We start from the raw sequence: 72,089 nt of genomic DNA on the forward strand, positions 1-72,089 counted from the left end.
TGCATCCTTGGCTCTTCTCGAGGCTACCCAATGTTGCATATAATGTTGTGATGGAGTTGGGGGAGGTGGATGGGATGGATTGTGAGTGTGAGAAGCTAGCTTTAATTGCTAGATTTGGGAAGACCCCTTCCCAGTACCTTAAGAGGTTTAGAACCCCCAAAAAGCATGCCCCATGGGCTACCTGGGTATGTGAAAGTTTGAAAACCTTAGATGGTTGGGTTACGGGTTACAGAGTAAACTCTTATGAAGGTATGAGAAATCTTGTTATGTTGGAGTCAATATATGATGCCTGCTCTCCTGAGCTTAGAAAGCACTTGGCTGATTCTAAGGAGATAGATCCAATGACGTTAGCTAAGGCTGCTGACTTGTGGGTTGCCAATAGGGCTACTCACAAGGATTCAGGGGCAGCTCAGAAGAGGGATGAGGGAAAGCAGCCAAAGAAAGATAAAAAGGAGAATTCTAATACCTCCCATCATAAAGAGGGCCCCAAACTAAACAATAAGGGTAAGCCACAAGGGAAACCAAATCAGGCTAGTGCACCATCTGGACACAAATCAGATGGAGGTCAGAACAAACCCCCATTCATCAAAACATTAGGGAAAAGTTATGTGTGTGGGCCAACTGACCATGTGAAAGGGGATCCCAGATGTAAGGGTACACCTTCAGGGGTCCACACTGTCTCCTTAGCCTTCTCTCCAGAGGAAGCAGTACCTATGGCAATTGGAAACTTTCACCTACTGGCTGATGAACCGATGAAAGTCTCAGCTAGTGTTTCTTTAGTGTCCATGGGTTTGTGGGAATAACCGAATTTAGATGTTTATAATTCCATCCCAGATAATACTAAAGTGTCTTATAAATATAGTGTTCTTGTGAATGGATAGGAGACCGCTGTTACACTGGAGCCAGCATAACTGTGGTTGATGAATCATCTTTCAAGGTAGAGGATGTTGCTAAGGCACCCAAAAACCTAACCAAGTTAGCTGGAGGCCCTCTGCAAATGCTTCCCCAGTTACCAGCTCTCATCCAGTGCAATGACATGACTGTCAAGATACCTCTAAGTGTGCAGAGTGAAGTGCCTGTTGGGTAATGAAACAGGAGCTCATTAGGCCTGCAAGGAAGAGGACCTTGAGAGGCTCTCCAAGGGAATTGATAGAGGAAACTGTCACCCCAGTCCACAGGAATTGATCACTGCTATTTCAGAAAAGAAAGAGGCAAAGGGGAAACCCAAGATCTCGAAGAAGAAAGCAAATAGCACCCCTGTGCTACCAACAAGGACATCCCCAAGATTGTCCAAAGTCACACCTGTGACTCCTCCACCGGCTGAGGCTGAGTGAGAGGTTCAACCCTGTGTGGTTGATCTAGCTTCTGAAGAGTCAGATCTGGAAGAAGACATTGCACTAGTTGGAGATCTAGATCCTGTTGACCATCCTGAGCTGCAGTCTTTACTGGCAGAAGGTGGACATAACAGGACAGACTTCAGCAGGGGACAAAGAGAGTGTTCTACTCTTGAAGGTCTTTGACAACAGGCATCTTCTCACCTCGATGGGCAAGAGCCTGGGAAGCATAGAATGCCCTGGGAAGATGGCCTCTTCTACAGTGAACCGACTGAGTCTATCCCAGGGACTGCAAATGACTTGTAGTGCCCCTTGAAAACCGACTCCAGTTCCTACAGTTGGCCCATGAGATACCTTTGGCTAGTCATTTGAGTTTCAAAAAGACCATGGAAAGGCTATCTTTATACTTCTACTGGCCTAAAATGGGTGCAAAAGTTGCCAAATTCTGTAGGAGCCGTCACACTTGCCAAACCTCTGGCAAGAGTGGAACCAAGAATGTGGCACCCTTGGTGCCTCTCCCAGTGGTGGGAGTTCCTTTTGACAGGGTGGGCATCAACATTGTTGGTCCCCTTGACCACCTTCCCACATCTTCAGGAAACAGGTTTATCCTGGTTGAAGTAGACCATGCTACTAGGCATACTGAAGCAATGCCAATGAGGACTGTTACGGCTCAGGCTGTGGCTAAGGCTCTACTTGGTATTTTTAACAGAGTAGGGTTTCCTAATGAAGTGATATCCGACAGGGGGTACAATTTTATGTCCCACTACATGCAAGCCATGTGGAAAAACTGTGGTGTCACTTACAAGTTTTCTACAGCCTACCATCCACAGACAAATGGACTGGTAGAGAGGTTTAATCGTACTATGAAGAGCATGATAGGTGCCTTAGAAGAACCTCTTCAAAGAAAGTGAGACCTCTTACTGCCATGCCTTTTCTTTGCTTATAGAGAAGTCCCTCAGGAGGGAGTCGGATACAGTCCTTTGAACTTCTCTATGGCCATCCAGTCAGGGGTCCATTGGCCCTGATTAAGGAGCGGTGGAAAGTGCTCCTTCCCCCAAGCCAGTCCGAGTGACTGAATATGTGGTAGGTCTCCGGAGGAGAATGTCACACATGATGGCAGAAGCTAGTGATAACTTAAAGGCAGGTCAAGCTCTGGTCAAACATTGGCATGACCAGAAGGCCAAATTGGTTGAGTTTACTCAAGACAAGCTGGTACTAGTTATGGTGCCAACAAGGCAGAGGGCCTTGCAGGACAAATGGATAGGACCCTTCAAGGTTGTGGGCAAGCATGGAGAGGTGAACTATCTGGTGGACTGAGGCAGACCTAAGAAGGATCCCAGAGTCTTTCACACCAACAGTTTGAAGGCATATGTCTTGAGACCAGAAGTGGGAGCTTTGCTTCTAGCTTCAGCTCAAGAGGAGGAGGAAAGTGAACCTCTACCTGACCTTCTCAGAGGCCTACCTTTGGATGAGAAAAAAGAAGGAGTTAATCTCTCTTCTAATCTCACAGCTGAACAACAGGATGAGTGTAAGTTTCTGTTAAATAAGATTGCCTCCCTGTTTTCACTTTCACCAGGCTTGACCCCTTGGGGCCAGCACGAAATACTAACTGGTGACTGTCTACCTGTGAAAAGCAGAGGTTACAGAATGTCAGACCATGTAAGAACCCACATAAAGGAAGAGGTCAACAAGATGCTTGATCTCGGGGTTATAGAGCCATCTACAAGTCCATGGTCTAGTTCATTTGTTCTAGTACCAAAGGCAGGATCCAAGAAGTTGAGATTCTGTGTGGACTATATAGCTCTAAATGTAGTCACAAAGACTGATGTCCATCCTTTTCCAAGGACAGATGAACTGGTGGATAAACTTGGTGCAGCCAAGTACCTCAGTACATTTGACCTGACGTCATGCTACTGGCAAATAGCCCTGACAGACCATGCCAAGGAGAAAACTGCATTTTCAACCCCAGCAGGCCTCTACCAGTTTAAATGTATGCCTTTTGGATTAATGAATGCACCTGCTACATTCCAAAGGATGCTCAATCAGGTTCTGAATGGGATGGAGGACTTCTGCATGGCATACTTGGAAGGCATTTCATTGTTCAGCCCTACTTGGAAAGAACATGTTGACTTAGGATATGTTTTGCAGGCTCTTGAGCAGGCCCATCTGACCGTAAAGGCAAAAGCGTTTCAAATTGGTCAGAGCAAAGTGCTCTACCTTGGTCATGAGGTATGAGGAGGTGAAATAAGGCCATTGCCTAGCAAAGAACAAGCTGTATAAAACTGGGCCACCCCTACTACTCAAACCCAAGTGAGAGCCTTCCTAGGTCTCACTGGGTACTACAGGAATTTCATAGAGAACTATGGGTCCATAGTTTCTCCCTTGAATGTGATCTCCTCTCCAAAATTCCCTAAAAAGGTTAGATAGAATGAGGAGTGCACTCAAGCCTTTGAAAACCTGAAGAAAGCCCTTTGTCAAGCTCCAGTCCTAAGACCTCCTGATAATGACCAACCCTTCAATGTGCAGACAGATGCATCCACTACAGAATCCAATAGGAAGCTGAAGGAACCAGAAACAAGATGGCCAACCATACAGCGTGAATGCTTTGCTATTGTGTGGTCTCTGAAGAAGTTTAGACCATAGTTGTTTGGTTCTACTTTTGCGATTCACACAGATCACCAACCCTTGAGATGGTTAATGCAAATGAAAGTGGGGAACCCAAATCTTCTAAGATGGTCAATCGGCCTGCAATGTTTGATTTCACCATTGGGCGCAGGTAAGGATGTCACCATCAAAATGCTGATGGTCTCTCTAGGATGTGTATAACTGACTAGAATGAAGAGATCCATCCAGGAGTGGATTAGATGCTCCTGTCCCTTAGTCTGGCTTTTTACCCACTCTTACACGTGTTTTGCTGTGTGTTTTACATTTTTGTGTACAGAGACTGTGGAATCTTACCTACTTCATAGGCATCATCTTTTTACTGTGTGTCGCACAGCACCTTTAGTGCAGTGACACAGGGTTGTCTTTTTCAGACTTCCCACTTTAAACTCCATATTCTGGGACTGACTACTGTCTCCCAGAACATGTAAAGTTGCCATTGACTTTATTAGTCTTTTTAAAATCCACAGACCCAGTTCAACCTATCTTCCATAGACAGAAAAGGGTTAACAGTTATCCCTTTTTGTCTGTATCTCATGGAACATTGTTTCGTTCCCCTTTCTTAAAGATTTGATTGGTGGCAGTGCTAACTACCATTTGTTCCCTACCGCGGACAATGAAAATAGCCTTGGTGCTGTTTTAGGCTATGTTAGTAGCCTCAAACTTTAATCCGCTGGACCCCTTTTAATTTTATTTCGTTCTGGCTGTGTTTATTCACCATTTCTTTTTATAAAGGTCTTTCTCGTGTTTTACTCTGCACGCCAAACCAGGTTTGGTACCTTTGTTCGCCGTCCTTTGACGGGCTTCTGCACAGAAGCCCTCCTTAGGCACCTGAGAGTCTGGGTGGACAGGATGTGAGGGAGGGGTTTTAGGCCCCCTGCACAGGGTCTCCTTGGAAACCCAAGTCGCACTCTTGTTTTATTGTCTAGGTGACTATCCAGCAGGACAGCCACCCTGCTGTGTGATTGACAGCCAGACTGTGTGAATGGGGAAAACTGCATAAAAAGCAGGTCTCTGGGAGTTGTAAGGCAGAGTCGCCACTGGATCGAGAGAACCAAAGAGAAGCTGAAGGAAGAGGACTGCTGCAACTACTGAACCTCCCGTTGAAGCCCTGCTGCAAGTCCGTATCTCCTAAACTTCGACGACAGAGAAGATCTGCAAGGAATCCTCTTCCCTTGAGCTAGTGGGACCTATCAGTTCGCCAAACACCAAGCAAGGCCTCCCTCCCCTGGTCAAATTTGCTGTGCACTGCTGCAGTGAACCGGATAGCCAGGAGGACCGGACCCTGTTTGGGTTTTAAGGAGCGCACCTTTTATTTGTTGCTTTGCTCTGCTGCTTGTTTTTTCCCTGGGAAGTGCAGGACCCTCCAGTCTTCCTTCTTCGTGTTAGTCTGACAGTCGCTTCAGGAACCATGAGCCTGCAGCACCTGCCAGCAATTTCTGCTTCATCTACAGCATTCTTCTTCTTCTAAGGTACTGTTAAAACCCAGTTGTTCATTCTGTCCGACCACAGTGAAAGTGTTTTAAATCTTTCGCCAATCCGAGGGCTTGTCCTTCTCTACTCCTTTAAATAACTTTTCCTCCGACCAACTTCGTTTCAAACTCTTGGCAAAGACTTAACCACAAACTACTCTGATCTTTGTGATCCTCTGCAAGGACTCTGAACCATTAACATTGGCCCAGGCCTATTGATTTGAATCCTAGTTGTAGTAAGCCTTTTCTAGATTGCCCTGCCTACTTACTCGTTGGTGTTGTGTGATTTTGAATAACCTTACCTTTCCCTCCCTGTTTAAATAGTTGGAGTGCCATTTTGCTCACACTTCATTTTGAGCTTAACTTGCCCAGAATTGATTGGGTGTTGGGTAGTATATTAAGATTGTGATTTTCTGCTGTTTAATAATAGTGACTTGTTTTATAACTGATGGTGTAAATAAATGTATATTGTTTTATTCAGAAACCTGTAGTCAGTGTTTGTTTGAACCATAACAATTGCTGTCCTTTGTGTAACTTCTGATACTGCTCACATCACTCTTGAGATAGGTCTGGCTGCTCAGCCATCGCTACCACTTTACTGTGTAGTACAGGCTTGTACCAAAGATGAATTTGTACTTGCACTTGTAGTCTTAATTGTGTGTGGCAGTGGTAACTACCCTATTTTTCCTATCGCGGCTATCTTAAATAAACGTGGTATTGTTTTAGGCTATCTTGGTAGCCTCGAACTTAAACTGCTAGACCACCGCTAGTGGCCGTGTAGTTATGGTTAAGTTGCTAATTCCATAGGAAGAACACTTTTTGGGTGGCTTATAACTTTGGTCTTCCTGGATGAATCCTCATCAAACTTTGCAAAAAAAGTATATGGCCCACTCTGAATTTTTCTCTTTTTTTCCCATAGTCTGAATGGAGAAAAAAGTTTGCTCACTCCTACAGCCCAAACCGCTGGACAGATTTTCACCAAATTTGCGGCAGGAGCAGCGGATTTGTCCCAAAAGCATGCTTTTGTAAATTTGGTGACATGTCACACAATATTTGGGATATCTATGTCCGTTTCACAGACACACTTCCCTGTTCGCTCTGCGGACAGGCCACAGATTGGCTAATCGGCTTGCGTCATGTCCGCGGACTTGCAATGTGTTCGCTGATTGGCTGGAATGAAGCGTGAGGTGCGGCGTATTGTTTTGATGCGCCCGTCATCTTGGATCCACGGACATCCGCGGCCAGCGTGGTGACGAACGGGGGAGAAATACAACTTTGGGGAGTGTGTTGGTGTGTAAGAGTGCTTGAGGGGGTTGCAGAGTAAGAGATGGATCAAATGCCGCATTTGTTTAGGTGGTAGGAACCCCTGATGTGTTTGTCATGTCCGCGGTCACTGCGGCTGTCCGCGGACAAAAACAATGGAGTAGCTCATATAGCACAGTTAAAATGTTTGATTCTATGGATGTTATCTATGGGTGTGATATGCTGCAGTGGTTGTGGCCAGGGCCTAGCATCTTGGGTGCATGGCCAAAGGCCGCAGGCCGTAGGCCATAAACCCAAGACTGTAGGCCCTGGCCACAACCTCCACAGCATATTTTTTGATAAACTGTAAAACAACGGCATCACTGTCTTGACCTAATTTAGGAGCATCTTTAATCCATGAAAGCACGTGGATATGAGGTGCTCCTCTGGTTTGGTATTCTTTTCCCCAAAAGAAGTGTTACACTTCTCCGAGGGGAGGAACAGTTTTATTACAAATAAAGTGTAGCATAGCAATGAAGCGATGATGGAAATATCTTGAAACATGAACAGGATCTAGAGAGCAAAGTTCTCCAGGTGTTAGTATATCTATGTTTGTTTTGTTTTTGTTTGATATGCATAGGAAATCATGTAAATCGTCCCATGCATATTCTGCACAACTTAATGTAACAAACCAAGTGGGTGGGCCAAGGTTTCTTATCATACAACGTACATATCTGTGACGTCGGAACCAGTACTCTTTAGTACCACGCATGTTTGCTAATAGATTTGTAATGCTCGATTGTAAAACCTCATCTTTTTCTTGCACTTTTTATAGTAATTGCATAGCTGACATATTTTGAAAATGGGTACCTGATTTTAATGTGTGTGCAACTCCGTAGCTTAGAGTTGCTAGTTCACTTTCAAAGAGTAGTTGGAATATGTATTCCATATTTTGTCTAAATCTGGGCTCTTCAGAATACATTTGTAATGAGCGGTATTCTGATGCTGTTATCTGAGTGGGTCTACCTTCCTCCTTGCCCAGTAGGAAAGAGTAGAGGAAAAGCATGTGCTTCTATACTTTTTTCCCATATGCTGATTGTGATCATTTGGTTTCTCGCATTTGGTTTGTTTCTAGTGCATCATCTATGGAGTCTTTAGAGTGTAATGGATGAATTGTATAATGGTCTAAAATATTGGATACTGTAGCAGGATCTAGAAGTTCAAATTGACCAGTTTCTAGTGACTGTTGAATTATTTCAGTCGTTTCCCTGAGGTTTTCTTCAATATTCATTTCTTTGTAGTATTCATTGCTTTCTTTTAGATTTTGCAAGGATGGTCTAACTTTATGTAAGTCTACGAGTTGTTGCCAATTCTTTTTGTCTTTTGTAGGTACACCATTTACTAAGACAATTAGGGGGTAATTCATGCGCAGGGTCCATTAGAGGGCACCCAGCTGCCACTGACGCAAGTCAGGCCTTTGGTCGTCCCTCCACCTGCCACTCCCTTGGCTCAATCCACCGGTGCCACTGGCCATACTGATCAGGGTGGCATTTGCTAGCCAGGGTCTGCGCCACAATCCAAGAGGAGGAAGGTTGCACCTGCAGCACAGACTGGGACCCCACACACAGCCACGACCTCCTGCATGTCGAGGAAGAAGCCTTTCTGCAATCAGGAACTGGACTTCCTCGTGGACAACGTGCGGGACCACAGCCGTGACATGCTAGTGGGTCCTAATTGTCAGACTACGGCTGCCCACCGTGATAACCACTGGAAGCAAGTTGCGGAACATGTGAGTGGAGTCAGCCATGAGGTGCGCACGGCGCAAGAGTGCAAAAAGCGTTGGAATGACCTCAAAAGCAGTGCTAAGGCTAAGCATGCCTCAAATTACAACTTGACTCTGGTGATTGGTAGTGGGCCTGCACCTGAGGAGGAAGACTTCACTCCGCATGAGTCACTCGTTCATACCATCTGAATCGGTCGAAGGAGTGGGAGAGATGCCGGACTTTGATGCCCAGTCCAGTGAGTGTTGCTGCATGTTTGTTGAGGACATGTGTGTTTTACTTGTGTGATGTGTTGTGCATGACTGCCACTACATTTCACGTGTACATGGTTCTGATGTGCAAGTGATGAAATGCTTCCCTGATGCATGGCTGCTCTGATGGATGGTGGCCATGTGAAGCGGATGGGGACTGTCCGCATCACCACTATTGCACCCTTCTCACATGCTGGTCACCAGGATGCCCCTCCATTCCATGTTCCAGCTCACTGGCCCTTGTGCATGTAACGTGGGGTGACCTTGCTCTCAGCCCAGGGACTATGTCATAGCATGACTGACGTGCATGTGTCCTCTGCCTGCATGTGGTTACTCCATGTAGGCATACTCCCTTGCACCTCCATCCTCGCTCTTCACCCCAATTCCACCTTTGCACTGGTCTGCTTCAAATTTGCCGTTGAGTACTTCCCTGTTAATGCATCCTGTGAACATGCTAACTTCCAGCAGCCAATCTGCCAGACATATGCTGTGTGGTACATCCTTTGTACTTGATGCAGGGTGTCTCACTTGGACTGTGCAGAGGTCAGATGCCCCGCAGGGACATGAGTGCCCATTCATGCTCCATGTGTATTCCACGCATGCCCCTATGTGTCCTTGACTGGATGATCGTTGTAGTACGAGTCCAGGATGACCTACATTGCATGGCATTTCATCAGCCTTCCCATGTCCACTGTGGCTCAGTCCTGCATCGCACACATGTTTAGGGGGTGTCAGTCTGTGTGGGTCACGGGCCTCAGCCTGTTTAATGGCCAATGACTCTTTCCAATTGGTGTAGTGTCTCCTTCACACGTGGGTGTACTCCAAAGGTTTCATCATGTGTCCTGCTTACTGTCCCATCATCATTTGCTGTGTTGTCACTTGACTCATATTATGCAGTTGATGCTAGTCAACACTGTCTGTCAATACACAGGTCTATGGTCAGGAACGGTAATACGTGATTAAAAGAAGTAGAGGAGCATCGCTCCCGACCGCTCCTGCCCACTTCAACCACTGGCTAGGCATCCCTGCATTTCCACTTGGGGGGAGGGGTGGTTTGCTTGTAGCCATGCTACCCATTGAATGCACATTGCACGTGATGCCTGAAGGTGACCTTGCACTGCCTTCACATTTTCTGACACACATCATGAAGTACTTGTACATGTAGATAGTGAGTAACATACACATTTGCTGCACTGCATCAACCCACTTCTGTGCAAACTGACAACATTCTACATGCCTAATCACAGAAGCAATGTCAAGTTGACCCAGCATGCATGGCAGGTTCTATTTTGTGTGTGACATGTCTGCTTGATGTGTTTGGTGTCTGTGTGATGTCTGTGTGTGTGTGTGTTGTGTGCTTCTAACATGTGTAGTGACCTTTTTTCTCTCTACTTTTCAGATGATGATGCAATGGAGCCAGAGGATGGTGTTGTCATGCCAGGCACAGGGTTGTTATCACTACAGCAACCTGGCACAAGTGGTGGTAGTGGGGTGGTAGGCCATGAAAACCCACATGTGCTACAGTCCATCTTGTCTCTGGCTGGCAATGAGTCCAGCCCGGATGAACACTCTGACGTCCATGTCGAGTTGGATGTGCATCAGGTCCATATGTCAGGGGTGAGTGATTCTGATGTGGGCACTCCTCTGTCCGCGACACCTGCACTAAGGGGTCAGACAGTGTTGGAACCTCCACCTGTGGTGGATCGCGACACAGGGTCACCCTCCACACCAGTCACTGATGTGCCTGGGACATCACGTCGACGGGAGCATGTAGTTGTGCAGCCGCAGGCGGTGCCAACACAACAAGGACACGCAGTCCTTGGGTCCCGCAGTGGTGAAGCCCAGCAACGCGGTCGCCGCGTGCAACCGCAGTATACTGAGTGGGAGCAAGACATGACTGCTAATTCTGAACGGCAGGGGGCAGCAATGGAGAACATCGCTGAGAGCATGGAGCGTGTGGCCCAATCCGTGCTCCCCCTGCTAGGCAGGTGCTTCTCCAGCAGCAGGCGGCACGGTCCACGGGCCGCTCGCTCAGGCTGGGCACGGCGGCCTCAGACAGGGCACGCCAGGCTGAAATGTTGTCTCTGCGTAAAGCAATTGCTGCTCACGTAGAGGCACACATGGAGGCCCTGAGGCAGGAGTGTGCTTCCCTCAGATCCACTCTGGGTGTCCTTCTGATGTCCCAGAGTGAGCGGGCAGAGGAGAGGTTTGCGCAGCTTGAGCGTACCATCTCGGCTGAGCTATGTGCTTGCCAGGAGGTGGAGCAGTTGACCAGCCAGGCCTTGCAGGTGGAACTCTGTGTTACACGTGCTTCCTTGCAAGAGGAAGCACATGTATCATGGGAGGTTCTGCATGCAGACCTATGTGTCATCACCACACAGAACCAGGCTCACCCGTTCGGCAAACTTGCTGCCGACGAGGGGCAAGCTGCGGCTAGGTGTGGTCACGCTCCTGTGTCACGTCTTCCTTTCCAGGAAGAGCCAGACTAGGATGACAATTTATCTCCCACATAGGTCAGGCTGTGCAGAAGTTGAGCCCATGGAGTTTTTTTTTTTCCTCAACATCATCGCATGTGAGTGTTGAGCAGCACCCTGTACGTCCCCCCTCCTGGGTGCCCCCCCCTGGGTCATATGTGGCCATTTTTGATTTTTCTTTTAGTTTAGTTTCAATTTGATAGTTAGTTTAATTAGGTAATGTAGGTTTTTCATAGTTAGTGTAATTAGTTAATATAGTTTAAAATTGCTTGTCAATTGTGCGTTCATGTGACGGTGTGGTGCTTTGTGGCTTTTGAAAGCATCCACTGTCTGTTCCAGCTGGGCCATTCAAGCTTGTCTTGTGTATGTGTTTGCAGCTTGGGGTCCTGACTCACATATGCCATTCCTGCTTCCCTTATCCATTGGCTCGCAAGGATGGTTCGGTGTAACAGCCTATTACACAAGGGCTTTGGACTGTCATATCTGTGGCATGTCTGCTGCTATCCAACTTGTGTTAACACCCCTAGTGGGGATGATAGGGGTGTTATTGACTACATTTCTTCTTTCGCTGGATGGGTTTCATGATTCATGTGTACATTAATTGCTATGCATTGTGTAGTATGTTTCTTATCTTTACTATACATGTGCTTGTTGCAATTCATGCCGTAGATAGTGTGTACCACACTTTGCCTGTGAAAGACGCACTGATGGTGCGATTTCTGATGTACGTCTGTGACATGGTCCAGTTCTGAAATGCCTGAAGAGACACACACAGATGATTTTAAAGCATTAATCATGTGTTTCATTCCCTTTCTGCAGGGGGATGAGCCGCCAGACTACCTTTGCCAGCAGACATGGCCCATTGGACGTCTGGAAGCTGGACACGTTTGGTGGTGCCGACATGCGCATGTGTGCGTAAGCAGAGGCACAGGGATTGCGCTCATACATCTAAAAACAGCTGACGTGTTTCAAGGGACTCCAGGGAATGTGAGAAGCACAGGGGGCCACAACGCAGCATACCTTTCACCAGGCCAGTTGCACATGCATGCTTAGTAGCAGCACTGATGGTGAGCTTTGACAAATATTTGTGTTGACGCGCACAATACAGCCGAGATGCGTTGGTGGACTAATGGCTAGTTGATGGGAAAGTTGTCTGGGGCACCTGCAGGGGCAGTGGCATATACCCTCTGGTCCACCATGGTCCATTGAGGCACTTGTATTAGCCATGTAGCATTCCAAGACAGGGACAGATTTGTGTGCAGTGCATTTCATTTCCATGTAGAATTTTACACATGCACTACCTACTTTATTTCTGTCATGGTGGAACACGACTTGTTCTGAAGTCATACCTTGCTATATGCGTCTGGCTGCTTACCCAGGGAACATTGCATGTTGTGTGAATCGTGACACATTGGTGTTCCATTTGCCACGCACCCACCAGCGCCTGACTTACTGCATTGACTGTGTATGAACCATCACAGGGATAATGTTACGTATGGGTATGAAGCATCCACACCAGATTGTTTATAGAGTAGTATGTTACTTTGGGGCATATATGGTGGTGTGTTTGTGTGTTATGGGCATGCACAGATTAGTAACTGTGGCTCTCTTTGTAGCATTGAACTGCTCCTGTTTCCGGACCTGAGAGTGCGCAGGCAGGAGGCCAGCACTCTCCCCAGAGATAAGTTTCTCTTTGTCTTCCATTTGAGTAATTTGCTACTATGTGCATGATGATCAAGTTTGGTGTAATTGTGTATGTGTTAATGTGAGTAGTACATTTTTGTGCATTTCCTACTTTCCTGTGTCAATTCTACTCCCCTCTCCTGCCCCTCATTCCGGTTATCCAGTATAGATATGCCTGTCCTGACTGCATATCCCTGACCCTCCTTCCCCACCAGGAGCTCAGAAGCCTGTGTGAGTTTGACCTTGCAGGCACCCAGACCACGGTGGGGGTAGTTGGCTTGTGCCACTCCTGTGCCTGTACACGGGAGCTGTGACAGTACACAGCAGTTTGTGGTGCATCATTCTGTGTTATGTACCACACATGGTTCACATCCTGTTGTGACATTGTTTTACTGTGCTACGTCATTGTGGTAGTACTTGGGCTTTGTGACGTACTGCTACTTCAAGTCATCTACTGGAGGCTCTTCTGGTTTGTTTTGCTGCCTGCAGGCTTTTTTCTTGGCTTCTGTGTTGGCCTGCTTTGAGTTCTCTTTGATTTGGTGTTTTTGCAAGTCAAGGTGGCCTCTGAGGGTGCTGTAAACTTTTTACACACAAGGTGGAAGATGGTGACAAAGGGGAAGGGTGATTCTGTGGCCAGGTGAACTTCAAGGATGAAGGCTACATAAACCAGGTGCAGTTGTTCAGTGGGTCATCGTGATTTGTGAGGTGGGGGGGTGTTTTGTTGTTGACAGTTGCCTTGCTCTACAGTGTGATGCTCACCCTGACATTGTAATTGTGGTATCCTATGTACATGATGTATTCTGCTGATCAATGCCTGTTCATGTGTTGTGTTTACCTTTCAGGTGTGAGGGAATAGTTGTGGCTTGACATGCTGGTGTGTACATATGGTCAATGTTCACATGTGATGTGTAGAGGACACTGATGGTCACTTGATTGCACATGCATATATTGAGTGCATGTCCCTACTGATCCACACACTCGCACTATCATCCACTACATGTACAACCACCCTTCCATGTCCACATGTACACTCTGTTTGCCTTCTGGTGCCCACTGTGTCCCTGCAGCACATGATCTATGACCAATTGTGGATCCTGTACATGCATAATTTGCTTTTTGATGTAGTTTGTCGTCTAGATGCGATGCTCAGGGTGTGCGTCACACACAATGGCTGTTCACTATTCTGTACACTGAGCAGTGTGTTGTAGGAGGTGAACATGGCACACAGAAGCTGCATTGTTGATTTTGCAATGCACAATGTGCTTGTTGACAGGCATTCATTGTTATGTTACAACTACAACTGTTGGAATGCATTTGGGTATGACTTCTTTTGGGTGGGAGGTTATTGGTCAGTCATTTCATCTGATTCCATGTCAGGCATCATTGTCTGATGCCACTTTACATTTTTCACAGGTCAATGTGTACCTTATTGGTACTGTGTTGGTGTATAGCTATTGCTTGCCATGTCATGTTGTGGTTGTGGAGGTTTTGGGTGACATAGCAGTGATAGTCATGGCCTGTTTTGCAGGTCTTTGTGATTCACACCTTGCATGTGTGCCTTTTGGTCACACAGGATTGCTTATGTTCAAGTAGCTAGGGATGCACACAATGTGGCACTTCAATGGCAACATTCACAGGTGGTAAGGTTGTGACAGTTGACTGTCTCTTTGTTATCATCGATTGTCACCATGTGCCAGGCCTGTGTGCGCTCCGCAGGGGTGGGAGTTTAGGTGAAAAATGTAGCCACAAGGTGGGTCCGAGATTACTCGCCACATGCCCTATCCCCTCCCATGGGCAGCGCCTGTGCCTGTGGTTTGGGATGTGGGGCACCACCATGTCCACGGGTACGCCCTGCCGTGTTGCAACATTGTGCAGGACACATGCTGCCACAATGATCCTGCACACTACTGGGGGTGCATAGAGTAGCTGCCTGCCAGAGTGGTCAAGGGAGCGGAAGCGTAACTTGAGCACTCCAAATGTGCGCTCCACAATGGCCCTGGTTGCAATATGGGCCACGTTGTATCTTACCTGTGGTGGTGTGGTGGGGTTCCGGATTGGCATCATCATGTGGTTGCTCAGAGGGTAGGCTCTGTCCCCTTGAGAGGTGATGATGGTTGTGATTATTGGGGTTTGTGTATTTGTGTGTGTGTGACATGCATGCATGTGCACAGGCATTTGTATTCACCTAGGAGCCATGTGTCATCCGCTTCCAGGGCCCGGCTCAGGGCAGACATTCTTTATATGAAACTGTCATGGGTGGAGCCAGGGTAGTTTGCATAGACAGAGGTGATGATTCCCTTTGCATCGCATACCACCTGTACGTTAATGGAATGCCAGTGCTTGTGGTTTCGGTGGATGTGCTCAGTGGCCCTAGGTGGACGTAAGGCCACATGGGTGCAATCTATGGCACCGAGCACTTTGGGGAAGTGTGCCACCCTGTAAAAGTCCTAGACAACGGCCTGCCTTTCTGCGGGTGTTCTGGGCATGTATGTGTGCCTGCGGACTGAGGGGCGTGCTGTCATGATTGCCAAGACCTGGTGTAGGCAGCGTGACTGCATGGCCTGTGAGACCCCCCCCCCACTATGGCAGTAGTCCGCTGAAAATGATCCAGTGGCCAGAAAATGCAGGACATTGAGCACCTTCTCGAAGGGGCTCAATGCTTGGGAGCAGAGGGTGGGGGATGTAAGCTCATCTTCCCACTCCCTGACCAGGTCTAGGATGATACGAGGTGGAAACCTATACCTGCTGTAGACCTGGTCGTCAGGCATCCCAAAAAGGCTTGTCCGGGGTGAAAAAAAGCGGGACCTGGCTATTCTCCTCCTCCTGCGGTGTCCCACGATCAGTGCTGCGACAAATGGGGCATTCATCGTAGCTGTATATACGTGTTTGTTGTTTGCGTGCACTTTTATACTGTGCACGGGGACGCTTCCACCTGCCTTCGTGTGACGGATGCGTTGATGCCTGTGCGCGTCTTTTGCCGTGCGCGGGTTTCCCGTATTCAAATCGATGAATAAGGGTTCTTTGCGTGCGTGTGGGCGTTCCATGTAGTTCCTTGCAGTACTTCCCCAGTTACGCCTTCTTTTTCACACGTTGTTCCCCATTCCGCGTGTTACGCCCCGTGTCCTGCCCCCTTTTTGGTGTGTGCGCGGACGTTGTGCGCTTTCCCTGTGCTCGTCACGCATGGCGTTCAGGATGTTGCAATGACGTGTGCGCCACGCATGGGTTTGGCGCACATTTTGGGAAAAACACGTGCAGGAGCTTTCATGAATCGCACTTGTGCGCATGCGCTTCATTTTTCACGCTTGCGCCAGCTTGCGCCAAGATTTTCGGCGCACATTTGTTCCATGAATCGGTCCCTTAAAGTTTGCGCTATTGGACGTTGCACTTCTAGAGTGTGTACATTTTCTTTCAGATCTAAAGGTAAACAAACTACTTTGCCACAAATGCCTTTCACTAATTCTGAGGGAGGTAATTTAGCTATTTTTGGTTGAAGGCATATTATTGCTTGAAATGGATGCAATGTTTGAATTATGATGCTCTCATTTAAATTGAGTTGTTGCAAGGGTTTTGGTAGTGGGAATAAGTTATTTGTGATAGTACGTGAAGGAGTATGGTTGTTGTCAAGTATTGCAGTGCAGTAACTGCAAAGTATTAAGGGGTCATTTATTTTGTATTTATTTTCTGTTATAAGGTAGAGAGCTAATTCAAACCATTTGGAATCTTCATTGTCTTCTATTTTGTATGTTATGTCTACAGATTTTATGCTACTTTTATAAAAGATTCTGCGGCAACACACACACATGGTTTGGTACTTCAGTGGATGTACTTTTAAATTTTAGTATTTCTTTTTTGTATGTGTGTAGTAGAAGGTTGCCATTTGTAGAATTGTTCCTAGTCTGTTGTAAAGCTATTGCATTTTGTAAGTGGCTTTCACTTCCAAAATATTTTCTCTGGATATGCTCTATTTCTTTGAGTAGGTCTTTGGCTGTACCATGTAGAAGATTGTTATTAAAATTGTCCAATGCTAAAGCTGGAGTTTTAGCATAGTACTGTTTATGGACTAGATTTCTTATAGTTGAATGTTGTGTTAATATCATTTTGATATGATGGAAGGTGCTTTTGCAATTAGGTCCTGAAATGCAAGCTAATGAATGCCCTTGTAGTCCTGTGTGTTTCCGCACTGGACCGGTATCTATATTTTGTAGAAGTTTCATTTTGAATTTGTCTTTGCCTTTTACATATTGATTGTCACTGTCTTTTTTTGATTGAGTGTATTTTTTTGTCACTGTTACACATTGACATGCACGGCCATTTGTACACTGGACGTTTTGTTTTAGTCTGGTGGAGAGGTGATACTGGGTTTTCTGGGGATATTTTTGTGAGCAGCCTTTCTTGTTCCATAATGGTATTATTACGTTTTTCATACCCTTGTCCACTGCTATGCATAGCAATTGTGTTTGTTTGATTTTGTTTGTATGCTTCTTCATTGAAATATGGTTCTGTGCTTGTGGTGTGACTTCATTCACCTCCACAGATATTTAAGAAGTTATTTTTGTTTACATTCCGTTTATTGAGAAGTCTTTCTTGTAATTTAGTAGTTAGTTTTGTTAGTGGTTTCATTCTTTTTAACACTAAAATAAATGATTTCCTTTTGAGAAGGATTGCACTGAGAGCTTCTAAGATGAATTTTCTACGGTAGGTTTTAAGGGTTGTGCATGATTTCTCTCCCGTTTTCATAAGATTCTGAAGGACACTGTGACGGAACATTTTTTTGTAAAATACTTATTTTGGTGTGGTTACTTGCTACTACATAAAGATTCATAGGAGCAGTGTTAGCAGCAGTGGTAGCTGAATTATTGTTAATCACTTTCTGTTTTGTTTTACATTTTGAAAGAGGAGGCAAAGTTTGTGTACTAGAAGCTTGTTTTGTTTCGCTTAATGACGCTATTAGATCGTTTGTTTGAACATTTTGTACAAATTCAGCTAGAGATGGATGCTTATTTTGGACACTTTTATTTTCATTTGCTCTACTTCTGCGTTGCTTTCTACGGACTGGCTTTTTGGTAGGCATTCCTCGGGGTCAGTTGAAAAAAAAAGAAGGAATGGGTTGGGCTGTTCTGCAATGTATATGTAATGTGTGCATGAGTTTCTGAGTATGATGGTAAGCATGTATGTGGTGATGTGTGATTGTGTATTGGGCAGCTACAACTAGTTGGGAAGGCTATTCTTGTATTTTTGTGTTACTATGCTGAGGTTCAGATGACAGTAGAAAGTAAGCTAGTGGTGAGGAGAAACACTAATACTAAATCTAATGGTATAAAATTAAGTTCTTTGTTCTCCAATAGTAACATTCTAGGGGCTGAGTTATGTAATTTGTGTGCCGCAAAAATGGGGATGTGTGCGCCATTCTGCATGCAAATCCTTGTTTAACAAATTGGGATTTGTGGGCAGAGTGGTGCACAAATCCTAGTTTTTTGGTTCACAAATTCCATGAATCAACCCCACAGTGTGTTTGAGTAACATTAAGAATATTATGGTAGTATTGTACTTACTTTTTTTGTTTGGAATGAGCAGGTTTCTTCTGAGTTGTTGTTTGTACTTCAGATGCTGCTGCTTTTCAGGAGAGTTGTCTTCACTGCAATTGTAAAAGAAAGAAGTTAGTAATTTTGTGTGTTTATAGCACAATGTTAATTGTAGACGTGTTTTTTTTGTTTTTGTAGTAGTATTGTTGTTTGATAACTGAACATAGTGTGTGCATGCAGTTTACTTTGACTATGTGCAGCCTTTATATTTTACTTACAATATGTTAGTTCAACATGGTTTGCAAATGAGTAGAATACTAAGTGTTTGAAACTCACTTGGTTTCTTAAGAATGTTACTGCATGTTAGGAGATAGAAGAAATAATGATATACTTATTTTGCAATTTTTATAAGATAAATGGCAGAACCTGTATAGAAAAGCATAGAATGTATGCATTTGTGAAGGTTTGGGTAATAAAGCAGAAGGATGTGATGTACAGGCAGTTGTGTTATTTCTGTGTGAGTGTATAGAGATGCATGCACTTATCCTGGCTGTGTGTAATTTAATAATACACTACTAAGTGTTCTTCTACAATTATACGGTTATTTCTCCCATCTTTTAATATTATAATTTTTTGTGTGTAGTTGTGTGTGTAAAAAAAGAATTTAGATAGACAGGTTTGGAAGTGACAGTTGATTATAGCAGATGGGAAAAATAATAGTAAGTTCATTTTATATGTTATACATGTTAAGTGGCAGTTACTCTGTTTATATGCATTGATAAGAATTGCACATGTACTCTGGATAAAATATGCATAACTGTAGTTTGTATTCATGCATATGGATGTGCATGCAGCTGCAAGTAGAAATCTTGGAGATGTGTACAGTAGTTTTGTATAGTAGGTGCTTTCCAATGATATGAGACTTGTACTCAGAGTGATCAACAGTGCATTTGAAGTGCTGAACTCTGATGATGGAGTTAGATGTGGAGGTCTTGGATGTGATTGCTGGATGATTGTGTGACTGCTTAGCTGTATCCAATGAGGGAATGGCACAGAGAGAGAAGTGGAACTGGTAGAAGGACTGTCTAAGGGTTACGCACTCCGCGGACATCGCGGCTGTCTGCGGACAGGGCGTGCCATATCGTGAGTTTTCCAGCAAAACCAGCATGGAAAGGGGACTGCAGAGATTCGCCAATCAGGTGTTGAGGTTGTGGATTTGTGTTGAAAGAGGCTGTGTGTAGTGAAGATGGCAAAGGTGGAGAAAGTCAAGGTGTTGGTGGTTGGAGATATGTTTGTGCATGGTTTTACAGCAGTATGCTCAATGCAGGCATGTGGAAAACAATTTTGATGTTAAAGGAGTGGAGGTGGTGTGGAGCACTGTGCCTGATTGCAATGTACAGGGAATTGTACACGTTTGTAAAGATATGGGCAGGATGAACAGTCCCCATGTGGTAGTTTTACACTGTGGTGCTTTCAATTTGGGCTATGTCAGTGCCCCTACTGTGTTGGCAGATTTGGAACACTTGGTTCAAGCAGTAATGAACATCCTTCCAAATGCCAAAGTTATTTTTTCTGGATTAGTACCTAGGGCAATATGGGACAATAGTTCTGTTTGTTGTCCTCAGCAAAACATTGCTACGTGTTCAATCAACCGAGGCATGTGTGCTTTCATGCTTAGAGCTGGTATGTTCTGTAATAATGAGAATATTGATTCCAGTAATGCTGTTTATTTTAAAGAATGGCAATTCTTTATCTTTTATGGGAAATGCCATGCTGTTTTGGAATGTAAGGGTTGCTTTGGAGAAGGTTATGTGAAGATTTTAGGAATAAAGTAAGAAAAAAAAAGTACAGGTGTCTGTCAAGCATCTGTAAAAAAAACAAAAGAAACCGCCTCAAAGGGGAAATGGGGCACACTATTTACATTTAAATTCACCACGCTCAGATTTATGATATGTCCGCGGACATGGCGGTAGTCCGTGGACAGCGCGCATTACATACAGGGATTTTGAGGTGGAGAGGCATGCAAATGAGAAAGAGTAGAGCAAGGGGTTGGTCAATAAAGTTTATTAGGTGTGTTGTGTAAAGAGACAGTTTGTCTGGAAGTCTGTTTCCTGAGAGAAGAACAGATAGCTATGGCTTTGTGTTTTTTGAAACGAGATTATCTGGATTTTGGGAGACTCATGGATAGATTGGTTGGAGGTGCATGCAGAAGGCTGTGGAGTAGCTCTCTGTGCTACTTTGGAGACACAGCATCATCCAGACATAATTATAATTCATTGTGGAGGGAACAGTTTAGGACATGTTTCTGGAATTTCTTTGCAATTTGCAATGAAAGACGGACTTGGGAAGGTAATGGACATGTTTCCAAATTCCCAAGTAATTTTTTGTTGTATTGCGCAGAGACAAATGTGGCTGCGTTCTTCTTCATTTGGTCCACAAATGGAGAAAGCGAGGCGCAATGTCAATAAGGCTATTTGTGCCTTTTTAAGAGATGTTGGCATGTCCTCTTTTCACAATGAAAATATTATGTTTTGTAGCACATACATTTTTCGCAGAGATGAAGTCCACCTTACTTATGCTGGCAATCAGATTTTTCGGAGAAATTTACAATATGTATTGCAACCTTTTTTGGAATTATAGCCATCCATTCTGCAGTAGGTGTTGACTATTTGAAGTTGTTCAAACACAAAAAAAAACCAAAAGGCTCTTTTCAGAGGCACCATTTCCTCCCATAGAAAAGTGCAATGGTTATGATAGGGCAGCACCGCAAACTTTTAGATGTCCGCAAGCGGTCCGCTGACTTCTAAAACAAATATACAGGGCCCTGCACTATTTATTTGTCACTTCTATTTTTAAACTGTGAAAGGCAGCTCCGATAACAGCCTTTTTTTGGGGGGTGTTTTTGTTGTTTTATATTTTGTTGGTTTTTTACACATGACACACTAGGAAAGGAGGGGAAAGGAGGGTAAGGAAGGGACACCAACCATGGGGATAAGAAAGGGCAGGTGGGCAGACGAAGATGTAGGGTGGGCCTTATTTAGGTAGGTAGCAGACCTTCTCATGCTCTGTGACCACAGTCTCAAAAGCACTCCGAAGACTCTCCCCCCTGCAGAGTACTGCGTCTCAGTACATACACAATATTGTGACCATCGAAAGGTAAGGGTCAACAGCATCATGGATGGCCTGTGAGGCAGCTGGAGGGAGGGGCTGTCCTGCAGGAGTGTCTCTTGTGGTGACAGTAGCGGAAACGGAGGATGTTGTAGAGGAACCCAACCTACTATGTTTATCACAAGGTACAACCTTGCGAATATCCCCACCGTGGAACAACCTTAGGTGTCGCTTCATGGATGTCGTACCAAAGCTGTACGAACCAGGCCACCCACGACTCAGCACCATTTTGCACTGGTTGCAGGTGACCTTGTTTGCACATGCTTTTGGCAGTCCACCATGAATGGTAAACAACCGCCACACCCAAGACTCACGGCGAGTGCTGGTAGTAGGGACTTCCACTACCTCATCCTCTTCATCCTCTTCCTCTACATCCTCACGCCTGTTCCCCTCTGCAGGCCCTTGGGGAGGTGGTGGGGGTGGAGGGGCTGGGGGTGGTGCTGAGGCAGAAGTAGCACCAGCTGGAGCAGCAGCAATCATAGATGCCATCATGTTTGAAAGCAAGAGCAGTAAGAACAGCACAAGACAAAAAAGGCAATGCTCTGTCAGGTAGCCAGAAGCACAATGAGGATGAGCTCTGGGGTGTGGCCTTTTATAGGGGTGCTGGTGCGCACTTTGCGGACAGCCGCGCTGTCTGTGGACAGATCGAACACCCCAAAAAGGCTCAAAAAGTTCTAAAAAGTATGTAGAAAGCCAGGGACATTGTCTGGGACATGTGCAATGGTGACTTTTTACTGTAAAATACTTTGGATTGTCCAAAAAAGTACTTTTAAAATGTCCGGGGACCCGGACAGTGTCCGCAAATCAGGACACACACTCGGCGTCGGTGCGGTCACATGATGACATCGCGAGCACGTCCGTGAATGGGACGGGTGTCCGCAGGACATCAAATGCGCAGGAATTTTTTGTGTGCATGTGCGTGGGTGTTCTACAGACAGTGTTCGGGTCCTCAAACTAATTAAAAGTGCGACGCACGTGAGACAGACAGTTACGGACAGGCACGATGTTCCTAGGAATTATGGGTGTGGTGCGCATGTGCGTAGATTTTCTACAGACTGTACGGACAGGTATAGCATCCTTAGGACAACTCCATTTTGGTTAATTGCTGACATTCTGGGCACCAAGTGTGTTCTAAAACAGTTCCATCTTGCTTGCGGATAGTACGGACAGGTATAATGTCCTTAGAACACCTCCATTTTGGTTAATTGCAGACATTCCGGACACCAAATGTGTTCTAAGAACAGTTCCATTTTGCTTGCGGACAGTACGGACAGGTCCTTAGGACACCCCATTTTGCGTAATTGTGGACATCCCGGACATCGAATGTGTCCTAAGAACAGTTCAATTTTGCTTGCGGACTGTACGGACAGGTATAGTGTCCTTAGGACACCCCCATTTTGGTTAATTGCGCATATACCAGACACTGAGTGTGTTCTAAGAACAGTTCTATCTTGCTTGCGGACAGTACACACAGGTATAACGTCCTTAGGACACCTCCATTTCGGTTAATTGCAGACATTCAGGACACTGAGTATGTTCTAAGAATAGTTCCATCTTGCTTGCGGACAGTACAGACAGGTATAATGTCCCTAGGAAACCCACATGTTGGTTAATTGCGGACATCCCAGACACCCGTGCTGTCCGCAGACACCCTAACTGCCTTTAAAAAAAAAAATAAGACACAAAGGACTGAATTAAAACACACATAATATTTTCTTTTATTATATACAGATATGAAATGTATGAAAGGGAGGGCGAAGCAGACACAAATACAGGGGAATTAGGGGTTTAAAGAGGATGGATGGGAGGGGATGAAGGGATAGAAGTCTCATCATAACGTTTTTCTTGGTGGCGAGGGTTTGGGGATAGTTGACTGGGACATAGACAGGGGGAACAGGTGCATGTGGGACAATGATATTACATTTTTATTTTTGTGTGGTCCTCCACAAAATGTTTTAAAAGATTGAAATTTCCATAAGCATATCCATTTTTTGTTCCATGCGCTGCAGAGTATTTTGTAATGTCTCTTTTGCTATATTATGTTCAATGTTTTTATGGTCTGTTAAAAAAATGAAGTTTACTTATTAGTTTCTGGTAAGTTTTGTTATTACTTTTGTGTAAGTCTGCTTTTGTTTCTTGCTGTGCAGTTTCTGTGAGGTAGTTATGTTGGAGGCATATCTCTTTTTGTTTTGGTATATTCCATTTTAGTACATATGCTATTTAAATGGATGGTTGATATGTTACATATATAGGTTCCACTTCTTATTTATTATTACATATAATGTGTTTATGTTCTGCTTTTTGAACTTGTGTATATATAGCAAGATTGAACCATTTAAGAGACCCCCTGAGTTTTTGGGTAGTGTTGATGTTGTCCGCATCCGTCTGCGGACATTAGCACAGTCCACGGACATCAAAATCACTAGCTGGGTGTTCAGTATGTTCTATGTTGCATGTATATAAAGTAAGGGAATCCTAGTAAACATGTACCAAATTCACACTATGAATACGTATATTTAGTTAAAAAAAATGTTGCTAAAGCGACATTATGGTTAAGTTGCGCTATTAAAAACCTATGAAATTCAGTAAAAAACTTTGTTAAAGGGACGTTATGGTTCAAAGTAAAACCAAAAAACCCCTGAAATTCGATAGTTATGGAAAGCTAAGCAACCATAACTCGCACCAACAACGTGCATTGCTAAATCATTGATAACATCACTGATGACATCACGTGTCTGGCTCCCTCTTTTTTCCTTTACTGGCATATTTTAGCCAGTAATACTTAGGAACAAAGAAATCAAAAAGTACTATATTTGTAGACTTATACTCCAAATATGTTCTTACAGTAATTAATTTGGGGTTCACTCATAGCATATGAAACATATACATAAGGAGAATACACAATTGAAAGATACCAATGCTTTCTGTGTATCAAGACAATCAGTAAGGTTATCAACACTTTCTTATTGTTCTGCTGTTTTTTTATTACTGTACTTCCTCTAGATATGCTCATATTTGTATTCACATTACTCTCTTTAGGATGCAGTCACATGATGTGATAGGTATACATAGTGAAGTAGTAGGTTTGAAGCAGTGCAATAATTTCTGTGCATAAAGATAATCAGGTAGTTTATGAACAATTTCTGGTTCTACTGCTGCTTTTTTGCGTACTTCATTTTCCCTGTATATACTCATATTTGTATGTGTTGTTGTGTCTTTGTGTTTTGTATGTAACATAGGAAGTGGGTTTCATTAGCTACTTATTACATGTTGCACAGTTCACACAACTCTAATAAGAAAGCATTTATCATTTCACTATTCAACATGGGAAGATTATGAATATTGCATCTCCATCATGTATGCTGCACACAATGCTTATGTTTATACATGAGTAGCTTACTATACTGTAAAGAACTTCATAATAGAATGCTATTTATATCAATGCTTTGCTTAATGCATTACATAGCTCATGATATTTATTCCAATGTTCCTTGACACTTTTTGTCAATGTTATAATAAGAATCCCTTGTACAGAATTTTCATGAAAAGTTCATGCACATGTGATGCCATCAGTGATGTCATCAATGACATTTGTGATGTCATCTTTGATGTCCTTGGTGTTAGTCTTAGCAATGCACGTTGGTGGCACGAGTTATGGTTGCTTAGCTTACCATAACTAGCGAATTTCAGGGGTTTTTCAGTTTTACTTTTAACCATAACGTCCCTTTAACAAAGTTTTTTTACTGAATTACATGGCCACGACAGTGGCCATGTAGTTATGGTTATGTTGATGTTTCCATAGGAAGAGAACTTTTTGCGTGGTTTATAGCTCGGCTCCCTCTGGACGAATCCTCACCAAAGTTTGCAGAAAAAGTATATGGGCCACTTTTTTTCCAAAGTTTGGTAAGGATTCATCCAGGGGGGGCAAAGTTATAGGGGCGGTCCCAAAACAGGCCAAACCACTGGACGGATTGTCATAATTTTTATGGCAGGGGCAGGGGCTTGTTCCCCAAGGCATGCTTTTGTAAATTTTGTGAGAAATCCTACTGTAGTTTCCTTTAAAAATATCAAAATGTAGCACTCTAAGAACTAGTGATATCTATGTCCGCTCCACTTTCCCACTTCCCTGTTCACTCAGTGGAGCATATTTCTATTGGCTAATCAATGGCATGCTGTACGGCAAGATGTTGCGCTTTCACTGATTGGTTCTGCCGCAGTGTCAAGATCGTATCGTTCTTTTGATACGGCCGCCATGGTCATTTAGTTTTTGTGTTGTACGCCGAAATCCCCGCAAACAAACCCTTATGGAACACAATGTGGAAAGGTAAGCATTACTTATATGTGGCAGTAGAAAGTGAAACAGTGCTTAGTTCTTGTTACCACTATCGTGCCGTGCAGTGAAACTTGGTAGGCAATGTACAACAAGTCCTTACTGCGTCTAAACCCCCAAAAGTACTGCGGTTACACTGGCGTCCTATATTTTGGAATCTGAGGCAGCCACCTGCACAGTTTCGTAAACACAGCGCGTTTGCACATGGTCAGGAGTAACGGTTCTCATGATTGACTGCTGCTATGTTGTTGCAAAATGAGAATGTATTTGCGTTCGGAGTGAAGGTCAGTTCATTTTATTTCATTTTTCCAGTAGGAGCTCAGTATGGTCGCACATGTACCAGACCTGATAAGGGTCAATTGTTTTTCGACTTTGACATACAGGGAACGGAGACAGAAAGAATGTAGGGAGTCACAGTTTGTGAAACATTCTTTTGATAAGTTATACTTCAAAAAGGTTTGTGAAGCACATGAAATATCAGTTCCCAAGGACGTCTTTTTGCAAACAACTACTGTGTGACTGCAAAGGTGGAAATGGAGGCAGTGCATATCATGTAAGCTTATTTTTCAGGCCTGTACCCAAACTGCCATTATTTACTTAGTCTGAATTTTTTAAATTTTTTTTTACTAGTAATGCATTTGGAAGTTTGTGTGCCGTTGAAATTTCAGATTGCACATTACCGCCGTCTGTACGATGTCACTACAATTTCCACTATTATACTGTATATATTGTACATTGACACCATTTGTAGGAAGTTAGTACATTTCCCCTTATAACATTATTTGTTTATAGAAATGTTATGTGTTACACCTTACATTTCCACAAAGGCTTCCTATTGATAGATCTTTTTTGTCATTTTCCTCTCAGTTACTTCCTTCCATATTGCGAATGTCATGGATTGCAACGTCCGAATGATGGAAGTGCAGCTACTCGTCACCGGTTGTATGTGCGTCATCATTGAATGGGATGACTGCATCAGACCTCTATGTCTGTATGCAGTTGTAGCAGTAAGAAGCAACATACCATCCTTTCTGGTGTGATAGTTCGCAGCCATTCACTTTGCCTTGTAAATCACTGTGACAGCAATACGCCTACTGTGTCAACGACGCATAATTTCAGTGTGGTTAAACAACAACGTCAGCATTGCCACTAACATTATAAGTAACATACCATACTTTCTGATGGACTACATCACAGCGATTGCGGCTGTCTTGTCAATGAATGTGAGAGGAAACCGACTACTGAGTCGTCACTGCATACTGTGTGTGTGATAAAAACTGTGGCGCCAAAGCATGGTGATTGTGTGGGAAAACATCCACGTGACCATCAAAATTAACCTTTTCATTGTGCAGCAGACACACAAACTTCCAATTTCTTAGCAACTGAGAAAAGGGCGATGATTTAGCACTGTGCATTGTGAAATAAAAGTACCTTACTACTTTTTACATGTTAGTGTTTTTTTTACCCATGTCATGTTTCCCTTCACAATGTGCCATGGTACGTTGCAGGTTGTAGTATGTTCTTTAATAGTTGCCGTATCACGGTACGTAAGTCTTTATGGAATCATTTGTTTACGCTGCCAAGGTACATTATCCAGAACGCTATTTCATACCACTTGCTTTGACAACGTAACGCTCAATGCCATGTATTATGCTTTCGTGCCGTTAGGGTACTTTCTGTTACCCAGATGCCCCAATTACCAAGAGCAGTTCTGCATGAAGACGCTATGTTGTCATATTTGCAATCTTTCTAAAAGTGGAAAAATTAGATCAGGTGCAGTGAAAGTATTTGCTGTACAAAAACGTTTCAAAAGCTATGCTTCCTTATACCTTCTCACTACACATTTCTTCACCCATTTCTCCTTGTGACACTTACACAAAAATGTGTGCACAGGTTGGTGGTAATGGTGTTGCTTGCAATATTTCTGCCATTAGAGCACTTCACTTCACAGGGTTTTATTTTGTCCACACATTAGAAGACTAATTCTTTGCCTTCTGTACGCACAATTTTGCTAAACATATTCCCTGTCATCTTTGATATCCTGGGTGTTAGTCTTAGCAGTGCACGGTGGTGGCGCGAGTTATGGTTGCTTAGCTGACATAAAAGAAAGGGGCTAAAGAAGTGATGGTGTCAGTGATGGCATCAATGACATGAGTGGTGGCATCTTTTATGTTCGGGGTGGTAGTGGAAGCAATGGAGAGTGCTGATGGGAAAAATGGGTGATTAGCCTACCATAACTCCCAAATTTCAGGGGTTTTTACATTTTACTTGTAATCATAACGTCCTGTTTACAAAGTTTTTGTACAGAATGGCATAGGTTTTTAATAGGGCAACTTAACCATAACGTCCCTTTAACAAAGTTTTTTTTAAGTGAATATATATATAGTTATGTTAAATTGCTCAACTCAGGATGAGCACTTTTTGGGCGGGTTGTAACTTTGCTCCTCCTGGCCAAATCTCTACCAAACATTCCAAAAAAATATATGGTCCACTCTGAATTATATTGGTAAGTTTGGTGAGGTTTCAAGGGGGGCAAAGATATAGGGGGTCCCAAAACTTTTTTTTGTTCCATGGACATGATAAATTTGCTCATGATTACTGCCCAAACCGCTCGATGGATTTTCACTTATTTTGCTGCACATCCATTCAGTAGTTTTCTTTAAAATTGGAAAAATGTAGGTAAAAAAAGAATTAGTGATATCCGGGTCCGGTCTGTGGACTCACTTCTCTGTTTGCTCCACGGACAGGCCTCTGATTGACACAGGCACCGTTGTGATGTCCGCGGACAACTGATGCACCCGCTGATTGGTTGGTGAAAAGTGTGCTGGAAAGAGGGCTGGGAGGGGTGGGTGGGTGACAGAAAGATGGTATGGGGCTATTTTTTTAGGTGGACGAAGAGAATGCGGGCCGAGCAGCTTATCTGGTGACTGCAGGCAGGCTTCATTACGGTAGGGGTGTGGAATGTAGATAATATGAGGATGTTTGCATAGGTGAAAAATAGGCACTGGCACAAGTACCACAGTGTAATTTGGCCATGTAACCAAGAATCTGGCCACAACCTTGTAGTAGTAAGTGTTTGGTGGCCAGTTGCAGAAACACGTTTAGGGTTATTTGGTGACTAAAAGAGGGCTTGTAATAGTAGGGGAGTGGAATCTAGGTGACATGGTGATATTGCCATTGGTGAAAAAGAGTGTTGCCGGTCTATTGTGATGTCTACAGATGGTGTTTGGATTGGGATGCTAAGGGCAAGTTCTGGTGTGGATATTGTGGCCAGTGGCCAGATCCTTGGGTGCATGGCCTTATTATGCTGTAGTGGTTGTTGCCAGTGCCTAGATTCCATTGTAATAGTAAGTGTTTGGTGGACAGTTGGAGAAACATAGCATAATATGTTAGGTAGGATACTTCACAATGTTGCACAAATCTATGATAGTTTCACAGGTCGGTGACTACATTTAGGATTATGGAATATTAAGTAGGCATTTGTTAGATTTGCTGGTAATCCATGTTTTAGAGTGATGGAAGAAGTGTCATTGCATTCAAACCAACCACATTTTTTTTAATGTATGCAGTATAGTGACCTGCAGTGGTTGTGGCACCAATGTGGTAGATTATGCCTACTGTTGTGAAGGTTTTCTTGCCAAGAGATACTTGCCAATGTGTGAAGCTAGTAAGCCTGCATATGTTTTTGCTGCCATCTACGTTGTACCTTAAAAAGCATTACTATACATATTGGCTATATGAGTTTATGTGTAAGGTTGAACGATTGTCTGAATTTCAAACATTGCATAATATGCAATGATTTGCATTTTGCACCAGCTGATGAAGTGGAATGGATTCACAATTAGGCATAGCTACATACACAAATAGTTCCTTAGGGACTTGCTCCTGTGAAACATGGTTGCAGAGAGTGCATGTATGCTTCCACGTGTATGAAATCTGCTTTCTAGTACTTGCAGTAAGTTCATTAGAACTTATTGTGGATCTTGCTGTGTGTTTATGGTGAATCTTACCATTCCTGAATAGTAGTCCAATCATTGCCTTATTCCTGAGAACTGTTGTCAGGATTATCTGTTGCATTTCTATGAAGGAGGAGCATTTGCAAACACAACTGGTCTGAGCCATTCAAGTAAATGTTTTGAACAATTGGTGGCAATTGGAACAGAATATTGATTGCTACATTTGCATAACAATTTACACCACTTGTGTTGGAAAATGTAAATATACCGGAGAGTTCTGTCACTGTGTCATTTGCTGAACCTCCACTTGTTTTTATAGAAGACATATTTCTGTTTATGCTGTTGGATGTGCACTTACATTTGCACTAGATAGTTTTGTGGTTGTGCTACTTGATGGAGTAGCAGTTGTTTTTAGTTTCTTTGGTGATACTGTTTGGATATCTCTTATAAGTTCTGTTTGCATTACTTTTCTTTTAATAATAAGTTTACCTTTTTGAGGAACAGGGTTCATATCGAGAAGGTGTTTGTAGAGTGCATGTAGTCTGTTGTACTCTACAATGCTAAACCTGTGGAGGCTTTTAAAACAGATGAAAATGTGTTGTTTGTTAACTTTTGGAGGAATTTGCTGATGATTTTTATAAAGAATTTTTTGTCTGAACCAGCTTCACCACTTACATAGAGGAGTACATGTTTATAATTTTGACGGCTACAAGTCTTACTTTCGTGCTGCAAACCATGTTCAATTTCTTTAGTCACTTCTAGGAAAATGTTAAGTTGCTCATCATTGAGTTGCGATTGCAGCGGTGCCAAGTTTTCTTCTGATTGCTTCTTAGTGAGAATTCTCCAGAATGGCTAATTGCCCTTACCTACTGAGTCCCTCATCAGCTTTGCTAGATTTCTAGGATTTATTTTTTCACCTGGTAAGAGTGTGAGCCTTTCTATCCCACACTTCCATGTGTTTTGCTGTTTGTGTTTAAAATGTGTGTGTTCATAGACTGTGGAGCCTCACCTACTCCATAGGCATCAGGTTTTTACTGTGTGTTACACAGCACCTTCAGTGGTGCAGTGACACAGGGTTGTCTTTTTCAGACTTCCCACTTTAAACCCCATTTTCTGGGACTGACTACTGTCTCCCAGAACATGTAAAGTTGCCATTGACTTTATTAGTCTTTTTACAAATCACAGACCCAGTGAAAACTATCTTACATTGAGTTCTGGAAAGTGTTAATAGCTATCCCTTTTGTCCATTTCTCATGGGACATTGTATCATTCCCTTTTCATTAAGATTTGGCTGGTGGCAGCGGTAACTACCCTATTTTTCCTACCGCGGTTATTTTCAATAGCCTTCGTATTGTTTTAGGCTATCTTCGTTGCGGCTGGGTTTATTCGCCATTTCTTTTTGTAAACGTATTTCTCGTGTTTTACTCTGTATGCCAAACCAGGTTTGGTTACTTTGTTCACTGTCCCTTGGCGGGCTTCTACACAGAAGCCCTCCTTAGGCGCTTGAATGTCTGAGGCGAACAGGATGTGAGGGAGGGGTTTGAGACTCCCTGCACAGGGTCTCCTTGGAGACCCATGTCACACTCTGGTATGATTGGCTGTGGTGACTGTCCCGACGGGACAGCGATCCTGCTGTGTGATTGACAGCCAGGCTGTGTGAATGGGGGAAAACTGCATAAAAAGCAGGTCTCTGGGACTGAGAAGGCAGAGTCGCCACTGGTTAGAGAGAACCAAAGAGAAGCTGACAGAAGAGGACCTCTACTACAACTGAACCTCCCGGTGAAGCCCTGCTGCGGGTTTGAATCTCCAAACCTCGATGACAGGGTAGATCTGCAACAAAGCTTCTTCCCTTGACCTGGTGGGAACAACCAGTTTGCCAAACTGCAAGTCAGGCCTCCCTCCTCTGTTCGAATTTTCTGTGCACAGCTACAGTGAACCGGATAGCCAGGAGGAACAGACCCTGCTTGAGATTTAAGGAGCGCACCTTTTATTTGTTGCTTTGCTCTGCTGCTGGTTTCTTCCCTGGGCAGTGCAGGACCCTCCAGTCTTCCAACTTCATGTCAGTCTGACAGTCGCTTCAGGAACCGTGAGCCTGCAGGACCTGCCAGGAACGTATGCCTCAGCTACAGCCTTCTTTTCCATTATTGTACTGTTCAAATCAGTTTGTTCGTTCTGTCCGACTGTGGTAAAAGTGTTTGAAATCTTTTGCCAATCCAAGGGCTTATCCTTCTCTATTACTTAAAGTAACTTTTCTTCCAACCAACTTTGTTCTGAACTCTTGGCAAAGACTTAACCGCAAACTACTCTGAACTGTGTGATGCTCTGCAAAGACTCTGGTCCATTGACTTTGGCCCAGGCCTCTTGATTTGATTTCCTCACTGTAGTTACCTTTTCTAGATTGCCCTGCTTACTTACTTGTTGGTGCTGCTCAACTTTTGTCTAACTTTGTCTTTCCCTCCCTTTTAAATTTCCACAGTGCCATTTTGCTCACACTTCATTTTGAGTTTAACTTGTCCAGAATCTATTGGGTGTTGCATAGTATATTAAGATTGTGATTTTTCAACTGCTTGATAATAGTAAAATGTTTTATAACTGAAGTGTAAATAAATTTATATTCTTTTACTCAGAAACCTTGAGTCAGTGTTTGTTTGGACCATAGTAATTGCTGTCCTTTGTGTAACTATTGATACTGCTCACTTTATTCTTGAGATAGGTCTGGCTGCTCAGCCATCGCTACCACTTTACTGTGTAGTACAGCCTTGTACCAAAGTTGAATTTGTACTGTCACTTGTAGCCTTAATTGTGTGTGGTGTTCCCAAACGGTACGGCATATGATTCTGCCTAACACTGCTCATATTGATTAATCGTGTTTTATACTTCGTTCATGGCTAATTCTGCTTCATTTACTATGACTGGCTCTCCAAGTGGTTCTTGGCTTCCTGTAACATAAGGTTGAATGCCCTCAGGAGTGTCTTCTTTTAGTTGTGCTTGAACTTCTTCATCTTGTTGGTGTTCAATGTCCAACATGATGTGTTATTGCTTGAAATTGACATTTCTTATACTGCTTTCCTTTGCATTGAAGGCAGCTTCAAAAGAGTCATGAGTTTCCAATAAACCCTATTCTTTTCTCCATGGTTTAAAAAGTTGGAGTAGGGACATGTAGTAAAGTTCTCTATGTTGAGGAGTTTGAAATGATTGCAGACTGGATGGATTGGTTCAGTGGAATGAAGAGTTGACTGTAAATTTGTTGGGGACAATTTTTCATTGAGGGTTTCTTGTGCCATAATGGTGTTCCATACCCTTGGCAACTACTATGTATGGCAATTGGGTTTTTCTGCTCTTGTTTACATGCCTCTTCATAGAAATATGGTTCTTTTCTGCTTGTGTTAATCCATTCACCAGCACAGAAGTTTGAAAAGTTATCTATGTTGACATTGCGCATGTTTAGAAGTACTTTTTGTAGTTTACTAATTAATTTTGTTGGTGGTTTCATTCTGGTTCAAATGTATACAAACCATTTTCTTTTGAGGATCATTGCGCTGTCAATGAGAGCTTCCAGGATTAGTCTTCAGCTTTCAATTTTAAGGGTGGAGTGGGACTTTTCTACTGATTTTATAAGATTTTGAAGTACTTGACGATGGAAATGAATTTGTAAAATACATTTTTGTATGCTTAACTCTGGCTACATTAACATTGGTAGATGTAGTGCTAGCACTATTAGTAGTTGTATTCTTCTTTGAACATTTCTTTTTATTTTTACTTTTTGGAACAGGGGCTCTAGCTTTACTGCTAGCAGGTTCAGTTTTGTTGACTGGATGTATTATCAGTTTTGTTTGAACATTTGCTTTACATTCTGCTGGAGGTGGATGAGTATTTTGCATGCTTTTAGTTTTAGCTGCTCTTTTTTTTGTTTTTTTCTATAGAGTTGCTTTTTAGTAGGTATTCTGTTCTGTCTGTTCGAGAAAAAAGGAAAGTGTGGGTTTGAAAGTTGTGCAATGTATGTGTGTACATTGTGAATTAGTGTGTGAATATGAGGGCAGACATAAATAGAGGGCTGTTAGTTCTGATTGGGAAGGTAAGAGTAGCTGTGTGTCTATATCTGTGAAGGGTTTGGGTTAGTGCATAAGATAGTGTACTGTGCATGAAAAAGTAAGGACATTAGAATGTTTTCGTGATTCTAGTGGGTGTTACGATACTGGTGTTCTGATGAGATCACAAAGAGTGTACCTGCTCAGGTGCAATGAGTAAGAGTGAAGAAAATGATGTTGGTTTGGAAATAGTTTTGTAGGCTAGTGTACGGCTACACTGCACTGTATGAGTAACAGAAAGAATACTACTACATTAGTGCACTTACTTTGTGGGATGTGAAGAGTAGTTTTCTTCTGGTTGTTGTCTTCTAGGTGAGAGGTTGTTGTCGTTAAGGAGGCTGTTCTTCAATGCAATTGGGAATGAAGAAAATTAGTGGGTTTGTTTGGTAATGGCAAAGTAACTGTAGTAAGAGAAGACATTATTTTGCACTGTAGGAGGAGCTGTTGGGAGGAAGAGTTAGTAACATTGCAAATGATTAGTATGGTTGTAACACTGTCATTGCTGCAGATAGGTTGCCACCAGATTCCTAGTAATTGTTTGGCAGCTAGCTTCCCAGTATCACTAGGACATTACAGTCCATGTTGGCCTGGAAGGTGAAGTGGGAGAATGGTAGAAAAAGCTCCCCCCAATCTCCTCGCGACCATGGCCCAGAGGATCGCGGCCCAGACACCCACCACGAGATGAATTTGTCTATCTACCAGATGACCAAATACCCTGGTTCAAGAACATAAGGATATGCCCACCAGCCTGCCCTACTCAAGCCGACACCTGCGGCATGGATGAACTCGACTAAGACCTCAACAACAAGCACCTACATCGTTAGAGATGCCATGACGACCTAACCAACTGCCAAGAGCACACGTGCCACCATGCACACTGGACACTCACGCACCAACCCACACGAAGAATATATTCAGTGCTATGACGTAGGTGACGGATACACCCACTGACGCACATCTTTATTATTTTTCACATAGGTTTTCCGTAATGCAGAAACGCAAGACGCATAAAGCACTCGCGTATACGCTTGCTGACACTTCTCCCACCCCTTGCATCGTGATGAGAATATAACGAAGACGTAATACTGCCTATGAAGCCATGTCACACCGCAACACAGTTGCCGTGCATTACACATCCCCACCCATGAACCAGGCCCAAGTAGGCCGCAAGCAAGAGCCGCCATGAACACTGAATGAGCGAGAGTACAAGTGCTGATCCCGCAGAACGAGCCCAGCGAGAGCTCACAGCCAAGGGGGAGATGTTGCAACTCGTATGCTACCAGCCGGCGCCAAGGTCGCACCAGTAAGCAAAGCCAAGCACACAGAAGCAAAATACAACTTTAAATGTGCAGAATTCTGCCCCAGCCACGGTCTCTCCACACGTGACCAAGCCAACCTGACAGGGTGCCAGACCCACGAGGGAGAAGTCGCCTGGGTCCCACGTCTGGGACACAGGTTGCAACAATGAAATGACCCGATGGACACCTACAGCGATGGGAATGGTCTGCTCTGAAGCCTATGAGCAAATCCACACATTGTCTGCACGAACACATAGTTACACATTGTTGCTAGTGACAGGTACACCGCGAGCTGGGAACAAAGATGGTCCCAGACTGGGGGGCTCGCGGGTGGACCAATCAGAACATGGGGGCACTCATCACTGACGCCACTAACATTAGCCAATCATTAGGGATCATCGTGTAACAATTTTCAAGTATCTAATAGAAGGGACAACCCAAGTATACCACCTGACTCATCCTCAACCACTAATACTGTTCTCATTATGTATGCTATACTAACCCTACCACTCGAGGAACCAACCCGGAGTGGCGATAGGTTTTTTGCTAACTTTCCCAGGTGACGCAAGTAGCGCGTCATACTGAGGCAAAAAGGGCCTGCGAGCCCCACAAATTTTGAGAGTCTGGACAGACGGGTACGATCCTAGACCCATCCCTGCCGTTGTTTTAATAAACAGCAGAACCACCTTGCTTCTTGTGTGTGTCTCATACTCATTTTTGGGAACACGGGAGGAGTTGGGGCCTCCCAGCCCAGAGGTCCGCGGACGGCCCAGCCGACCCCGGGAGAATCACCCCGACAAAGGTCAGGTGGTGGAAAATGTCAGTCTCTATTTGTGTGGAATTGCATATCCCTGTATGGGAATGGGGACATGGGAGCGCCAGCAGCATTTGTAAAGTGGCTGGTGGTCCCGTCATATGTATGCCCTATGTGGCTGGAGTTTTGAAAGTGTGGTAGTTATTGTTGCACTATTTGTATTAGAAATGGTGCACTGCAAGTCCCAGTATGCAGAGAAAAATAGAGAAGCCAAGAAGCATGTACAGATTAGAAAGGAATGTTAGGTAGCAAGTATGCATGTGTGGGAAAGTTAATGAAATTGCACACACTGAGTGTTACTGTAATATGTTGGAGAAATCGTTTAAATGTAGACATGCATTCACTTCTTTTCCTAGTAAGAAATGAATAGTTTTATATGCATTGGATTTTGTTGTTTTTCATTCCATCTATATGCCATGCTTTAGTACCATACAAATACAGTTTTTTCGTTTTGCGTGTGCATTGCAGGAGTTTTAGTCCAGCTTTGTTAGTCAGAGTAGTGGTTTTAAAAGGGACAGAATGAAAGAAGAAAATAACAGTTTGTACATTAAAATTGGTGATATCAGCAAGCATGCATTGCCTCGCTAATATATTGAAGTTTCACACAGTATCTGGCACTAAAACATGCTGTGGAAATGTTTCAAATGTGGTTTTCTTTTGTTTCACAAGAAAGACACAGACAGTGCTGCTGAAATAGCAAATTCTTGTTTTGAAAGTGTTATGAAGTTCTTCATTAAAAGAAAAAGTTTACAACTACACAGCATTGTAAGTGAGTGTCATTTGATGTTAGGAGGTGGGACAAACGGAGAGTATGATTATTGAACAGGTTAATGCAGGGCAAGTGATATGCATTTGTAAAAGAGTTGGAAATGTAATTTTAAAATGATATGCATACCTGTACTTTGTGTTGATAGATGCAGATGTGGATGTATCTGCAAGTAGAAATCTTGGAAGGTTTTACAGTAATTTTTAATGCAGGTGCTTGGGAATAACAGGAGACCTGTACATCAGCAGTGTTGAACTGAGATGGCAGAGTTAAATGTACAGTTCTTTGCTGTGATTGGTGGACGGGTGTTTGACTGCTTAACACAAGCGAATGAGGAAGTATTGCAAAGTGGAAAGGAAAAAGGACTGTTCTGCGTTACGGGGTCCGAAGACACTGCAGTAGTCCGCTAACAGGGCTTGCCACATCCAGGTGTTTACAAGATGCCTGGCATAGAAAGGGGACTGTGGGGATTAACCAATCAGGTGTTCCGGTTGTGCTTCAGAGGAAGAAAGGGCAATAGTTTTTTCATTGCTGTGTGTAGTGAAGATGGCTGTGGTTGGAGAGCTGGGGAGACTCAGTGTGTGGATGGTGAGAAAATTGTTTCATGACTAATCTGCAGAGGTATGCAGAGATAAGTGGCATTTAGGCAAACCTTGGATTGGTTGGAATGGAAGCATTGTGGTGTGCCTGGGAGAAATGTACAAGGTGTATTTGCACTTTGTCAAGATATGGCTGTTTTTAACACTCCTGATGTCCATGTGGTGCACTGTGGAGAACTTAATTTCGGGTACATTAGTGCAGTAACTTTGCAGAGTGCACTGAAGGAATTGCTAAAGGCACTAATGCAGCTCTTTCCATGTTCAAAGGTGATATTTTCTAATATACCACCTAGAGCACTATGGAACTGCCCCAATGAATTCTGTACTCAACAAGACACAGGAATATGTCTTGTCAACAAATGCGTATATCATCTTTTTTGTGCAGTGTTAGGAGGTCATCTTTTGAGAATGATAACATCAATTCTCAGGGTGTGAATTTGTTTTGCTGCTGATGGATTTAACGTGTCAACTATTGGAAATGCAATTTTCCTTCAAAACGTAAGAATTCTTTGAAGAGGTTCCTGTAAGCCTTCAAGGAAAAATAACAAGATAAAAGCAACAAGAAAAACATTATTAAACAAGGTCTTTGTTTACAAGCCCCTTAAAAAAAAGGTTATTTTCAGAGCCACCACTAAAGAGTAAATATTTTAACTTGGGTTTAATTTCTCTCCCCACCCCCTCGTATTGGACTATTTGTCCACAGACACGGTGGTAGTCCGCAGACAGCACATTCCACATCTGGGCTTTTGAGGATGGCAGGCATGGAAGTGGGGCTGTGGAGCCCAGGGGATTGGACAATGAGGTTTCCTGGGTGCGTTATGCAAGGAGAGAATGTGCCAATAGGTATGTTTGCTGAGAGGAGTGCAGATGGCTATGCCTGTGTCTTTCAAGAGGTGGAGTATGTGGATTTTGGGGGATTTGTGGATACATTGGTAGCAGGTGTATGCAGAGCAGTGAAATGGGTGGACTTTCTCCCATTTTGTGTCAATTTGGTCATGCTCCAACATACAGACATTATCATTGTTCATTGTGGCGGGAATAGTTTAGGCCCTGTAACTGGAATTTCACTGCAGTTTACAATGAAGGAGACACGTGGGAAAATGATGGACATGTTCCCGAACTCCCGACTCTTTTTTTCTTGCATTGCCCAGAGACAGATGTGGCTGCGCTCCAGTTCATTTGGTCTGTAAATGGAGAAAGCGAGGCGCAATGTCAAGAAGGCTTTTTGTGCATTTCTGAAAGATGTTTGCATGACGTCATTCGATAATGAAAATATTAGATTTCATAGTACCATTATTTTTCGCAGAGATGGAGTACATCTTACTGATGCTGGCAATCAGCTTTTTCTGCACTATACTCAAAATGCCTTAAAAAACTTTTCGTAAATATAGAAAACATTATTATAGAAAGGTGGCAGGAGCGGATGATGAGGATGTGACAGTGGATGTCAACCTACTCAACCCTTTGAAAGGTACAACCCTCCTAACTGCTGCCTTGTGATTTGATCTTAGCTATACAGACCAGGTTTTCCACAACTGAGTACAACTTTAAACTCAGTGCATCTAACCTTGTCCGCACGTGGCTTGGGTACAGCCAAACCGCCCAATGGTTGTAAAATGCCTCCACACCCAAGATTCATGCTGGCAGCTGGTGAGAGGGATTTCCACTACCTCATCCTCTTCCTGCACTTGATCCCCTTCTGCATCACCATGCATGTTCCCCTCCTCAGGCCCTCCAGAAGGTGGTGGTGCTGGTGATGGCGGGGCAGATGCAGTGGCCATGGATCTCATCTTCTCACAGAAGAACAAAGTAGAGCTCAGAATCCCAAAATATGCATCAGGTGCTCACTCCTGTTCAGCCAGAAACACAATGAAGAGCAGCAGTGGGTGTGTCCCTTTATAGGGGGGCTTTCTGCGGTCCGTGCAATTGTCCACAGACACTTTGAGCCACAGATGGGGCTCAAAAAGTTACAAAAGATGCTAGATCTACCAGAACATGGTGTAGGACCTCTGCAAGGATGACGTTTCAGCTTAAAACACTCTGTATTGACCTACAAATCTGTTTAAAACTGTTTAGGTGTACAGACAGTGTCCGCAGATACTCCTGATGTGCAGCGTGGGTGCGCTCACATGATGACATCCTCGGACGTCAGCGGATAAGATGGCTGACTGGAGGACACCTATTGCGTGGGATGCGGAATGTGCATGCAGCCAGGTGTCCGCAGGACAGGGGTAGGGCCTCCGAACTAATTAAAAGTGTGAAACATGCATGCGGACAGCTCTGGACAGGCAAGGTGTTCGGGGATCCATTGGGGTCAGATGCGCATACGCTCTGCTGTCTGCAGGACAAGGGAGGGGCCCCCAAACTATATAAAAGTGCATCATGAATTTGCGGACATCCCCGGACAGTCACGCTGTCTGCGGACTCCAAACGGGGCTTTTTAAAAATAAGCACACACACACACCAACAGTACATACATAAATATTATTTATTAGGACACAGGAATACACTCAATTAGGAAAGGAAATGGGTAGCAGAATGGGAAACATATATGGGGAAATTGGAGTTTTCTACAGACTGTTCATGAGGGGAGGAGGGGATTGAGGTTTCATCATAGCATTGTTGATTGATGGAATTTGGTTGGGATGATTGGCTGGGACAAGGGGAAGGAGTACAGGTACAAGTGAGGAAGTGGTATTGAACATTGTCTTTAATATGACTTTTGACAACTGTCATTAACTGTACAAAATGATTGTTCAATTCATCAATTTTTGCTGACAGATTTAATCGTTAATTGGCTGTATTTGGAGTTTGGGGTTGTCTGTGCCCATCTTCTTGGTCATTTAGTAGTAATTTAGGGTCACTTCATTTGCACTATGTACTGTTAAAATGAAAACCATGTTTTAGTGACATGTGAAACAATTTACATCACTTTTTTAATTTAGAAATTGTATTCTGTACCATTAGAGTTATTTCCTTCACTCATTTCATCATGTAGGAAATGTTCTTCTAACCACACCAGGGTGCTTGTCATTTCTGTTTAAAGAAAACAATACTGCTATTTCTTACAAGTCATGTAAATACAGCAAACTCTAATGTTACAAGACGATTTGATGATCCAATCAATGCCAAAATGCCAAACCCATTCCACCCCAAGGTCCAGCAGCAACATCTGAAGATCGCTCAAGCTCTGAAGTAGATCGCTCAAGCTCTGAAGTTGCATCCACTGATAGTGGAATAAGGGAAGTTTGTTTAAACTTCCTGGAGGGGCTCAAACTTCTTCATATCGACAGCAAATCAGACAGACGAACAAGGGGCAGACGTCTGGGAAGAGGAAAAGGAAACATAAACAGAAGATCACAAGATGAGGAAAACAATCAACAAAATGATCAGGCATCAAGTTGAATGACTCCATATGGGAGGGGCCAGATATTTAGAGCAAGAGAACACCGGAAGAAGACATGAAAGTCAACAATTTCAATGTATCCAGAAGAGACAGAACACTGATTGAACAGTCAGCACTACAACTAGCACTTTCATTTTCTCCTGTGTCCTGTCGATTTCACTGAAACTACGATTGACTTGTTCAAATTTGTCAGAAAACTTAAACTCCCCAAGTACCACATGACAACAATTAGCACCAAAACAAGATATGTCATGAAGAATGACAATCTATCAACCTGCTATTAGTGAGAGATCTTTCTACACTTACCTGTTTGGACAGTTTACAAAATGGAGATCTAGAAAGTGTTGATCTCAGTGCAGGTTGGATACTTAATGCATATGGAATACACACCAACTTAAGTACAGCCAGTAGTATCAAGATTAAGTTAACATTCTGCCCAAATATAATAAATGAAAACATAAATGTCATTGAGGAGTTATTGTTGAGAGATCTGAAGCAACTAAGCCACCTCTGACAAGTACAATTTGAGTTTAGCTCAAACTCAAGATTTTCAATCTTCAGAAGATATTGTAATTCGTCAGGCAGACACAGGCAGAGAAGTGGTCATTTGGGACAAATAACTATGCTTTTTGGAAGCCATGAACCAACTGTCGAACACTGATGACTACCAAATAGTATCAGAGCAACAACAGTTGAACACACCAACCATCTAAATGATTGGTTTAGACAAGGTTTATTAAATTGGGAAGACATCCTGTTTTTGAGGAACACACATCCAGTCACTCCCATTCTATATCTAGTCCCAAAAATACAAAAAAAGCTGCAGAAGACCTCCAGGCTGCCCAATTGTGCCCTCTATGGGCTCTCTTTTGTAAACTACTTCTTTATTCTTAGATTCTTTCCTACAACCGGTTGTGAAATTTGTTAAGTGGGAGCCACATTACATCATGGTCTCACTGGATGTTGTGTCACTATATACTAGTATTTAACACAAATCTAGTTTGTTTGCAAGCAAGTACTATCTAGACACCAGATCTGTAAGCTACAAGCAACAGAATGAAATGATATTAACAATATTGGAATTGTATCTAACACATAACATTTTTTTGCTTGAAACCAAGTAGTACAAGCAATTGGTTGGCACTGCAGTGGGTTCTTGTATGGCCCCCACCTATGCAAACCTATTTATTTGGTGGTGGAAGACCACTATAGCCTGGTCATATCAATATAATAATTATGCTAACTATTTGGTACAGTGGTATTGGTTCATAGATGATCTATTCATTATATGGGATGACCTATGCAGATGCTAGTTCAGTAAATTGAGTGCTTAAATAACAATGAACATAACATCAGACTCACCAGGACTATTAGTCCTACAGAGTTGGTCTTTTTGGGTGTTAAGTTTAAGATAGTTGATAACATACTTACATCAGAGTTATACAGACAAGTAACAACATCCAACTCTATACTTCATACTCACAGTCATCATCCTATTCCACTCAAATAAAGCATTCCCTACGGTGAATTACTTAGAGTCAAAATACATTTTACAGAGGAATCTACATTTAGATCTGTAGCTAAATCTATGGGTAATTGATTTTTAAAGAGAGGTTATTCACATAGTGTAATAGCTCAAGCCTATCAAAAAACTAAATTTAAAACCAGACAAAGGGCCTCATTACGACCTCGGCGGTAGCCATGCCGCTGTTGGCGGCATGGCTGCCAGCAAAATCGCGTCTGGGTCCGGGTACCCAGAATGGGGAATTACCGGGTCATTCTGAGTTGGAGGGCCCTGTAATTCCTCCCTCCAGGAACCCGCCCCCGGACCTTCCCCATTCCCATTTCAGCCCCATCGGTTTTACCAGGCTTCTTTACTGGGTCCCGCGAGGGGACCTCGTAATGTGGCAAAATGGATTTAACGGGTCCACCTCCTTTTGTGGAGCCCTTTAACCCGTTCTGCCAGGGTCGTAATGAGGCCCAAAGTCTGTTTGTAGTCAACCCAAAAATGAATAAGAATCGTAATGCCATCAGATTAATCACCCAATATAATGTACCTGCAACTAAAGTCAAATCAATATTGAGTAAACATTGCTCAATTTTGAAAGACGATAAAGATCTTACTCAAGTTCTAGAAACTAACCCACAGATTACATACTCGAAATCCCCCTCATTGAAGGACAAAGTGGCCACCAGTTTGCTTAAAGAAACCAAAACACCTAATTTGTCACCATGGGTGAAAGCAAAGAATTATATGATGGCTTTCTACCTTGTACCAATGAATATGGAAATCTTCGACAATGTCTTATAGAACAACCTATGATATGATATGATATGATAGGTTATTTAAAACGTGCTTAATACCCAGAGGTTTCTAAGCGCGGACCCGGGGATCGAATCTGTGTTGCTCCGAGTCATCTTGCTTCCTGGCGAGCAGGTTGCCCATGAGAAATCCTCCCGAGACAAACGGTTGACTATAACATGTGTAACAAACTTTGTAGTCTATTATATAGACTTTCTTTGACATATGAGATATATAGGCTCTACTATAGTGCCTTTAAATCTCAGAATATTGCAACACTATAGAGGTATTAAAAACTTTGATACCAATTATCCCTTAGTGGTACACTTTCACAGCCAACATAACAGCGGTGTCTCCTTGATGAGTTTTGGAGCCTTGGTGCATGTCAAGGCATATAGATGGAAACGTGATAGAGAAAAATTATTGATTCATCATCAAAATGGAAATGTTGAAACCCCAAGGTCACAACAGTGATTTATTTATTTATTGTTCACTTGTTAGGCACTTATAGAGGAAGCTAATACTGTTTCAAAGCGCCCACAGGGAAACAGGGTGGGGACAATGTAATTACAATGTTAAATAATTAATACAAAAATATAAGAAGAGACATTGGGGAGGGGAAGACAAACCTACTATTCCTTGAGAGTGTTCAGAACGTGCATGTGCAGAGGGCAGGGGGGATGAGATAGGTGCTGTGGTGTTCATGGAGAGCAGTAGTTGAAGTGCTATGAAGAATTAAGTGCAACCTCCAGTGGTGGAGGGTGAGCCGAGGCAAGTGCAGAAGTTAGACAGCAGCTGGGATGATAAGATATGGGAGGTCAGGGCCCCGAGGATGCATGAGGGCCCTGTACACCAATCTATCTACTTTCCGATTAGCAGGGGAAGGGGAGGGAAGGAAAGGGTTAAGGGGAAGGTCTTGAGGTTTTTCCGGAAGGTAAGGAGGTGCTGCTCAATACAAAGAGGAGGGCTGTTCCAAAGCAGGGTGCCCGCTGAGGAAAGCGATCAACCTCCTGCTCACAGGGAATTGGTGCCAGAAGAGCGCAGGTGTCTAGAGGGGAAATATTTAGTTAGAAAGAGTTGCAGATAGAGTGGTCCCTGATCCCAGAAAGCCTTGTGGGTGATTCAGAGAGATTTGAAGTTAATCTGTGCTGTGACCGGGAGCCAGTGAAGGGTTTGTAAGGCAGGTGAGATGCAGTCCCTGGGCTTGAGGCCAAGGATAAGTCTTGCTGGCCTATTCTGGATTAGCTGGGGAGGGGTCACAGAGTGGACAAAGGTAGATTAAGGAGAGGCTATTGCAATAGTCAAGCCTAGAGAGAACCAGAGCCCGGTTAACATTGAGTCTCTAGGGGAAGGTGAGGAAAGGTTCATTTCCTTTCAGAAGGGAAAAGCTGAAAGTTGGACTAGTTGGCAATGCCTTGAGTATGAGGGATGAAGGAGAGAGAGGAGTCGAAGATGATTTTGAGGTTTCTGGCACCTGAGCAGGGGTATAGCCCATGGGAGAAGGCCAGAGTGAAGGGAAGAGGTCAGATACCAGCATTCCGAAAGGAAGGATCTCTATTTTGCTAGCATTGAGGCAGAGATCATCAGAAGTACACCAGTACAGCCTGGATGGCTGAGAGGCAGTCAGGGATGATGGCGTGTGCATGGGTGTCTGCAGGAAGTTTGAAGAAGAGTTGTGTGTCATCAGCATAGCACTGGAAGTTCGGGGAGAAGGAGGAAATCAGGTGAGGCAGCAGAGTAAGGTAGATGTTAAAGAGCCAAGGTGAAAGAATGGATGCCTGAGGGATGCCACAGGTTGAGATGAAAAAAGGGGAGGAGAAGGTGCTCAGTATGACTTTGGAAGAGCAGTCAGGAAGGAGGTCAGCCAGTCTAGTGCCCGCTCCGAGATACCAAGGGTGGAATGCAGACTGACTTTTAAGAGGATGGAGTGGTTCCTCAGTGATGAGGAACTATATGTCTTTCTGAGATGATGAATATATCACTTATATCTATCATCAAACAGCATGTAGTATCACAGATTTTTAGAAACTTAATGTGGATCCTGTCATCTTAATTGCAGCTATTTACAAACTCACTGTGGCACTATCAAGATTATCTACTTTTCTCATTGAGATGGCATTCAACAATGGCCATTCTCCTTTTTGAATGGAATTGAATGGAATGTATCTTTAACATATGTTTACAGCTGTACTACACACGAGAAACCAGTTTACCAAATATCAAGAGGTGATCTCTCCAGTAACTTTGGAGCCATAATTAATTACAATAGATACATAGTTCATCCAGACCACTGTTTTCCATGTGTTGATGATGGGTACAAGCAGATCCAGCTGCCCTTTCATCCTTACCCTCAGACAGCAGTTAATAGCATCTCTGTTGCCACATCTAGATACTTATCAGATGCCGTTTTGGATAGCAATTGACAGCTATGCATAACATATTATGCATTGGAACATATGAACATTAGCTCCTATAAACTGACTGTATATCCTTACTGTGCCTGCATAAACTGCCTCCTGTCATCCTGCAACAAGCACCCTAATGTAATGTAGTTTATGTAACAATCTACATGATCTATTAATTTTATCCAGTACATAGCACCTTACTCAGTTTACATGTCAATCAATGTATCCAAGTATTTGGTCGCAACCATTAATTTATTTTATGCATTTGGCTGCATTCATTTAGAGCTCACCACTATATGTAAGCCACTAGTTGATAACGGCTGCCGCATTAGCTATTTGCTTAGACACTATTCGAATAGTCATGTGACCTAGCCATGACTGCTTCCTGTGTGCATGTCTTACCGTTTGAAATACTCAAACTGAGTCATTTTACTTTTAACATTAGCCTTAAGATGTCTGTATAACAGAATGTGTGGCGATTTTCTAACCCGTTGTCGGGTGTTTTTGCACTTCTATCATATCATGTTAACAATTACCTTTTACATAAGTCTTAAGACGAATGGTTGAAAAAAAGTAATACTTTATGCACTTCGTTCAAAAAATTTGAGTGCCAAGTTTTTCTTGCAAAAAAACTGCATCTAATTTCTACCGGGAATGGATGGTTGTTCTGTTGGACCGTGTTATGTGATATATAGAAATATTCACTGAAAAAACTTTGTTAAAGTGACGTTATGGTTACGATGCAGTAACAAAGACCCATGAAATTCAGTAAAAAAACGTTGTTAAAGAGACGTTATGGTTACAAGTAAAAGCAAAAAAGCCTTGAAATTCACCAGTTATGGTATGCTAAGCAACCATAACTGGCAATACCGCCATGCACTGCTAAGACTAACACCCAGGACATCAAAGATGACATTACAAATGTAATTTCACGAAAGAAGAAATGAGTGACAATAATATCTCTAAGGGTATACAATACATACTTTAATGTAAACAAATATTGTAATTTGTAAACACCTCACTAAAATAATAATTTCTGTTTTTCTTACAATAGTTTTCATGAAGAAACCATGCCCCAGTTTAATTATCCATAATCCCCAGAATCACAAACAGAGGCCCTATAACCAAGTGTAAATCATCAAATCATGAACTTGTCCAACAAATTAGATGAACTAAGTAATGATTTCATAGAACTTTTACAGTATGTGAAAAATCAGGTCATTACACTGTTACCCTATCACTGTCCTCTTGCGCCTGTCCCCCTTGTCTTCAGCAATCATCCCCATCAAATTCTGATAATGAAAGACGCTTTGATGAAACCTCACTCCCTTCCTGCCCTCATGATTATTGTACAAAAGCTCCTAATTCTGTCATTTATGTTTCCCATTCCGATGCCCCACCATTTTCTTGAATAAATATATTTTTATACAGTAAATGTTTTGTATATTGTTGTGTGATATTTATTTATTTTTTAAAAGCCCGATTATGAGTCTGCTGACACTACGACTGTCCAGGGTGTCTGCACTCAAAATGGAGGTGCCCCTGAACAGGCGCAATATCCAGACATGACCGGTTTCTCATGATGCACTTTTAATTAGCCCGCAGAACCCGCGCCTTTTCTATGGACACCCAGTGAATGCACACTGCCATTCCTGCCTGATGGGTGTCCGCGGACAGCCGTCAGGGATGCAGACGGCCACATACGTCATCATGTGACTGCACCCATGCATCATGACGGGGGTGTCTACGAACAGTGTGTGTGGCCACAGACAGTTTAAAAGTGCTTTTCAAGCCAATCTATGGTCTTTCAAGCAGAAACTATACCCTTCCAAGGCTCACAGACATATTCTTGGTTTGTCTGGCACCTTTGTACAACTTTTCAAGTCCTTTTTGTGACTCGGTTGTCTGCGGACAGCACAACTGCCCGTGGACGGTTCTTCTAAAGGGACCCACCCATTACATTTCCTCATTCTCAATCTGGCTATCCAGGAGTGAGCACCTGCTTTGCAGATCTGTTTTGCAGAATTCACTAAATATTGCCAGGACCGAGGCACGATTTAAGCTGTATTGCTTTGCAGGCAACTTCTTGCGACTGAGAGACAAAGAGTGAACGGCCAGACGCCTAACACGTCCATCCTGCGATTTTGGTTTTGCCATTTTAGGTAAATCATTGGATGCTTCATGCAACACAATAGACTCAATTCTTTGAGGGATGCCAGAGGCGACCAAAAACTTAGTAAGTGTGGATTGGATCAATTTTTCTACGTCAATTGAGACTTGCTGTTGACTGTATGATTCTAACTGTATTGGGGGAGCAGTTTCAGAATTCTTTTGAGGCTGTGGTCACGGAACACGAGAAACACTGCCCCCAACATCTTCCTCTGTCCACCTGCCCCTTTGTCCCTGTGGTTGGTGTCCCTTGCCTCCTTTGCCTCCCCCCCTACCGTGCTTCAACTGAAAAAAATCAACAAAAATACACAATCAAAAAAACACAAAAAAGGTTCCTTTAGGAGGCACATTTCACAGTTACAACATTGAAGTGAGAAAAAAAAGTCACAGGCCATGTGCAGCCTGCATAGTCTGCAGACAGCGCGGTAGTCAGCAGACATCAAAAGAATTCCAGACGTGGGGTGGGACAATTGAAATCATTTTAATTGATTTGCATTAAAAAATGGTGTCTCTTAAAATAAACTTTTTTTGTGTTTTTGTCTTCGTTTTATAGACTGAACTATGAAACATTTCACTGAATTTAATTATTTCTTCTCACTTTCACAAATACTGCTTCAAAGCATTTTGAATTTTTTCCACAAAAATCGGATTAGCCAAATCAATTAGATGTAGTCCATCGGAGAAATGTTGGCAATATCAAATGTAATGTTCACATTATGAAACAATGTCATGCCAACATCTCACAGAAAGCCACACACAGGTTTATTGAGGTTCCTCCTGACTTTTTTCATTTGTGAAGCAAATACATTTGAGCGCATCTGTTTCAGGGCAATGTGTGACATTTTTTTCTTCAATTTAGGGAACATTTCCTTCAACTTTCTGAATGTGTCCTTCATTGCAAACTGCAAGGAAATTCCAGTTGCGTACCCCAAACTGTTCCCTCCACAACTACCAATAATACAGTCGGGATGTTTCAATTCAACCGTATTTGCACAAAATGGGAGCATGTCCACCCACTTCATGCTTCACACTTCATACCAGAACACTTTCATTTCAGGGAATACAAGGTTTTCGGCTATTCCACAGTGCTCAGCATACTATTGGTTCGATGGACCCAAGAGTCCCCCGAAATCTGCACATTCTGTCTTATGAAATACATTGCCATGGCCATTTTCAGTCCTCTCACAACTCATACTGTCAAGAATCCTGCTACCCTCTCTTACTCTACACCACACCCAGGAAACCTGATTGGCTTATCCTCTGATATCACTGGACACCCACGACATTCTGCAGTCTCTGAAGTCACCTTTCCATGCTGGGCAACCTTAAAGACCTGCATGTGGCACAGGCTGCCTGCTGACTAACGCGGTGACCGTGATCGATACAGCAACTGAAAGGAGTGGGGGGGAATTAAACACAATTTAAGTTATGTAATCTTTAGTGGTGGCTCTTAAAATAAAAGAAATTCTGTTTTTTGTTGCTTTATGTACAATTTTCTTACAGGAACCTTTTTCATGCATTCCTAATATTGGAAAGGAACATTGCATTTCTGACATCTGAGAAATTAACTCCACCTTGACAAAAATAATTCACACCATCAAACCTTATATTGTCATTCTCAAAAGATGACATTTCTGCAGCATATAACAAAGCAGATACAGCTTTATTGAAAAGCGGCCTTGATTCTTCCATGTGTTGACTGAAAAGGTTTGTAGGACATCTCCATGTTTGCCTCTGATTTATTTCAGAAAAAAATAATCTTGGCAGCAGGAAACAGTTCCATTAGGCTTTTAAAGAAATCCTTCAGGGCAACCTGCAAATACACTGGTGTCACAAACCCCAAACTGTCCTCTCCATAATGCACAATTACAATATCTGAATATTTCAAGTGAGCCATACTCCCGCAGAACGAAATCAAGCATGCCCAGTTTAAGCCACAAACGGCATGCAAATAAAACTTCCACTTCTGCCAATCCAATCTTTCTAAGGATGCCATGATTTTCAGCATACACCTTCAATGACTGAATTGAAGAGTCCCCCAAAATCCACACAGTCTGCCTTCTCAAACACATAGCCATAGTCATTTTCAATGCTCTCACAACTCTGGCAAACAAAACTCCTGCTATCCTCTCTTCCTATACACCACACCCAGCACACATGATTGGTTAATCCCTACAGTCCCCTTTCCATGTCAGGCATCCTCAAAAGACCCGGATGTGGCACGTGCTGTCCATTGACTATAACTCTGTCCTCAGACTTTGGAAGAAAGGGACAGCCCTTCTACCCTTTCCACTTTCATGTTCTCAACACTCCCTCATTGGCTGCTTCAAAAACTACAGTGCAACTGTCCAAGATTTCTATTTCCAGATCCAACAAGATCTGCATTTAACAAAACATGGTACAGGTATGCTTACATTTAAAAAACAAAATGCTTCAACTCTTTTACACCTACACATATATATGTATTACATGGCCCGCCGTAGCGGGTGTGTAGTTATGGTTAAGTTATGGTTAAGTTGCTAAACTCATAGGAAGAGCACTTTTTCGATGGCTTATAACTTTGCTCCCCTGGAGAAATCCTCCCCAAACATTGCAAATAAATTATATGTGTGGCTTTGAATTTTTTCGCCAAGATGGGTGAGGTTTCCTGTGGGGGGGGGGGAGGGCAAAGTTATAGGGGATCCCAATTTTATTTTCCCCATAGACTCAATGGGGAAAAAACTTCTGCACAGCTACAGCCTGAACGGCTGGACGGATTTTCACCAAATTTGCGGCAGGAGGGGGTGCTTGGGTCAGACAGCGTGCTTTTGTGTATTTTGGTGTAAATCCAACCAGTACTTTTGTTGCAAATTACTGAAATGTACATCCCAAAAAATATGTGATATCTGGGTCCGCTCCACGGACCCATTTCCCTGTTCGCTCCGCGGACCGAAGTGTCATTTGCCTGCAATACACTGTGAAGTCAGCAAACGTTGGACGCGGCCGGTGGTTGGCTGGAGGGAAGCACGGTGTGCGTCAACATTTATGGAAAATGCCACCATGGTGTATCCGAGAACACTGCGGCGGCAGAAGGGTCTGGAAAATGTACCCTACACCATGTGTTGGTGGCAAGATGGGAGGGAATGTGTGGGGGAGTGAGAAGTGGTTCATGTGACATATGTAGGTAGGTAGAAGAAGATGGAGAAGTGCCTGCAGTTTTCACGTGTAAAGCGTCAAGTCACAGGTCGCTAGACAGGCAAGTACTTTGTGTGGTGATTGGAGGCAGGTGTTGTAACGGCCCGATAGCTTCTGCTACAACCTATTTTCTGCAACCTCTTTCCATGGTGAGTGGTGGTAGAGAAAATTTAGAAGGGGAATGAAGTGCACATGACATAGTTTGGATGGGAGCGCGGGTGGCTGTGCTATGTGGATGGAATGCGGTAGTTGGGGACATGGTGGCATGCATGGGTGCAGGAATTTGGGTTCGGTCTGTGGAAGGATTAGACCATTGGGTGCATGGGCAAAGGCTGTAGACCGTAGGGAATGCAATGAAGAGCGTAGGACTTTAGCATATCCACCACAGTAATGCAAGTGTGGTTGTGCATCGGGTACAGTGTGGTGCTTGCATAGTGCGGTGTGTGCACACTGGTTGCAGTAGGGCAGCGTTGCGAACCAATTGTGGGTAGTTTGGTAGTGACACAATATTTTGGGAATGGAAGTGAGGACGGCCATAGTATGTGAATGAAAGTGCAGCGGGGTGCAGGAGAGAATGTTTTCTTTCCACAATATGGTAACTGGTGCAATTTGTTGCTGCATAGGTACATGGTGGTGCGCAGGTTTGGTAGGAGTGCTGGTGGCAGTACTGTGTATGTGGATAGTCGAAGTTGGTGACATGGTGAAATAGAAGGTGCCATTATGTAGCAGTGAGAGTGTTGAAGGCCTACAGCCTTCGGCCATGAACTCAAGAGGCTAGGACTTTAGGACACACACGGCAGTAAAGCATTTTGGATTTGCAGCACTTAGAGGGTGGTGACCTGTAAATAATGGGTGTGGAGCAAACTTCCGACGCAATAGAGCAGGAGAAGTGAGCTGCCATGCATGCATGTTTGTTTTTGCAGGTGAGGACACAGTTACAACATGGTAACGTTTTTGATGTGTACTTGGCTTAGGTGTTATGAAAAGTAATGCAGTGTGGGCACTGGGTGCTGGGTTTCCATAATGTTAGTATGGAAGAGGATATGGTAGAAGTGCACCTTGTTTGTGCTTCGTTACTATGGTGTGTGCTGAATTGTTGAAGTAGGGCCAATGTTGTGAAAAAGTTGCGGTTAGTTTGGAAGTGACCCAATACTTTGTCAATGGGTGTTGGTAGGGTGGTGGTATGTTTGTGGATTCTGTTGATATGGACCTGTTTTCGTGAATGGGTGCAATGCAGAGGATCAGTATCTGATTGGTGGATGTGTGTGTAGGATCGGTAGGAATGCTGGTGGCAGTGGAGTGTATGTGGATTGGAGTAGTTGGTGATATGGTGAAATTCATGGTGCCATTACCTTGCCGTGTGTGTGTGTTCAATGCCTAACCTATTGGGTGCAATAAAGCAGCAAAATTGAGCTGCCATGCATGCATGTTTTATTTCGCAGGTGAGGACACTGTTACAAGATGGTAAGGTTTTTGATATGTACTTGGCGATGGTGAGGTGAAAAGCTATGCAGTGTTGGTACTGGGTGCTGGGTTTACATACTGTCAGTATGGAAGAGAATATGGTAGAAGTGCACCTTAAATGTGCTTGGTTACTGTGGCGTGTGCCGATTTATTGAAGTAGGGCAAATGTTGTGAAAAGGTTGTGGGTATGTTGGTAGTGACACAATGCTTTGTGAATGGGTGTGGGTAGGGGTGGTGGAGGCTCTGGTATGTTTGTGGATTCTCCTGATAGTGACCTGTTTTCATGAAGTGGTGCAATACAGAGGTTCAGTACGTGATTGGTGGATGCGTGTGCAGGTTGGTAGGAGTGCTGGTGGCAGTGGTGTGTATGTGCATTGACGTAATTGGTGATATGGTCACATACATGGTGGCATTACTTTGCAGTGTCTGTGTTAAAGGCCTAGCCTATTGGGTGCATGGCTGAAGGCCGTAGACCATAGGCCTTGCATTGAAGAGCCTAGGACTTGAAGAAAGCCACACCACTAGTGCAATTTTGACTGTGTATCTGGGTACATTTCAGATGCCATAGAGCAGAAGAAGTGAGCTGGAAGGTGTGTATGTTTAGTTCCGAGGGTGAGGTCACTGGTAGAGCATGGTAACATTTTGGTTGTGTGATTGGAGATGCAATGAAAAATCACACAGTGTGGGCACTGGGTGTAGTTTGTGCATACTGGCAGCATGGCAGATGGCATGGTTGAAGTGTAGATTGTATGGGTTCTTTACTATGCTGTGTGCAGATTTTTTGAAGTAGGGCCAATGTTGTGAAAATGTTGTGGTTAGGTTGGTAGTGAAAGAATACTTTGTGAAGGGCAGTGGGTAGGGGTAATGGAGGCTGTGATATGTTTGTGGATGCAGCCAATTGCGACCCGTTTTCGTGAATGGGTGTTTTATGGTGTGAGGGAGTTGGATTGAAGTGCCACTACGTATGATACATTTGTGAGCAATGTTACCTGCCCACATGGTCACATGCATGGATTCATAGTGTTGTGCTGGGTGTAGGCAAGGGTGGACTGTTGTGTGCATTTGCGAAAGGTGTTCTGGGTGCGCTGCAGGATCATTGTGGATGCTGAAATAGGGAATCCTGTAGGACAAGTTTTTGGTGGAGGGGCTTTGGAAGCAAAGGGAACGTGCTCTCAGGGTGTTTAACGGGAAATATGGAGTTGTGTACAGAAATGATAGTGTGCAATGTTGAGGTTTAGGATGTGATTGCTACAGGCATTTTTTAAATTTTATAGTCGCCAAAAGGCAACACTCTGGGAGTGTTGGACAATTTGAGTGCAAACGGAAGATGTATTGTGTCTGCTTTATTGGGGGATGGCCCTAGCTGTATCTGGAAAAACGCATGTGCCACATCATGGCCTTCCTAGCATGGAGCCTTCGCAAATGGAAGTGTGGGGATTCTCCAATGAGGATTCGAGGGTGTGGTTCACCGGAAGGGGCGGTGACATATTTACCCAAATTTCGATGCAGTGAGGTTGGCAGAGATGGACAGACGGTGAGTGGTTATAGTCAGTGATACCTCTGTGCACAATCTGGACAGGTATGCGGTGGAAAGATGCTTCGATACTGACTTTTAGTTGGAAGGAGTGCAGGCGTTTTGGGGCACAGTTTATGAGTGGGGTTTCAGGTGCATGGATCTCCTTTGCAAATGTGTGGCCTCTGTTGGTACTATAGTGGTGGTTATGCATTTTGGAGGACTATATTTGGGGCACATGTCGTGCTCACGTTTGCTCGCTTACTTAAAGAAGCTGATGACAGCTGTGATGCAGATATTTCCTACTGCAAATGTGATTTCCTCATCGATGACACCAAGATGACAATGGGAGAATGCTGGTGTAATTTGTCCACAGCAAGAGAATGGAAGATGTTGGATAAAAAGAGGTATGAGCGACTTTATGTGAAGTGCTGGGATGTTCTACACCGACTATGAAAGCATTAAGAACCAGCCAGATTTCCAGTGGTTTCAAGGAAATTGCATGTTCTTTACCTCCATTGGCAATGCTGTTGTATTTGCCACTGTGCACGCAGCGTTGCAGAGAATTCTGTAGAAATGTAAGATAAGCGTACATCTTCAGTCAAGAAAAATGTCAGGAGGAGAAGCAAAGAGACAGTGAGCAAAAGAGAGAAAAACTAGAAAAATATGAATGAATGCACGTACATAACAAAAACGACAAAAAGGAAAAAATAAATGTGTTTTTAGAGACAATCCTAAAGACACAATCCCCACCCCTCTTTCATATTCTTCCTCCCTTTCCACATTCTCCCCCTCAACACCCCCTGAACCGCCTCCCCCTCCAGTAACTAGCACGGTAATGCCACCTATTCTGCGGGACTTTGAGGATTAGACGTGGCACATCCGGCTCTTTTTAGGATGACAGCTATGGCATTGGCCACGTGGAGGCTAAGTCATTGGGCAATGTGGTTGCTGGTTGTGGTATGTACATAAACACTGTGACAGAATGTCTGTTTGTACCAATAAATGTAGGAGGCTATGGTGAAAGAGTTCAAGGTAAGGAGCAGGCATCCTGTTAGTATGCATGCACTGCACTGCTGTTGCTAATATACATTCCCTGCTACTTTTTTGGGATCACTTTTCCGACATTTGTAGTACATGCATTATAGTGGGAAGACCATATTGTGAAGTGCACAAGGAACGTGGCAGGCATCATGTTGTTATGAATGCAGTCTGTGCATCATATGATATGATGTGCTATGGTATTTTGTGCCATACAAGTGTGTGAAGGCGCGCCGAGGAAAGGGAGGGGGAATGGAGGCCACACAGAGACTTTGATTCCTCTAGGGCAGCTGCCATTGAGATTGCGCAAGTAAATGGGAAGGGCGAGGGCAAAGTGCAGTACATGGGAACAATAAAAAATAGCAATACATGCAACTACGGCCAGTGCTGGCAAGGATAAGTGTAGACATGAAGTGGTGGCTGGAGTATAAGGGTTATAGAAAACAGTCTCCAAGTGGGGGGGTTGGTAGAAAGCCAGTGCAGGTGTGGAACTGTAGGGAGGGAGGTGGCCTGGGGCACAGATTATAGGGTGGGTTGGGAAGCAGTGCACAATACTTTTTTACCCAGGAAGTGAGTAGAGGAGAGGAGGGGAAAATGATGAAGCACATGGAAAGGTTTTCAGGAGATTTCAGACCCTACGATGCTTCTCCTCAAGGTCCAGGGAGAAAGAGAGCGTGTTCCACCGGGAGGCCTCATCAGAATAAACACATCTACCACCATCTGGTTGCGTGTAGAAGCAACTGACCCACAGCGAATAAAAGGCGGATGAGAGAAGAGCTGGAGCAAGCAGATATTTAGGAAGTGAGAGTGCAATGTATTGATGTGCCAGGGACCAGAAGGTCTTCTGCATAATGCACAGGGCTGCGAAGGTGCTTTTCTCATGTATACCACCAAGTGCAGTATATAACTATTCCAATGAATGTTGTCGGCAGCCAGAGGTGGGAAGGCGTCCTATCAACAGAAGCATGTGTAACTTTTTGGGTGTCGTTGGGATGTACTCTTGTGACAATGACAACATTGGTGATCGATATGTGCACCTTCTCAATGGAAATGGCATTTCATTGTCGCACAGTGGCACTGACATTTGGTTTTCCAATCTAGAGACTGCATTGAAGATGGTATTGCAAGAATGAGGCGCAGTGCAACAAATAAAAACAATTAGAAAACCCTTAAACAAAGAGTTATTACTGTGGTAGCTGTTTGAAAAAATAATAGAAATGGCATTTTTAAGAGCCACCCGTACAAAGGACATCCCCTACCCTGTTTGACATTTATTCCCCTACTCCGGCCTGCACACACCTGGAAAAGTCAGCGGAAATGGCGACAGTTGCAGGGTTGTACGTGTAACCTATGCCCCTTTTGCACATGGCCACCTTATATATGGGACTGTGGAGGACACAGGATTGCGCAATACGCTTTCTGGGTGTGGCTTGCAGACACAGACTTTGGTGTGTGGTATATATAAATGCAGAAGGTGAGCTTATAGGTGTGTGTTGCACGAGCCACAGCGTATGATAGTTCTCCCCATGATCTCTGATAGTTGTCTGTCAACGTTACAATGACAATCCCTTCTGGAGGCTGTGATGTCATATTTGATGTCATGTGTGTTAGTCCTTGCAGTGCACAGTGGTAGCACAAGTTATGGTTGGGTACCATACCATAACTTGCGAAATTCAGATTTTTTTAGGTTTTACCTATAACCATAACATCCCTGTAGCAACATTTTTGCACTGAATTTTATAGGTTTTTGCTAGTGCAACTTAACCATAACGTCCCTTTCACAATGTTTTTTGTTAGTGAATATATATATATAGGGTTCCTGCTACTTACCCTGTAATAAGCTTCTCAATCAGCATATTCTCTTTTTTAACCACTGTAGCAAATGCCATGCATTGCAGCTTTCATCACCTGCTCAAATGAATCAGCAAACAATTAGAATGCTCTGTGTTTGTAAATGTTTCTTTTTACAAGAATTTTGATAAAAGTAAAACAATGCACATGCGCATGTGCAGCAGCACTGTGTCACTTTTTCATAAAAGAAAGGAAAAGCAGATTAAATACATTGGTAGACCATTTTTAAGTGACACTTAGTGTCTGCCAGTTGAATATATGGGAAGCACATGCATATATCCCATCATCACCCATTCCAATCTGTAGGTGCTTATTAAGTCTTTATCTTTTCCTTTGCCTTCTGTCTCTTCCAACTGCACTTCTCCCATTATAAAGCTCAAACTGCAAGTCCCAGAATACAAAGAAACATGACTAACTTCAAGATTTGAAACTGACATGTACATCAAATAAACATACAAAATGCTGTACTTTTCACATTAAAAAAACAACATTTTGAAGAAAGTTACAAAATTCATATCTGCATTTATAGCAGCACAGTGTCACGTTTTCATATAAGAAAGTAAAATTTGATCAAATAGATTTGTACACCGTTTTTAATTGGCACTGAGACTGTGTCCGTTTAATATATTGCCAGTTCATGTATGATATGATGTGGCATTTATAATGCACCTGTACACAACTGTTTATAGGTGTGACAAGACAGGGATGTGGATACAAGGGAGGACAAAATAACGATCTTGCTAGGCCTTGTGTCATTTAGATCGCCAAGTGCGGGGAAGACGGAAGGGGAGAAGTGCCAGGGTGAGGGAAAGTGCAGTTAACTCACAAGTGCAGCAAGCGGGTAGCTCATAAGTGCAGCGAGAAGGGACTGTAGGGTTGCAGACACATATGCTTAAGTGCTGGGAAGAGCAGAAGCAGTGTGAGGGCAACTGGACATGCAGGAGCCTGGGCCTCAGTTCAGAGGGTGACCATGTGACCAGTGCACAGAGAAGTCAGGTGCATTATCAGGGGAGAGGAAGAGAGAACGCAGAAGTGAAAAGGAAGGTCTTGAGTTGCTCCTGGAACCACAGGTGGTTCTGCTCAAGTTTGAGAGAGGCATGGAGGCTGTTCCAGAGGGAGGACCCAGCCGAGGAGATGGATCTGCCCCCAGCCCTCTGCTTGGAGATGTGTCTGACCCTCACAGAGTTGGAGGTGGATGAGCAGAGTGCTTGAGAAGGAACGTGTTTTGGAAGGGAATGTTGGAGGTAGAGAGATCCCAGGCCCGAGAAAGCCTTGTGGACAATGCAGAGGGTCTTGAAGTTGATCCTTGCAGACACAGGGAGCCAGTGAATAGATTTCAGTGCTGGAAAGATACGATCCCTGGGCTTCAGTCCCGCAGTCCTGTTCTGGATAAGTTGTAAAGGTCAAAGAGTAGATGCAGGAAGAATTAGAAAGAGGATGTTGCAACAGTCCAGCCTAGAGAGGACCAGAGCTCCGGAGACGGTGAGATTCTGGGGGAAAGTGAGGAAAGGAAGACTACCTCGAGGAGTTTCAGCTGTAAATTTGACTTCTTAGAGATGTCAGGGATGTGAGGAGAGAAGGAGAGGGTGGAGTCGAAGAGGACACCAAGGTTCTTAGCCTCTCAGGAAGGAGCATGTAGATGGCCCAGAGTGGGCGGCCAGAGAGAGAGAGGAAAGCAGGGAGCGGGTGTCCCAATGAGGAGGATCTCAGTCTTACTGGCGTTAAGGAAGAGATCATTGGCAGCACATCATTCCTGAATTGCGACCAGACAGTCTGGTATGAGAGAAGAAGCAGAGGTGGCAGAGGGGAGCCTGAAACAGAGCTGAGTGTTATCCGCATAACATTGAAAATTGGAGCAGAAAGTAGCGATGCTTTGAGCAAGAGGTGCCAGGTTGTGGTTGAAGAGCCAGGAAGAGAGGTTGGACCCCGGGGAACACCAGAAGTAGAGAGGGAGAGTAACAAGAGGAAAGACCACAGTTGGACCTGAGAGGGTCGGTGAGAGAGGAGGTCAACCAGGCTATGGCCTGATCAGTAATACCAATGTTGCCCCGGAGACGATTGAGCTGGATGGCAAGGTTGACCATGTCAAAAGCAGAGGGTAGATCAAGGAGAATGAGGACAGAAGGGAGATTAGAGTAAGGATTGGATAGCAAGGCTTCACAGCTATTCAGGAGAGCAGTTTCCATGCTTCTGGCAACTCTAAAGCCTGACTGGTGGTCATGGAGGCAAACAACAGATTCAGTATATAGATTAAGCAGTGACATGGCTAACTTTTCCAAGAGATTTCAAAGGAAAGGAATGATGGAGATCAGGTGATAGTTAGCCGGAGAAGAAGGATCATCCGGGGTATTCTTTAGAAAGGAGTGCACAAGATAGTGATTAAGGGGGAGGGTTAAGTTCCAGTGGCACCGGAGTGATTGCAGAAATCGGTCAAGCTGGAGCAAGTTTGTCGATGTGGTCCTTGATTGTTCTGTATAAGTATGAAACAACCTGCTTTCATGAGACTTTCACAGATTGGACTTGTCTAGAAACATTGTATGGGGTGAACCAGGGAAAGGAGGAGAAAGGAGGAGGAGAGACATCCTCGGATGGGCCAGGAGTGTTTGTGGAGGAGATAGAGGAAGAGAGGCTGGAGAGCATGTCCTGAGTTTTAGTAGCAAAATGAGAGGCCAAGAATGTGCAGAGGGCCTGGGAGGGAACAGGAGAGGTAGAGACAGCAGCAGGATTTGCCAGCTCCTTTCAGATTTTGACAAGTTTGACCATGTTGTTAGATGCCTCAAAGATGCAGGCTTGGATGTAGGCTCTTATTAGAGAGGACAGAGCATCTGTACTGCCTTTGGAGCAGGCGGCAGGTCAGTTTGTCAGGGGATGCGCCTGAGGCCCTCCACTTAATCTCTGCCACTCTCCACTTGCCTTTAAGGGCAGCGAGGTTGGAATCGTACCCAAGAGTTGCACTTGGATTTGGGCTTCAAGCAGATTCTCATGACAGGGGCAAAGACATGCAGAGTGTTAGAGATAGAGAGATGAAGGTTAGAGAGGCTGTGTCATGGTGTTAGTCAGCTAAAGGTGCAGGAAGAGGGGATAAAGTAGCAGCACAATCCTCAACTGACACACGCTTCATGGGTCTGAGGACTGAGAAGTTAGGTGGCAGTGCTGGGGTCGGCTTGACCTGCAGAGAAGAGAGAGAGAGAGAGGTGGTAAGAAAGGAGAAAGTGATCACTCCAAGAGAGAGGAGTGGTGAGAGGGTTAAAGAAGGGAAGGTCTGAAGATATCAGAACATCCAGGGTGTGCCCTGCAGAGTGAGTCGAGCCAGAGAAAGAAAAGTGAGAGAGAGAGAATTGCAGAGGTTGCGAAAGAGTCCAGAAGAAGGGCTGGTAGCATCCAGGTAGATGTTCATAGAGGCATGGGGCAAGGAATAGTGGTCAGCCCACTCAGAGAGGAAGAGGGCGACCTGGCCAGGCAGCCTGTAGATAGTGCCCACAGTGAGAGAGAGGCCAGGAGAGATGGAGATTTTGCAGACCAGACCTTCAAATAGGAGTAGTACTGGATTGGAATGATAGAAGGAGGGATCCACTCTGTGAAAATAAAGACTACACTCCCACCAGGACGGTTGGTTCTGGGTCAGGAGAGGATCTTGTAGCCAGCGGGAAGGAGAGTGTCGAAACTGGTGACAGAGCTGGTCATGAACCAAGTCTCAGTGAGACCGTGTACATCCAAATCAAGCTCTTGCAGGGGATGTCAGGGGAGTGTTTCACAGCTGAATGAGTTTAGAGTAGTGATGTGGAGCAGGTTGCCACATTTGAAGGACCTCCAGGGACGGGTACAGGCCAGAGGTACATACACACTGCTGACGTGTTGGAGGTGCTTGAAGATGGGCAGAGGAGGAAGGAAGAGAAGGTAGCATAGTCAGAGAGGGAGAAGAGAGTGCCAGAGGGTTGGCCAAGGAGGGAGGCAGCAGGGTGGCCAGAGAAGCATCAGCGGACGTCGTAGAGATGGCAGAGGAAGGAGGCGGCAGAGGAGCCAGAGAGGGGTATGAAGGGATAGCAGGAGAGGAAAGGGAGTTGATAAGGCATGGGAAGCATCTATCAAAAGGAGGAGATTGGCTTGGCCTGAGGAACCTGGACCAAGATGGTGCCATTTAAGTAGACATTACTGATGGTCTTAGAGAAGTGGAAGGGGGCCAGGAGGGCCTCCCACCATGTGCCACCATTAATGAGAGAAGAGGAAAAAGGAGAGAGATCAGAGACCGTATGGGGGTTCATAGGCTTGGAGAGGGAACGACAAAGAGTATGTCGATAAGGGTCTATCTGGAGGAAGCACTGGTATATGTTTCAGCAATAGGGGGGCCTGGGTTGGAGACCAGGATTTCCCTTTTGAACTTCCTCCTGCCAGACGTAGTGAGAGGGATAGGATAGCCGGTAGAAAAGCAGTTAGAAAAGATAGGTGAGATCGAAGCACCATAGGGGGGTGGAGAGGAAAGAGTGGGAAAGGAGAGGGGAGCACAGGCAGGGGAGCAGTAGGGGAGCTCACACAGGGGGCACAGGCAGAAAAGGGACACTGGGGGGCCGGAAAAAGGGAGGGGGACACAACAAAGAACAAGAACAACACACCTAAAAATCAGATGCAGTACAGCACATCAGAAAGAAAAGAGCACAGCAGGAAACCTAGAAGTAGAGAATGCAGATGTAGTACAGTACCAAGGCAAAGCACAAATAAAAACATGGAACCTGGAAGTAAAGAAGCCAGATGCAATAAAGGACCAAAAGCAAAACACAGAGGTCAGCAGGGAACCTAGAAGTGTAGAATGAAGGCAATTGCAATATGATGTCACAAACTGTGGATAGCAACACAATACATCCTAACGTAACCCATTCCAATCTTCAGCAATTTATGCAGTCCTAATTTGTTCTCTACAATCTGGGACTTGTACTCCAACTTGTATAATGGTAAAAGTGGAACTACAAGTCCCAGAACGCAAACAAAAAATCTCAGACTACATAAACACCTACAGATTAGAATGAATCATCTTGGCAAGTATGCAAATACTCCTAACATATTAAACTTCCACACATCAACTGCCATTTAAAAGTGTATGACAAATATTTTCTTCTCTTTTACAAAACGTTACAGAGCTTCTATAAATGCACATGCACATTTTTAATGAAAATGCTCCTAAAATCAAACATATTTAACCATTATCACATATCCCCAATAGCTTTCTTTTGCAAATACAGGAAAGAAGCACATTACCGAAGACAACAACCAAGGAACAAATACCCTTCACATTCAACAATGTAAGTACATTAATGTACCATGTATATGTATGTAATTATAGCAGTACAGTTCTTCTATATGTTACCCTAGACTACTCCTTCCAAACCAACATTGTGTTCACTGTAAGCCATTGGGCCTCATTCCGGGTTTGGAGCTAACCATGGAGTAATTAGCTCCATGGTTGCCTCCGAAACCGTCCCAAATCCGGCATGGTGAATGGAGTAATTACCGGTCCATTCCAGGGTTGGAGGGACCGGTAATTCCCCATTCACCTTTTGCCCTTCCCCATTCCCATTTCTGCCCCATAGGGCTCAATGGGAATGGGGAAGGATTTAATTACGGCACCGTAAATTACGGTACCGTAATTACCTCCGAAGTACCTTTGTGGGTCCCGTACTTAACTCCTGCTAAAAGCAGGAGGTAAGTAAAGACCTGCAAAGGGACTTCGGAATATGGAGGTAAGGGATTACCGGCATCGGCACCCTTAACGGTGCCGGTAATTCCTTACCTTCAACCTCAGAATGACCCCCATTATATTCCACCATTCACACTCTTCCTATCCCATCTGAACACTGCCATTGAAACACCCACTCTGTTCCTCAAAACAGCACAATGGCCCTATAGATTCCAACACACCACTCCCTTACCCACTAACCCAACACCATCACACCTCTGCAGACTGTTACTCTCACAATCTTCCCAACAACACCTAGTACCACCTCACAATCAAACAGCACTCTATTCATCTATACAATCACGCCCACAAACCAATGCACCATACATGCATATGCATTTCACAACTTTCCAACCCAAACTTCCTCTTTTCCCAACAGACACATCTGAATACCCACTAAAAAGCAACTCCATCGAAAAGAAAGAATGAATAGAGCAGATAAGTATAAAACTGTACTATATGGTCATCCACCTCCAGAACAATGTATATAAAACATTAAAACTAAAAATCTAGTAATGTCACTCAACAAAACTAAACCAGCCAAGACTAAAAAAGTAAGACCCCTCTTGCAAAAACTAAAAGTAAAAAAATATATACAAATGAAAAGCAGGCCTACTAAGGAACCTAACACTGTATCTACCAGTGTTAACGTAGTCACGGGAAAGCAATACAAAAAATGTATGTTACAGAAAATGTTCCACTGTAGACTTCTTTTCAATCTTACAAAAACAGGTGGAAGGTTGCAATCTACCCTTAAAAACTACTGCAGGAGAATAATCCTGCAAGCTCTAATTGACAGCGCTTTTCTACTAAAGAGAAAATAGTTTCTATTGAATTTAAACAGAACCTCTAACTGAATTAATCAATAAAGTACAAAAAGTACTTATAAACATGCGCAGTGTCAATATACAGACCTTTGCAAACTTCTGTGATGGTGAATGGATTCACACAAGCATCACAGAACCATATTTAAATGAAGGAGCCTACAAACAAGAACAACAAAAAACAATTGCCTTATACAATAATGGTTGAGGGTACGAAATGATGGAAGACACCAGTGTGGCAAAATAAACCTGTATAGAAAACAAGTCCCAGACAAACTTATAACCAAATACTTTTTATCCAAAAAAACGTCCAGTGTACAAATGGACATGCAGCTCAATGTGCAATGTACACCATCAATCCCTTAAATCTGTATTACAATTCCTCAATCACTATGTGAAACTAAAAGACACAGGTAGAATCAAAACTTTACAAACCATGGACTCCTGTCCAGTGCGCAGCCACACTGGTCTGCGGGGACATTCATTAACCTGCATTTAGGAATTGCTTGCAAAAGCACTTTCCACCACATCAAAAGGTTAGCAATACACCATTCTACTATACGGAATATTGTGCATCGACTATACTATGCAAATAGTCCTGCTCTAGAACTGCAAAATTAAATATTCTCCCACATGGAACAGCGAAAGAACTGCTTCAGGAAATAGAGCACAATCAACTTAAATACTTTGGAATTGAAGTTGACTTCGAAAATTCTGTACCTTCAGAAAACATTACAGAAAACCTCATAAACACCAATGTCCTAATAAAGACATCCAAAAAGAAATAGCTAAGCTTCAAAACACATCTGCTGAAATACCAGACCAAATATGTGCCTGTTGTTGGAGACCGTGTTATATAAAGAGCAGACAAATAGTAGATATAGCATACACAATAGAAGAAAATGAAGAATCCCAATGGTTAAAATGTGCTTCATATCTAACAGCAGGAACTAAATACAAAGTTACTGACCGCTCAACAGTTTTCATGCACTGCAACACAATGCTTGACAACAACCAAATTCCAAAACGTGCTATCACTAATAATATATTCCCACTTTTGAAACATCTCCAACAACTTAACTTGTATGAGAGCATTATAATCCAAACAGTGCACCCACCCATTTCAAGCTATAATGGTCCACCTCAGAATGGTTTTGAATGGTTTGGTTGGTTTCATTCAGGGGAGCCAAGGATATGGGGGGGGGGGGCAAAATGTGTGGAAATCCTCATAGCCACAATGGAAACAAAAATGTGCTTGCTCCTACAGCCTAAACTTCTGGACAGATTTTCACCATATTTGGACCAGCAGCAGTGGCTTGGTCCCAAAGCATGCTTTTTGTAAATTTGGTGTAAATTCACCCACATTAAAAATGGCCAGAAAGGAAGTAAATCAAAAATGTGTGAATCTGGGTCTGGTCTGTGTATTCACTTCCTGATTCGAGGTCTGTGGATGCCTCCGACCAATGAGAGGGTGGCATCATGACATTGTATGCACCGCTGATTTGTTAATTAAAAGCATGAGGGGCATCAAAACATTTGAAATAGGCAACATGTTGGATTTGTGCAAACAGCACCTGTAGTGTGCGGACATTGCAGTAAAAACATATTAAAAAACACAACATTGCACTTGTCAAACAAAAGAAACTATATCTGTGTAGGTGAGGGGTGATGAGGATGGGATGGGATATAGCCCTGAACAGCCAAACATTGTGTATTTTTTCTTCTCTGGGTGTCTGAGAATCACAGATGCTTGGGGGACCTTCCTGTGATGTTCGCGGACATCCCAGATGTTCGGGGGCTTCAATGCATATTTCTGCATACTAGCATCAGTGAAAAGGAGTTTTGGGATGCCTTATAACTTAGGTGCCACTCAAGAAACTGCATGAAATTTTGCAATGTAATTTTAGATCAATCCCTGAATAGTTCTGCAAAGAGGGGATACAATTAGAAGGGGTTCTGTATTTAAAAGGCTTATAAATGTGGTGACACTATCTGCACAAATGTTTGTAAAACGATTTTAGACCAAGATTTGAATGATTTTGCAAAATGTGTTTGGATTTTGTCAAGAGGTGGCAAAATGAGAGGGGGTTTGAATATTTTTAGAAGTTTAATAACTGTGTTGCCTTTTCATGAATCTGCAGAAATGTTAGCAGAAAGAGACCCAACATTGAATGTTCGTGCAAACTTTACTGGATTTTGTCAAGATATGACTATCTTATATAACAATTTTTTGTACATACATTTTGACACTTTTAAAAAAATAAAACATTGACAGATTTGTGGCAAACCTTTGCAATGAGCATTGGCAAGAACTCGAAAGCATGGTTTCACAAATGTTTTCGTGTTTTATTTTTTGAAAAGTGTCATTAAGTAGGTACAAGAGGTTTTGTGAAGATATGGTAAGATATATGACTATTTTTTGCACATACATTGTGACACTTTTGCAAAAACGAAAACATTGATGGATTTGCACCAAATCTACAAAAAGAGGATTGGCAAGGACTCAAATGCATGGTTTTGCTAATGGGTCTAAGTTTTATGTTTTTAAAGTAAAATTCTTCTCGTGGCTACAGCCTGAAGTGCTGGACGTAATTGCAGCAAATATGCGCGAGGAGCATCAGCAAGAAATTCAAAGCATGGTTTTGCAAATCTATCCTGTGTTTTATTTTTTTGAAAGTGTCAATATGTAAGTACACAACACAGTGTTATAACTTTGGTGCCTGGGCAATGGGCCTGGCTCTCAGCAAAGAGAAATGTGTATTCCGATTTGCTTATTAGAGCATGCAGCATGCTCTATCAATAGTGCTGTTGGCACAAGCAATATTGTGTTTGTGCCTACAGCCTGAAGTGCTGGACTGGATTACAACAAATGCGTGCGACGAGCATCAGCAAGGACCTGATGTCACGCTCACCTGATTCCCACGGGGGCGCTGGCCTGGTTTCGAGTGCTGATGCCTCTTCAATGGTGAAGCGCAGGGCTCTGAAGATGGATAGGACGGGCCCCTCTACTCTGGCTAATCTGGCTCGCAGGAATATCCGCCTGTACGTGAAAAGGGAGTATTACAATCTGGCGGAATAATGCACGAGCCTCCCACTTCCTTCCAACCCTCCTCGATACCCTTCCACGATCCCCCGTGAAGTCTCACCTTAGGGTCTGAAAGGACGAGCTCTCCATCCTGCTTCTGACGCAGGGGCGCGTTGAACCCAGTTACTTAACTGGATTGAGGTTGGATGGGAGTTCAGGTAAGCTTGATTATACTGGTAAGGCGCTGTAAAAGTTCTGTTGCAAGTTCAAAAGTTCAAGCTTTAAATAATAATGTTCATTGTCTTTTTCTGGTGATGAAAGAAGATTCCTTTGGAAACTTCTTGCAACAAAGCGCTAATGTTGATGTCTTTTCCCCATAGGGACCGGGGTTCGAAATGCCGGAGATATGGCGCCGACCCGAAGTGAAAAGTGCAGTTCCAGTAAAGATCTGGTAAGTCCTAGATGAGCGCTCAGGTAATGTTTTTGCATTGGGTCATCTAATGTCTTTGTCTTTTTTCCCCATAGGGGCCTGGGTCTGGAAAATGCCTGGAAGCAGCAAGACCCGAAATGAAATGGGAATGACCCAACATGTAAGTCTTAGTAGGATACTGAGCTTTTCCTATTCCCTTCCTTCTCTCACCTTGTGTTCTTGTCTTTTTCTCTCTAGGCTCTCGGAAGTGGCTGCGGATCCGGATGATCGCTGCTGAAGATGGAGGCGCCCAAGAAAGGTGAGTGAAATGCAGCGCTGCAGCGATCGGAGCGAAATGCTTTTAAAAATGATGTCTTCCTTTTCAGGATCGTCGGTGAGATGTCTCCGTGGTGCAGGTTTAGCAGGTAAGGCCTTCTTCCTCTCCAATTCTCTTCTTATCCCCCTTTGCAGGTGTCCCAGGATGCTGACGGGCGTGGCTGAAGTCCAGAAGCAGGAGCAGACACGGTGAGCGTCCATGTGCTAGGTGCAGAACAACGCGAAGCACGTGTGGCTGTTCGGGTGGGGTTTAAATAGCTTTGGTAGAAGTTCCAGGTATGTATCCTTCCACCGATCAGGTATGTATCCTTCCACGACCACACCCGGGTGGAAAGTAGTCCCACAGGTAAAGTAGTCCCATTCAGGCCTCAAGAGGGCCTGGATGTAGCAGCATGGTCTGCATCAGGTAAGTGCACATAAAAACACTTGAACACATGTCCAGCTTTATGAGCCTGGCGCCCAATGCGCCAGGACTGGGGTCCAACATGAGCCTGGCGCCTAAGGCGCCAGGACTGCGTCCAAAGGGCCCCAGCTTGGGCCCGCTGGAACTTCCCTGGGGGGAATGATGCCTGCCTCTGGGGTTGCTGGGTCGGACCTGGCTCCTTGGAGGTAGGCATCATGACACCTGAAAGCGTGTTTTTGCAAACCTGTCTTGTGTTTTACTTTTCCAAGGTGTCAGAATGTAAGTACATAAACTGGTGATATAAATTTGATGTCTGGCCCTCAGCAAACTCAAACGTGTACTCTGAATTGCTTATTAGGGAATGCGGCATGGCATAGGGTATAGTGGACACTGAGCTAGGATGCAGAGATGGTGTAGTGAATAATGCTGGTGGTTTGGTGGGATGTGGTCACGCTCGAGCCTTATGTCAAAGGCAAATTTAATGATGACTTGCATCCCCAGCATGCGCTGCTGCTAACATACATAAGTATGCATTGCAAAAAATATGTTTGTTAAATGAGGTTTATAGTTCTTTCATATATGTTAAAAGAGGAATTATATACAGTGATGCAACATCATGAAACATTTTCACTTATAAAAATCTATTAAATTGACAATACTTTGTTAAAGGGGCATTACGGTTAAGATGAACACTACTCTTGGGACACTTCTGCCCCAGCAGTTAGCCAGTGGCCTCCCACCATGGCATCCTTTGGCACTTCCCTCCTGGGCTTCCTTGAGCACTTGCCCATCCATACTGCACCTTCTATTTATGCACTTCTCTCATTGCACAATATATATGTGTATTTATATGAACGTTGTGTAAATTTTGTTTGTATAAGTAAGGAAAAAAAGATGTATAGAACATTGTTAAGTGGCCGTTGGTGTGTGGAAGTTTAATATGTTGATAGGGTTATATGTAGAGTTTTTGGAAGTGATTGGTGGATGGATATGTGACTGTTTGAAAGCAGTCAATGAGGCAGTGTTACAAAGGTAGAAGGGCTGTCCTGTGTGATGGTGTGCATGTGCCTTCCGGGTGTTTTAATGATGCATGGACTGGAAAGGGGAATGCTGAAACCGCAGATAGTCATGAAGGTCCATGGATTATGGTTGTTATTGTATGCTAGAATAAGTCATGCCATGTATCTATTTCTCTAGTATATAATTGTCCATTGTTCCCATTAACATAATACACAATTGTAATGGAAATGTTGGAGAATCTTATTAGGCCTAACTAATTTACTGAGAAATGTAATGTAATGGAGTCTATATCATTTTTTTAGTTCTATTTTTTAACTGTGAAATGTGGTTCCTAAGGTAACCTTTTTTGGTGTTTTTGGTGTTTTTTATGTCTTTTTTTCTTTGTTTTTTTACAGAAGAGGCCAGGAAGTAAAATTGGGGAGGGAAATGACGGAAGGGGCACCAACCACAGATAAGGATGGTCAGGTGCATAGGGCAAGAGTTTGGCCATACATTAAATGTAAGGTAGGGCCAATGTTTCCCATGCTCCTTGATTACAGCCTTCAAATCATTTTGGAACTGCTCCTGTGGTATATTGCAGTATATACAGAGTACTGTTGCCTTGGACACATATGGATCAACAGCCTCTTGTCTGGCTTGCAAGGTAGCTGGTGAGATCTTCTGCCCCACAGGAGTGGCTTGTGTGGTGGCAGTAGTGGTTGAGGAAGATGAGGTAGAGAAAGACAGCCTACTACTTCTTGAGAAAGGAACAGCCTTTCTGAGAGTATCCCGGTGGTTGGATGTTGTGGTGTCGCATTGAGGTGTTCCCATAGGAATACTGCCCAGGTTGCCTGCGACTGAGTACAATTTTGCACTCAGTGTTTTTCACATTTGTAGCCTTAGCCTTCAGTACACCCCCAACAGTGCTAAAGTACCACCACACCCCTGATTTTCTCTGGGTGCTGGAGGTAGAGTGTTGGTCTATTTCATCTTCCTGGTCCTCTTGATTGTTTTCTGCATCATTGCATTGTTTCCATTGTGGAGGCCCTCCAGGTGGTGGTGGTGGTGGTGTTGGTGGCTCCTGGGGGGGAGTGATGGCCTTAAATAGCAGTTGTGGTAATATTCTTCCAAGCATGTGCTCTCTTGTAGATTGCAGATGGAAAATCAGTTACAATAGGTGTAGGAGGTTTGCAAGGGTACATTTGCGAAGGCCAGCAAACAGAAAACGTTGCAAAAAAGTTGCGGAGAGTTCATAGAAGTGTTATAAATTTTGCTAGGCGGTGGAGAATAGAACAGTTTTTACTTGAAATGTTCTAGATTTGCTGTAAATGGTGATATATTGGGGTAAGTATGATATTAGGAGGTGTTAGCACATTTGGGTGCACGGGTAAACACCTTTGAAATTCAGTGAAGGCCAGTGGTGGCATGAGTGAATTATGGTTGGTTAGCTTACCATATCTGGCAAATTTCTGGGGGTTTTCAGTTTTACTTGTAACCATAACGTCCCTTTAACAACTATTTTTCACTGTTGAGTCCATTCTACAAAAAGATACAAACAGTTAATGTGCTTACATGTGACCACTTTTGTGAAGTGTTTGTCAGAGAGGAAACACAATTCTCATAAGGAAAGATTATTTAATCATGAACTATGGAATGTAACCCTTGCTATTGATGAGAGTGATAGCTATTCCAAAATGGTGAGATTTCTGAAAGAAATCCTAAAGAAAGCGACTCGAGAAGTAGAACTTTTCAGACAGTCTGCTATAAAACTGAGAAAACAAACTGTGGTATGGATGTGCAATTATTTTTGCAATAATAGTATTTTTTTGTAAAGTCTTAAAGACATTTCTGCAAGTTTTACACAAAAATGATAATGTTCAAAGACAGATCAAGATGTTGCAGAGAATAGATGACTGTGAAATGTGTGAAAAAATCTGACTTTTGGGTCACTCTAGCTTGTCTTGATTTAAGCAGATGTAAGAGTCAGTTTCATCAAATAAGGATGCTGGCTACACATCACACCAAAATGAGATATCTTCTGGTTAAATGCTATCAGTGCAAAACAATGTATGTCCCTTGCACTTTTAAATCAAACACTGTGGAAACGATGATCCTATGCTTTCTAAGTATCAGATTTTGCAACAGTATAAAAAATTATTGCAATGTTTCAGTTCACTTCTAGCAAAAGACTTGACATTGTTTGCGTGTCTTGTCAACACACTTTCTATAAATCCCAAGTACAACCAGTATACATTGGGGAAAATGTTAAATATAGTGTAGTTGATGTTTGGAATGACATTTACCTGTATTTATCTGTATTTTGTTTGTAGAATAATTATTTGACACAAGTGAAAAAATGAAATGTTTGTAGACACTGTGTTTGGATTTGTAACTGAAAATGCATTCCTACTAGAAGTTTTTTGAATGACAGGGTAGTGCCTGATATCCCTGTTGTGCTTCAAAAATTGAACGTGTTTTAAGTGATTTCATTGCAAAACTATGCATTCTTTCCAAATCATTTTTAGATGCGCAAGGTGTGAGAGGCAAAGTTGTGTATTTACCTCTTAATTTGCAAGAAAATGTCAACACTCTAGGAGTAAAGCATGCTATTGAAGACACTTTGTTTGTTTTAGTAAATGGTATTGCCACAAAAGATAAGAACATTTGGCAACAGTTTATGATATCGGAAAGGTGAACGACACTTTAGCATTTCTACTGAAGCACAATGATTTGTACAAAGGCAGTCTGACTGTACCAGACTTGTCTCTGCTTGATGTTAAGTCAACAAGAAAGAGAAGTGAAGGTTGGTTCCAATGTCTAACTGTTGCAGAAGGGAAGAGTTTGCATGAACATTACACTAGTGATCCTCTACACTTACAGGAAGTCATGGGCCACCGTTTAGAATTATATCAAATGAAAGCAACAAAAGGTCTACAAACCTGTTTCTGGGGAAAAAACTTTAGAAGCTTGTTGTTTCCCTATCCTTGTTCATACTGGAGAAGGAGGCAGATTGGATGTTCGTAAGGTTTCAATTTCTTTTTCAGAATATCATTGTAGACAAATGTACTCTGAAGACACCCAATTCCCCACCAATGTTGAAAATATTTTTCACTTACTGTATTACTGTATGAAAGTGTATTTTCAACATTTTTTTACGCTTCTGCTGCTCATACACTTCATTATTAAAACAAATGAATGGGTCTGCCACTCCTATACCTTTGTCCAAATTATTGGTTCTATATCATGTATAAGACACACTGTATGGGTTAATGCAAGATATATGTATTTACAAGTAAAGACCTATGTTCTATTCACCCACATAAACAAGAGTTGTCCACATAGATATACATAACAGATATGTGATGTTGTCAAAACAAACAGTTTGGATGAATTCAAACCTAAAGTTCAATATCATTCAACGGAAGTACAAGGCCTACTATTGTGTAAAGTCACAACAGGGGTCAATATAGTGATTATAACATTTCAAGTGAGGAAAAACATAACATAAGACTTGAGAGACAGTGTTAACAATTGTAAAAAGGCAATAGTAGTTACAGATTTGCCTACACAATTGTGTTTCGGCCCTCAATGACTGTTGTGC

Source organism: Ambystoma mexicanum, chromosome 2q (assembly GCF_040938575.1).
Source record: "Ambystoma mexicanum isolate Mex_15411 chromosome 2q, UKY_AmexF1_1, whole genome shotgun sequence".
Lineage (NCBI taxonomy): Eukaryota > Metazoa > Chordata > Amphibia > Caudata > Ambystomatidae > Ambystoma > Ambystoma mexicanum.